Source organism: Astatotilapia calliptera, chromosome 15, assembly GCF_900246225.1.
Source record: "Astatotilapia calliptera chromosome 15, fAstCal1.2, whole genome shotgun sequence".
Taxonomy (NCBI): Eukaryota; Metazoa; Chordata; class Actinopteri; order Cichliformes; family Cichlidae; genus Astatotilapia; species Astatotilapia calliptera.
Window position 1 is genome coordinate 35,964,882 of NC_039316.1, and position 71,166 is coordinate 36,036,047.

Here is a 71,166-nt window from a genome sequence, read left to right on the forward strand (position 1 = left end):
TCAAGGTTGTGCTCTGACCTTCCTTTTGTTTGGAGAATTTGGTGCTGTTCTTTGTAATAACGTCTGTCAATCAGGAGACAAAGTAAGCAAATAAATGAAAAAAGCACTCAGCTTCATTGAATTTACATGCACATTGCATTCACCTGCATTGCAACTGGGGCTACCAACCATTTAACCACCACCAGCCATTGCAAGTTAAAGACAGAGCTTAGAGTTGAGTGTTTCCTGATATCACCAGGAACTATCTCTCATAATTAATCTGCTATTAAGTTACAAGCATCTACTAAAGCCCTTTAGCAACTCCCCCCCCCCCTTTTTTTTTTTTGAAGGCTTTAATGTAACAGACAAAATATGGAGAGGATTCCTCAATAACTCTTCATTACTAAATGGTAAATGGCCTGTATTTGTATAGCGCTTTTCTAGTCCCTAAGGACCCCAAAGCGCTTTACACAACCTGTCATCCACCCATTCACACACACATTCACACACTGGTGATGGCAAGCTACAATGTAGCCACAGCCACCCTGGGGCGCACTGACAGAGGCGAGGCTGCCGGACACTGGCGCCACCGGGCCCTCTGACCACCACCAGTAGGCAACGGGTGAAGTGTCTTGCCCAAGGACACAACGACCGAGACTGTCCAAGCCGGGGCTCGAACCAGCAACCTTCCGATTACAAGGCGAACTCCCAACTCTTGAGCCACGATCGCCCCTAAATAAATATACTTATAATATGATTTTTTTTATTTGATATAAACTGTACATCTGTGTCCCTCTGTAGTCATAAATGGATTGGTTCTTGTATAGTATTTGTCACATCATTCCCTCACACATTCATCCAAACACTTTTTCTATGTCTATGTCTTTTTTTTCCTTATCTTTCTACTGTAAGAGCTTTCTATTCTATGCAGTGTCTTACCCAAAGATAGTTTGGCATGCAGACTGGAGCAGCCATGGATGAAACCACCAACCTTCCAATTAAAATACCCACTGATTTACTTCCTGAGGCACAGCCACCGCTTTCATCTGTTCGCCTATTCATCCACCCACAAACTCCTACACAGTTGAGCTACATCTGTAAATGTACATGTGTGTCAGATCTATGTCGCAGACTGGAATCCCTTTGTAAACATTCACCTAAACCTTCTACAGAAGCTGCACCTCCTGAGATATGTAGCTACACGCCGGGTTGAATGGCCTTCCACTTGAATGGTGTGGAAGGCTGCAGTGTAAGGATGGAATGATTACTACATAAGGTAGGACGTAGATTTCCTGCAAAATTCTAAATCAAGCGTCGTGCTCCTGAAGGTTACTAAAGGTACTGTTTAACTCATACTCTAATGTCACCGTATTACCAGTGGGCTAAAATGACCCATTTTCAGCATTATTGCAATAATAAAATGATATAAAAGTATTATATTGTTTTTACTTCACAACAAAAAAAATCTAATTCATACCCAAAAAAGCTAACTAATATATCGTATTATTATTATAATTATTGAGGTCTTCACATTGGTTGACAAAACCACCTAACAATGAACTAATATCACAGTTATACAGAAGGACAGGACACAGCATGTACTCGTTTTAAAATTGTTACCTGCTGTTTTGTGTAATTATCCCTTTCATCTAGTTTTTAAGAGAAAAGCAATTTCACCTTGAATGCATAATTATAAAGCAAAATTGATTAACCATCACCTCCTGATTAAAGGCCGAGAGAGAGAGAGAGAGAGCAAAAATGCTTATTTCACTCCTTACACCAGATTATCTTTAAGATCATATGCAATGACAGCAATGTAATTATATTAACTGCATTAACTGTTCATTTATTTGTAACCACAACTGACAAAGTTTCTGTTGCATTAGTACAATTTAAGCCTAGCAGTGTCATTGTTTATTCAGAAAACACTGTATTAAAATAAAATAAATCATTAACAGAATCATAATTTTAATATATAAAACAAAAAGAGTGTGGAGGCTGTGAAACAGAGCTATGACAGTAAACAAGAACACCAAAGAAACATGCAAGCCACTTCACAACACTTCAAAGTCCCATTAAGACTCACACTAGCTGATTAATCAGAGGTTTTAGAAAGAAAGGACTCGTGTTGGAAATATATTTGCCTGTATTTATATGTACAGTACACTGTGTGTTTTTTTCTTTTGCAATCTGATAAGCTTAGTACATTTTAAGATTGACCCTGATTATCATCCTGTAGCTTAAGGTGTCAGAAAGACGGCTCTGTTGTTGGACATGAGCTTTGGTTATATTTCTGTACTTATTCTGTAATTGAGAACGAAGTAGATACAGAGCAGAAAAAAAGGTGGCTGGTCTTTGTTTTGTTTGTTTGTGTTTTTTGGTTTCAAAGCAGGTCAGGATTGTTCAAAGTCCAAACATAAAGCAACTCAAAGAAAAATCATTTTCACCAGAAACCTTGATGAGTGACTGCAGCCAATATTCTCCTACAGTAACAGCGGCGCATCGAAGCTGCTCATAAACAGCAAAGTAAATAACAGCAATAAAAACACAATTACTCTGTGGAAAGTATAAAAATCTGATACAAGCAGACAATGTGTATAACACGCTGCATCACTGAGTGAAATGTATAATCAATAAGAAGATTATAAAGTGCATGTAGGGAATGAAAAAAGCCAAGAAAAAAAAGCTGAAACCCAGAGTGTTCACAAAGTGTGCACAAAAAAAAAACACACAAACTGCCACCAATAATTATTTTCGCCTAATTATATTAACAACCAATTCTTAATAGTTGGGTGGAACTTATGGTGACCACTGCATCGACTGTGTTCATGCAAATCCTGCAATCCAGTAATTATGGCTAATTTATAAATATAGCTACTGAGAGGGAGTTTGATTATCATTGTCAGCCACAATGATAATTACAGGTTGTCAGATTAAACTATGCAGAGGATATGGCAGCGTATAAAAAGACGACACAAATCTGAGCTACATCGAACAGTATTTTAAGACTTCTTGTGGATATGTCCTCCTCCTCTTTCAAACTCCCGTTTTTGTTTTCTTCCCTCTCCCGGTTTGATTTATTGATGCACTTAAATTGATGCTATTATGTTGTTCTAAATGTAAACCTTACCAAGCACCTCCAACAATCATCATTTTTAATGAAGTATCATAGAGCCAGAAAAAAAGTTTATAAAGACATGAAAGGAAAAATGTAAACAGGATTTTAAGTCAAGATTTAATGAACATTCCCTCCAACTTCATTCAGTCCCCATTTATTGATTTATTTATTTCCACATGTTTGTCCTTACCTGATTTGAGCCAAAGTAGTTTGAAATCATTTCTGAGGGGCAGGTATTTAGGTGCATCTGCTGGCTTTAAGCCGGAAAAGCAATTAAGGCTCAAGAGAAAAGTGTTTACTCTGAAAAATCAATAGACCTGCTTAATCACTGCGTATGCTTTTGGGAATAGGCAAACTAAAAGTGAAAGGTTTAAATAACACATCCAAACATAAACTGTGAGGAACGCTGACCAGTCCATTATTTTTTTTTAAATAATAGAAAATGTGTCTGTGGTGTTTTATTCAATGACCTGGTCATTGAATCACGTCATGTGATAAATGGCAGCAGTTTTCACCAATAAAGGGCCAAGTTTTAAGCATTATTAGTATTAGTATAGTATTAATAGAAGTGCTTGCTCCAAGGGGTCATATGATTGTTGGGTTTTTCTCTGTATTTATTATTGTACGATCTACTGTGCAATATAAATCGCCTTGAGGCGACTGTTGTTGTGATTTGGCGCTATATCAATAAAATTGAATTGAATTGAATATTAATACCTGTGACAAAGACAAAGGCACAGCTGGTTCCTGTGATACAGCTTTAAAACCCACACCGTGATGTCCAGTAAGTGGTGGTTGAGACTATTTTAAACAGGACATAATAAGCAACGCTTCTTCTGGGCTGCTGTTCTCAGCAAATCCCATTCAAAGACTAAAAGAAAAACAAGTTGCTTGTTAGAGCTTCCTCACCACTTTCCAGCCTCCCCTAGTGTGGCTCTCAGCTCTAAGCCCTTCCCTCCTACTGAGAATATAAATCTTTAACAACTGTTCACAAACATAATTGAATTAAACTCAGGAAGTCGTTTTTAAGTCAAAATAAGATCACTGTTTCCTCCCAAAATCAAGTGTCTATAAAATATCAATGAAAAAAAAAAGATTCGCCAGTCTTTTAAATCCAGTATTTGATTTTTTTTATGATTATTTTAAAGAATTAAATATGTGAAGGGTTTCACCACTCGGTGAAACACTGCTTGAATAATTTAAAAAGAACCAAAATGTGAATTTTGAATTCATATGCCCATCCAAACCTCTTTTTTAATGAATTAAGGATGAAACACAGGACTAACTGGACAACATAGTAATGCAAATGATCCATGCTAAAAAAAAGAAAAAAGAATCCCTGAGTAAAGCATGTCAACCATTTACTACATTCAGGCACAACATCCTCCAGGTGTATCTAGCGTAAAACATAATTATACTGCTTCCAGAAAAGCAGCCAGTAGGGTGATGAAAGCAAATTATAATAGAGGGTATGAACAAGATGCCGCAGTCGCTGTCTCCTGAGTGACAAACACACAGCAGTTAGTATTTGCATTTACATAAAAAAAAACTAGATCTAAATCATTTCTTACATTGTAAAGTCTCGCTGTGCAGTTCTTGAAAAAACATACAACATACAACAGAAGCAATGTGAGGAGGTTTGATGTTTTAGTGCAATGTTAACAAAGCTCACTGTTTTCTGAATGAAACTAAAAAAAAAGTGCAGATTTTTCACATGATTGTGATCATTCACATCCTGTCAGCTGGACATCCGTCTGAAGTTCATCAACTTCTCAATAGCACTGTCTGTCTTAATATTGGTATTGGTGAAGAAAAAGGTGGTTGAAGTTTAATTAAAAGTAACCTGCACTTTGAAGACACTTATATCCTATTATATTAAAAATCTTCGGTTTAAATCTGATGTTTTTAAAAACTATAGAACTTAATTTTCATAATATTTTTAACAAGCTCAAAACTCTCGCCCTAAGACAGTTGGGATAGGCTTCAGCGCCCCCTGAAAAGGAGAAGCAGAAGTGAATGGATGGATGGATATTTTTAGTTTCCTTTTCCTAGCTGACAGGAGTGGCACCCGGTGTGGTCTTCTGCTGCTGTTCAAAGATGCTGTTTTGCATACCTTGGTTGTAACAAGTTGCATGTGAATTACTTTTATCCTTCCTATCAGTCACTTAAATCATCGTTCTGCCTCATTCTGATGCTCAGTTTGAACTTATTTACTTACTTATTATTTTGTTGCACTGAAAAGCTAGATTTTTTTAATCTGGCTGTGAAGCACAGCTGAACTGTAAATGAACTCAAATACATTATAAATATATATATTCAGTTTTATCAGCTGTGAGATGATTAGTGTGAATGGGATGCATTTAAAAAGCAGATGCTTTAATTAGTTAAAAAGATGCAAATATATGCTAGATTTGAGTTCTTGGATGAATAATAATTTAACTGGTTTCTGGGTTTCTCCTACTTACAAAGTTTACAGAGCATAACAGGAAAATAAAGATTAGGCCTAAAGATTAAGCTTCTAAATATTCAGACTTTTAAATTAAATAGACTGACAACCAGTCTACATGTGTTTTGTGGACTTGGAGAAGGCATTCGACCGTGTCCCTCGGGGTGTCCTGTGGGAGGTGCTACGGGAGTATGGGGTGTCTGGCCCATTGCTACGGGCCATTCGATCCCTATACAACCGTTGCAAGAGCTTGGTTCGCATTGCCGGCAATAAGTCGGGGTCATTCCCGGTGGGTGATGGGCTCCGCCAGGGCTGCCCTTTGTCACCGACTCTGTTCATAATTTTTATGGACAGGATTTCTAGGAGCAGCCAAGTGGCGGAGGGCTTTCACTTCGGTGGCCTCAGAATCTCATCTCTGCTTTTTGCTGATGATGTGGTTCTGTTGGCTTCATCGGGTGTAGGGATGGGTACCGGTATCCGGTGCCATAATGGCACAGTGATCTCATGGGATCATAGTCACCAAGAAAACAGTTGGTAACATACTACGCCGTGAAGGACTGAAATGCTTCACGGGTCTCCCTGCTCAGAAAAGGACATGCATAGGCCCGTTAGAAGTATGCCATTGAACATCTCAATGATTCAGAGGAGGACTGGGGGAAAGTTAGGTGGTCAGATGAGACCAAAATCGAGCTGTTTGGCATCAACTTAAATTTTGGAGGAGGAAGAACGCTACCAAAGACTCCAAGAACATTGTGCCCACCGTCAAACATGGAGCTGGAAACATTGTGCTTTCGGGTGTTTTTATGCAAAGAAAAAGAGGACAACTGCACCACATCACAGGGAGGGTGGATGGGGACAAAATGTAGATGAGAATCTCCTTCCCTCACCCAGGGCATTGAAAATGAATCATGTGTGGATATTCTAGCATGACAATGATCCAAAACACACAGTCAAAGCAACAAAATATTAGCTCAAGAAAAAAGCATATTAAGGTCTTGGAGTGGCCTAGTCAGTCTCCAGGCCTTAATCCCACAGAAAATCTGTGGAGGGAGCTGAAGGTTTGAGTTGCCAAACATCAGCCATGAAACATTAACGGCTTGGAGAGCATTTGCAAAACTAGTGGCCATCTACAAGACACGTCTAACCTCTGTGATTACCAAAGGTTTTACTGTACATGAGTCTCTGGGTTCATGCTGCCCAGAATACCCACTGGATAGCTCAGCTTGGCTGGGCACTTGTTAAGACAGAAACATATATGAAAGTGACCTCCAGGGTGATATAACACAACTTTTCAATTTCATCGACAAACTGAGACAGAAGAGATCTCAATTCCTTAACTGATGATCTTTGTTAAATAACTCCTAATTGTCACAACTGATAACTGCTAACTGTGGTTAAAGGGAACTTGTTGTGTCCTTGGGCAAGACACTTCACCTACCGCCTACTGGTGTTGGCCAGAGGGGCCGATGGCGCGATATGGCAGCCTCGCTTCTGTCAGTCTGCCCCAGGGCAGCTGTGGCTACAACTGTAGCTGCCTCCACCAGTGTGTGAATGTGAGAGTGAATGAATAGTGGAATTGTAAGGCGCTTTGAGGGCCCCGAAAAGCGCTATATAAATGCAATCCATTATTATTATTATTATTAAAATCCAAACTGTGTTTTAGCCCACATTTTAAAAACTGTACATCAGGAATGTAATCAAGTAAAAGTAAATACAAATGTGTCTCACTTGTTTTTGATCTAATACCTTTAGAACCACTTTTAAAAAAAAAAAACTGACTACATCAAACAGACTGAAAATGGCACATGTGACAGATAAATGGCTGGTAATCACTGGGATAAGTAAGATAAAGTATGTAATGGTGCTCACAGTGAAAGCCACAGTAGACCAAAAGATCAATAAATTCATTTTAATACTTTAATATTAGATTAAATGTATTTAAAGAAGTTTTATATACATTTACATAAGTGCCGCCTGAGTCATTTCCATCTGTGCAAGCAATGTTATATGAAATAAATTCCCTGTTCAAACTCAGTTGTTTTGTTAATTGTCTGTTTGATCTAGAGAAGTATGATTTCAGACATCATTTAATGGTGCCACTGCCACTGTGATGCCACCATCACTGCTGGATTCTAACTGATCTTCCATCAGCTCTAATTTCCATATAACTCAGTGAAACAAGGTAATCAACTCATCACACCTTTGTCTGCAATAACCTAATACATAGCTAATACAAGTCAATTCTGCCATATTTGCCAGTCATACACAGGAGTAAAATATTGTTTCACCTAGTCCACAAACAAAATAAGAATAATTCAAAGTTAGAAGAATATGAATTATGCATGTACAGTAAAGGTTTGAGCCCACGAAGTGGTCCATGAAGAAGACCAGGGGGACAGCAGTGAGCTTTCCTGCGCTATTTACTGTGCACTGCAGTAAATGGCGCTGCTGCGGTTCGAGGAAGTATATTTTTTGAACCACACAGTGATGTAGGTAGTCAAGATGCTTTCAATTCTGCCTCAGTAGAAGGAGCACAAAATCAGCACCGGGGCTCTCGCTCTCCTCAATCTGCAGAGGAAGTTTACTGTGTGTACTGTCTTTTTTGACCATAAATGCATTTTTGTTTGTCCAGGAAAGGTCATCTGTGTTATGCACATCCATAAATTTGGTGCTGCTCACCCTTTCCATAGCAGAACAATCCCTTTTGTTGTCTCCACATTTAAGAAGTCATTATTGCCACTGTACCACACGACCAGTTGGTTGGCCTCTCTGTGTTGTTTTTTTGGTGAGACCACATTACGTTTGTGCCATCCACAAAGTTAATGAAACCACATGCTTGGAGGACTGCAGTGCTCAGCGTGATGGTGGTCGATGTGTTGTTGTCGACCCAAAGTGCTTGTGGTCCCCCATTGATGAGGTCTATTATAAAGTGAGGTGTTCGGGCTCAGCGGGTCCAGTTTGCATACTAACTCCAAGGGGGATGATTGTGTTGAATGCCTAGCTAAAGTCTATGAACAGCATTCTGACATAAGTTTTATTTTTTCGTGTGTGTGTGTGTGCGCATGTGTGCCCTGGTGGGTGAGAGCTGAGTGGAGGAAAAAGGAAGCAATGTTACTGTCAAAGGTCTCTGGTGGGTGTTTGTAGTCCGTGGTGATCTAAATGCCTTTCCCCAGACTCCTAAAGCCTTTCCTATCTCTGTAGGAGTAGCGGTGTTTGGCTCTTCTGATGCGACATGTGACAGGTTGACCCTGGCTGCCCTCAGACTGTCAGCAGATCTGAAAGCAGTATCCCTGGCTTTAAGTAGTCTGTAGACTTCCTTATCAGCCATGACTTCTGAATTTCCTGTATACTGAATATCCTGGTGTGTCATACAATTATTATATTTGGTCAAAGTGTCAGTGTTGTTGGTTAAGTAACTGTCTGCTTCAACATGACCCAGCCTGTTGAGAAAAAGCAGTCCTGAGGTGCTTCAAATACCAACGCACTTAAGCTTCTTCTGCTTTGTCTCACAATGTTTGCAGTATTTCCTTTCTGAATGGAAAGAAGTTACCAAGTTTGGTGTTGTGCTGGGCTGGCAAAGTAATGCAAGGCCCTGAAGTCATTATGTTAGCGTGCAGTCTAAGTTGTTATTTGTCATTCCGTTGATGTCTGGCAGAACCCAACTACTACACAACTATTTGCATACCAACAAAGACAACTGTGACAACCTTGTGCACGTTTGACTTGGCCTTATCTGCTTCACACTTAAGATTTACAGACTGTTCACAGGATAACAAATAATTATGTTAGTGGTAAGCTGATCATAAGCCGATCATTTAACCTGTGACTTAAACAGCTTCAATCAACATCTGAGAGCAGCCCAAGAGATGACAGAATACACAGAGAGACTGGAGGAAGACAGTTGAGCAGTCTGGCTAAGGAACACAAGTAAGCCTTTGAAATAGCTTTTTAGGATTTTCTGGAAGAAGCTTCCCTCATCATAAGCACTCACCCTCCCTTTTATAGCCACAATCCAGGTCACTCAGGCCAGCCTGATCTTAATGGAACCAGGGTGATGGCTTAAAGTTACACCTCTATGTAATACCTGTGGCCACAGTTTAAAGGTCTGTCCTATAATCTCAGTAAACTATACTGCTTTGGTGAGAGACCCCTAATCTCAGAGCTCCAAAAGCAAACCCAACTGAGTTTCTGGAACAGCTTAAACATTTGAAGGTTGCTTGGCACTCCGAGTTTTGAGGACGAGAGACAGGTGGGCTGTTTAAGCAAAGAAATGTACATTTTTCAATTTTCTAGAAAAAAAAACCAAAACATATTTCATTTATCTGGTGGATATCTGTCTTCATATTGCATTCCACAATTTCTGCAGCATGCATGAGTTATATTGACTGTATGAAAAATAAGAAAGTCACTGCATGCACCATTTTCTGTGGATTGTTGCTAGGTGACCAAATAATTACCAAAAGCCATACATTTAACTAAACCTAAGGTATTTTGTATAGTGCTGTGTAATTTGTGGACTTTATGGTTTTATTATTGTTTTAAATGCCATTATGGCACTTTTATCATTGCCATCAAATTGGTATTTATTTTTTTGTTGTTGTTGTAAACTATAGTTTATTTTAAAATAACAGTAATGCAGCCACACCGGCGAGCAGAGTGTAGGGACAGTACCTTGCTCAGGGGTACCGCAGGGTAACCATTCAGTGGATTCGAATCCCCGACCTCCCGATCATGGGGCAACCACTCTACCTGCTGAGCTATCCCTGCCCCAAATATGAACTAATTAGTCAGTTTAGAATGTTTTGTATCATTTGTACCATTTTTTTTAATAACCAGTGTACCATATACCCATAACAACCATTTCTGCTAATTCCAGTTTCTCTACTGCAAAAACAAGCCTGAACTGTGTAATGCAATCATCTGGAGTTTACTAACCTTTTATTACACAACAGTCCCATATCTTGTATATGTTAGTATAAACTGATATATTATAGTCCCTAAAATGTTAAATTGCGAACAGAAAAAAGACTTAAAGGAAACATCTTAACCCTTGACCCCTGTCCTGAGTGCTTCTTGAGACTTTGTTGTGCTGTGGTGGATATTGTGACGGGTTGACTTTTTCTTTCCTTAGATATAAGTGTCACTGCAAATCAATAAAACCTTTATCTGTAATCCAATGTATTCAGTTACTGAACAGGTTTATCCTGATGTGAGAATTCGCTTCCAAACTGACAATGCCTCCATCCAAAGGGCAGATGAAACCACATCTCAGTCCAATTAAACACCTATGGATTTTGTTGAACGAAGATCTTACATGTTTTTCACACAGACAGAAACACCTGCAATTCACTTTATTTACAATAAGAAGCCAGGGGGCTATGAGTGTAGACAGGGTGTCAGTACTGCTTCTGGCCACAGTCCAGGGAGACTTCTGGGCACAAGTATGGAAGATGCCTACATGTCATCAAGATGGAAAAAAAAAACTTTAGACATGACACTATGCCATATTTTTAAAACTAAATGCTAAAGAGTTTAATTTAGTATTAATGACCCAGTAACTAACAATTAGCTAAAGTGTCATTTAAAATTCAAGCTACAAAGTGATGGAACCAGCCTGATGATGATGAACGTAATGACATGGTCACAAAGTACAGGGAAGCTTTTCAGGCACGGTTTGATTATAGTGCTGTTCTATCCACACACAGTATTACTTCTGCAGCTTTATACAGTCCATTTGTCTTTGACATAAAAGGATGAAAAGACAGTCGAGCATGCAAGGCTATGATCACTTCACTTCTGAAAGTGCTGTTAAATAATCACAATAATGAAAAACCACAGAAATAATGTTCGCAATAAGCCAACAAACTCACGATGGCTGAATCTGTGATGCACTAGATCGCAGTCAGACTGACTTTGATTCAGGAACCAAAGGAACACTGAACAACCAGACAGAAAAATGTGTTGACGTCAATGAATTTTAAATTGAATTATTCATTCAGAATCCAAGAACATTCAATGCTTAACACGAGATATAACATAAAATGGTTCATAAATTTGCTACGGGCCATTCGATCCCTATACAACCGTTGCAAGAGCTTGGTTCGCATTGCCGGCAATAAGTCGGACTCGTTCCCGGTGGGTGATGGGCTCCGCCAGGGCTGCCCTTTGTCTCCGGTTCTGTTCATAATTTTTATGGACAGGATTTCTAGGCGCAGCCAAGTGGCGGAGGGCTTTCGCTTTGGTGGCCTCAGAATCTCATCTCTGATTTTTGCAGATGATGTGGTTCTGTTGGCTTCATCGGGTGAGGGCCTCCAGCTCGCACTGGAGCGGTTCGCAGCCGAGTGTGAAGCAGCGGGAATGAGGATCAGCACCTCCAAATCTGAGGCCATGGTTCTCAGCCGGAAAAGGGTGGAGTGCCCACTCCGGGTCGGGGATGAGTTCCTGCCCCAAGTGGAGGAGTTCAAGTATCTCGGGGTCTTGTTCGCGAGTGATGGGAGAAGGGAGCCGGAGATCGACAGACGGATTGGGGCTGCAGCTGCAGTAATGCGGACGCTGCACCGGTCCGTCGTGGTGAAGAGGGAGCTGAGTGTAAAAGCGAAGCTCTCAATTTACCGGTCGATCTACGTCCCTACCCTCACCTATGGCCACGAGCTGTGGGTAGCGACCGAAAGAACGAGATCGCGGATACAAGCGGCAGAAATGAGCTTCCTCCGGAGGGTGGCTGGCCTCTCCCTTAGAGATAGGGTGAGAAGTTCGGCCATCCGGGAGGGGCTCAGAGTAGAGCAGCTGCTGCTCCACATCGAAAGGAGCCAGCTGAGGTGGTTCGGGCATCTGACAAGGATGCCCCCTGGGCGCCTCCTGGGTGAGGTGTTCCAGGCATGTCCCACCGGGAGGAGGCCCCGGGGCAGACCCAGGACACGCTGGAGAGATTATATCTCTCGGCTGGCCTGGGAACGCCTTGGTATTCCCCCGGATAAGCTGGAGGAGGTGGCTGGGGAGAGGGAGGTCTGGGCCTCTTTGCTTAGGCTGCTGCCCCCGCGACCCGGCCCCGGACAAAGCGGATGAAAATGGATGGATGGATGGATGGTTCATAAATTTCCTGCATCAGTAAATAAAACTAAGCATTTAAAGATACAACTTATAAACATACAAATGAAATCTTTTCTTTTCCTGCTCTTTTATGACCTGTTTGTCAGCGGAGCCTTGTGTAATTAGCTCTCAGCTTGATGCCATCACTGTTCAAAACGGCATCACTTAATGAATATATGTTAATATATAGTAAAGAATAATTTGTTAATATTTTGTATATTTACAGAAGGTGGGTTTCCTAGGCAATTCATGATTTCTTTTACTTCATCTTGGAAATACTTAGACAGTCTCTGAGCTCTTATTTTGAAAGCTGCTGACCAGTTATCACATGGATAGACATTCATACCGAGGTTTCCTAAACTAACTCCATCATCTTAGACTGCAACTGCTGGTGAAATTCTACCATGAAGTTTTTTTTATAGCTAAATCCAACCAGGACCTAAAACTGTTTCCGAGTTGTTTTGTGCTCTGTGCAGAAACAGGGACCAGGAGTCCCGCCGTAAACTGCTGAACAATTTGTTTTTCCTTTGACGAAGTCGGGACTCGTGGCGGTTCCGACCCGAACACACATAACTTTAATTTAAAAAAATAAAATAAAAATCCGTGCATCTGGATTTTGGCGATTACAGGCAGATACTGACCTCTGCTGGACCAGTTCTGCTCAGTCAACTGCTCGAAATAATACAATCTTTTGTTTTTTCACAATAACATTTTCCTGTACCAACAATAGCCTTTTGTATGTCTTTGATTCACTTTTTGTTGTGATAGTTGAATTTCAACAGTGTGGGATAAATAAAGTTATATTAACAGGTGTAGAGGTGAAAAATTAAAATGTCACCAAATATATTAAATCTGACCTTTATTCATTTGTTAGGTTTACTGCATAAAACAAACTAAAGACTCTTGTGAAACTGTATGAAGATAATGACACTTTAAAGGCTTTTGGCTTGGAATAAACCTGCCTGGCCTTTCTCTGTGCATAGAGCAGATGACCATGTTATTACCTGTATTAAAAAATGCTGGAAACTGCACATTGAAAGCAGTCAGCTTTCAGAGAACTCACAGAGCTCAGATGTTATTCTCATAAACAGTAACTTGGGCATATAATAGACCCAAGTGAACATAAAGTATTGTAACCTTGTATACAGTAACAATATATGTATCATTTTAAACAATTACAATGTTTTGAGGTAAAAAAAAAAAAAAAAAAAAAAAAAAAGCCATAACAAGTCTTTGTCCTTAATAAGTCACAAAATCTCAATGAGGTTTTTCATTTTTAAGACCAGATGTGCGTCGCTTCTTTAGTTGAGGCCAGCTCATTTTCATGTAAAAGTCTTTTTTTTCCTGTGGTCCATCCTCTCTTCCTCAGTAGTAATAGCTTCCAAAAACTGCTACCACACAGAACAAGCTGTCCTGTGGAAGGACAATCAGAGTGCTTTTTAGAAAGCGGACTCGAGTGATGAAATTGTGACTGAGCAGAGCACTTACATTCATGAAAACATCCTCTGCATAGCTGTCTGTGTCAGCATCCCAAAAACACCTGGAAGACATCCTGGGGAGAAAAAAACACACAAACAGAGACCAAGCAAAGAAAATCTTAAAGTTTGAACTACTTAAAAAAAAAAAAACTACGTTGAAAAAATGTAAAATAATGGTTGTGTCTTCTTGAGACGGTCCTACCGTTTGCTTTTACTGATACTTCAAATTTTTAGTAACTTTGAATCACTACAGTTTTACCTTAATCAGGTGTTTGCTGATACTGATGATGTAAATATGAAGAGCAGATCTTTGATAACAACCTAAATGATCCGGTCTCCGTTCTCTGGTACAACATATGACATGTCTAAAAAATACACTGAGCCCTGAGCCCTAACCGTAATCCCTGTGTCAAAGTCAGTTTCTGAAAGTCAAGAGCAAGACTAATGTTTCCAGTACCAAATGAAGACTTACTTGACTCCCTGCCCTCGTTGTTCTCCAATGACCACCTGCACAACAAGCTTATATTTGTCAAATCCTGAATCTGTTCACAAAGAGAATAGGATAGTATTTTATATGTACATCCAAAAGAAAAAAAATACTGTGTAATATGAATATTAGTCAATATTTTTTACTAATCAAATTTGTTTTAAATGGGAAATAATTCATTAACATTGTGGGGCCAGGAATTTATGGTGTTATACATTTATTGCTCCAACAGGCTGTTGTGAAGATCCACAATCCTTTTAGTCTTGTCACTGCTGCATTTCCACTGCTGAAACTTTCAGAAATGTTTGCATTCAAACCATTGTGGTACTGGAGCCCTGAATAAGTCAACACGCATCAAAAAGCTAACACCGATAGAAAAAGATAGATCCCCAACACCACTGGCTAACAATACAGCCCCCAACCATGACAGAGCCTCCACCGTGTCTTATAGATGTGTACACACTCACTGTTGTGTCTCTGTTCTGACTGTCCTCTGTCTATACATACTGATGGCTTGAACCAAAAATTTCAAATTTGGATTCATTACTCATTAAGACATGTTGATTTTCAGTCCAGATCTTGTGTCTTGTGTAATTTGGCGTAATTTCAGCCTTTTCTCTCTTTTTCCTTTCTTAAAGAATGGCTTCCTGACAATCACCATTCAGTGAGACCATTTCTGATGAACCTTCAGTGAAGAGCAGATGGATCAGCAGAAGGGGCAGTTCCATCTCTCAGGTCCTGTGTCAGGTCTCTGCAGGATTTTTTTTCCAACTTCTTAAGGAAAAAACCTTATTTACCTAAGGATGTCTTAATGACTTTCAGATACAGTTCATCTGCTGTACATAGTTTTTTAAGCCTGGCACGTCTTCTTTTATCTTCCACTTTGTCAGTTTCCCCAATATAATGCTAGCACACTGGACACTATCCTAAGATATTCTTGATTTTGACAAAATAACTTGTTGGGAATCACCATGTTGGCTCAAAAAATATTTTATGACTGTCAAATTATATGTTCATTTTTCTTATATTCAACTAAAGTAATGGGAACAATCATGTGTTTTTGTGACAGGCTGCTTGTAACAAAGTGCCTAAAGACACAATTTAAAACGAGTTCTTTGGCAAGTTTTCTGTTATAAGTAGACACAAACACTGGTTCATCCCCTGAATGGTTTATAGATCAGTGCTAAGTAGTTAACTAGTAGTTAAGTTAAAAATTACGAAAATGATGCAAATGGTCAGGTAAAAAGGACTGGACTGAAAATGAGAGAATAAGTTGGCCATGGCATTCAGAAAGCCTGGAGAACTATTGCTCAGGACCAGTTTTTAAAAATGTAAAAAAGTTTGGCGCCTAAGAAGAAAAATATGAAGAAATGCGGGATGACTCAAGATTTCTGCACAGTACTGAACCTGGAAATCATGACACATATTGGCCTGAGATGTAGTGGTAGCTGCATGAAAAAAGTTACATGCAGCAGATTAAAATGCCTCATCTTTATAGGTCTGAGTACCACAGTGGAAATGCAGAAAACAGCCGTTTGAAGGAACCTTTCAGTTACTTGGAAAAAAGTGCCTATGACACCTGGGTACCTCTACGTGAAACACAAGTTTACTGTTATTTAAACAGATACACAGATGGTTGCCACATCCTATAATTAAAGTGGTCATTATAAGCTGCGGCTAAAATTTTTAGAAATAATTGAATGTTCTGTCCTTTTGACAGCACATGAGAGCGACAATGCTTCACTCACTCTTTACTTTGTCCTTCACAGAGTCTGCCAGTGAACGGGTCAGCTCTGGGACTTCCTCTGGATTGTACTGCACCCCAGACAGTCGCTCCCTCACAATTTCACGAATACACTCCTTCACAACAGCTGGCCTGAACCTGCAAGATTTACAGGAAAACAACAAGACAGCAAATGAACCTTCCAACGAGCACAATGAGCCTCTGATACACAAATATCTTAATAATGGCAACATGCATGCTAATAAACGTCATGTGAACAATACATTCTATATTCAATAGGCTATAAGTTTTTTTTCATTTGCATTTTAAACTTATTTACCTATGGCACTGTATATTGTAACTACATGCCTAAAGTAATCACATTTGAATGCCCTGGTACATCTGCATTGTACAGGAAAAATAGGTAAAGTTCCTGCAGATAAATCTGCATGAACGCTGTAACAGACTAAACTTCGGTTAAAAATTCAAGTTTGCACACGTAACCACATTATTTTGATTGACGATTGGTAGTATTTATACTACTAAATTAAGTTTGACGGTAGATGTCATTTATTCAAGGCTGGAACAACTGCGCAGCTAAAAGTAGACCGCGAATCAGCTAGCTAAAATGCTAAATTCTAGTTTTCTTTACTTGTGTGGGAAAAAAGCCGTTTAACCACATGAATCAACTCACTTCTGCTGATGGTTGGGTCGTATGTGGTAAGTATCGGACTCCCCCATGGTATATGAGTACTCAAACTACAGTATCGAGCAAATAAATGTGAAGAGCGTCTTTAAGAAGCTAGCCAAATGCTACCCGTAACCATGGCGACGTTTTCCCTTGTTTCCTGTTTCAAAATAAGAGTACCGCTTAGCTAACCGGTTCGTTTTTCTTCCGTGTGTACATTAAAGTTGATCAAAAAAGCACGAAAATCACAGATAATGGCGCTACTGGACACTCTTCACAGTTTTTAACACTCGATTGCAGTTTCGATTTAACTCCGCTCTTCTCGGTGACTAGCTGAAAGATCAACAGCAGTAGAAGCTGTAGTAGGCCTCAAACCGGTTGTCAGTGACACTGCCCCCTGGTGATCGTAAACAGCTACAACATGTGGACAGCTGTCTGCAAGCCTTCCTTCATCATCTTGTAAACCTAAACACATAAACCTTCTACTACTTATGAAATCGTTTCTGTTTCCACCTAATGCATTTATACTCTGTCCCCATTAGTGATGTTTTACTGCCTTTACTCATACATGATTCACACTGTCTTAAAATGATGTTTTTTAATATATGTAATAATTTCAACTGCTGGGCTACTCATGGTATCTGCGTGACTTCTGAATGCAGCTGGTTCTAAGGCCTTTTAGCTGCAGCCTGATCAAATCATGCTTCCCATTGCTCAAAGCCCCTGAAGAAACAGACCCAAAACTGATAAGATGTGAGTAAATTTGTCTTTAAAGAACAACTTCCAGCTCTGGCAATATACAGATGCAGACACATTTTCAACAGCGATTTCAAAAGTTTTAATTCATTTTTAATTTATGCTTGCTAAATAGTGTCATTATATGTGCAAAATCTGCATCTTTTTGCAATTTTTATTCTTACTTTAAACCACAGAGGTTGTTAGCAAAGAGGCACAAAGATGCACTTGTTTCATTTCAGTTGCTCGTTATATAGAACACTTCAGACCAACAGGGGACAAAGAAAAATATAAATCTTAATAATAATAATAATATACAGTTGTATATGATCTTTCATGTCATTTAGCTTACTTCATTAAACAGAAGACAAATAAATAAATAAACTGCTATCCACCTCAACAACAATGCATTCAACAGAAGAAACAATATCATAAATTCCCAAATTCTTATTGCAACATCACCACTATGTTTTTTTTTATTTTATTTACAAATCATTTTGACATAGTGACATTATGCTACATTTACTGATAGTAGACAATTTTGACTTATGTGCATTTTGTTTGTAAACAGTAAGTTTTCACATGTCTAATCACAAATGGACTTCATGTTTTGCTTGTGCAGAATTTGTGAATTGTATACCCTTCAGCTTTGAAGTAATGACTGAGCACTAACATTACCATTATTTGAGGCAAACAGCATAATTAAAGCCCCCGAATCAGATATTGATAATATAAGTAAATAGATTTAAAACTACAGATTGTTTGTACACACTCCTTTTATGCACCCCTCACAGTGTTCAGGCTCATGGGGACTTTTGACTTCATAGAGTCTGAAAGGTCGGTAGCTTTCCTCAAGGTTTTCATGGTAGCACTTTTGTTTTATTTTCTCCACCAGTTTTTCCATGAGGGTGTTTATGTTCTCAGATTCCACGCTGGGATTCTCCATTGGAGCATTTGGGCACTTCTTGCAGTTCTGACGTAAGGGCCTCACTTTGACAGTGCCCTGCCCATTTCTCAGGCACATGTGGAAGAGCACTTTCACCTTGTTGGAAGGCCACTTTCTTCGACACATGGAACATTTGAAACTTGAAATTAAAAAAGAGAAAGAGAATGTCTGTTTCAGTAGAAGTCAAAATTACTTTTAAAAAATTCAGAATTTTTCATTTAACCACACAAACTTGCACTAAACTCATGATTTGTGTAAAAGCTGATAGCTGCCCTATGTGTTGCACTCAGAATCACATCTGTAAGTAGTAGAGATGTTGGGTGGAACCAAATGCATTTACAAGGGCAGTGGGAGGAGATATAACTGAGCTTCTCATGCTTAACTGTGTCCCTTCTGATGGATGAATGTGTGATTCATATGATGTTTATGTTTAAATTTGTTTTAAAAAATTACTATCGAGTTATGAAAGTTGAATATATTTCAAAGGGAAGAAGCTTGTGCTTTTTATGTTTACTCAGCTTTTTTGTTTTATTTAGAGAATACTCAGTGGAAACTTGTGGATGGATAGGTGAATATGACCATAGTATATTCATTACAGTGTTACAGTGATGTGCCACCACAGTAATACAATACATGTCATAAAAGAAAGAGGAAAATCTAATAAATATATCTTTAGATGTAACTGAGCAGACCAAATTATTAGCTTTTTGGCTAATTAATAGTGTAATAATGACATTTGAAAAGTGAAGAACAAGAACATAAAAGGAAAACAAACCATCCGATGTTACTTATTCCAGTTTACACAATACCAGACAGAGCTAGAATCGCTAGAATAGCTCTTAAAGGCAAGTATTGGTAGACTAAAATCTGTATTTTTAGGTAAAGTTGTATTTATACCACTTCCAATTATTTTCCATCATTCAAACTCTGGAATTGTACCAAACAAGGAATGAACAAATATTCCTTAATAACTAAAATGTATTGATGTTGTACTTTTATCACGCACATTGCGTAATGTAAGGCATATTAATGTAACACAAATATACAATAGTGTAAATATTAACACTCATGCAAAACTCAATGCAAACCTGCTGCAGTAATTAACAGTTGTTCAGCATACTGACCTTGCACTTGTGTTCCTGATGTACTCCTTCCAGTCCAAGTTTGGCTTATTAGGCTCAATATTTTCATCATATTGTAATTCCCAGGAGTCTCCTTGCTTAAGATCTTCTGCTTTAATCTGAAAGATTTGTGTCCATTCTGGTGACATCTTTTCAATTAAATCGGCTGAAGAAGAAAGAAACCCCTAACAGCTGATCTGTACTGTAAACAAGGAACTCCTGAGAATGACTCCTCAAGCTGCGAACTTTAAATAAGGCTGTACCAGCTGAGAGGAAACCGAAAGCTACCAGTGCAAAGCAGGCTTCCTTAAGTTTCAGTTATGGTTTATACAATGAACATCAGAATATTAGATGGCGAATCATTAGATTGTAAGTGAAATGAAACTGAAATGTTTTGTAGCAACACTGGAACCTGCTGGTTTATGCTGGTTTATGGTTTAGCCTTTGTGCACACATTTGTTGTCAGTCACTACTTTGAGTGAAATATTCTCACTCTGGCAAAAATAAATAAATAAATAAAGTGGTGAACATGTAAAATTAACATCTTTTTTGCTCTTATGTTACCAGAAAAAGCAAATAAATAAATGAATGTTATATATTCTTATTCTACATTATTATAATTAATGACTCCATATTGTAGAGTTTCACACATTTGCTTAACAAGCAAAAGATTACCTGCTTGAACATGCGCACAGACATATGCAGAGCTACCTGCTACCAGGGAGAAGCTACAAAAAGAAAAACAAAATCAGTAGAGTGCAGGTATAGTGCTGAGTTGAGTTATAAGCACGATGATAAGAATCACGTGTTCACTAATGTTTTTTATCAGCTCTTTTTCCCACTAATGTTCACTAATGTCTTTTTTTTATACACAGTGAAAACATTTTGCACATTTTCGTCACACCGACTAAGTGCAAAAAGTATAGCAATACAGAAAAGCCTTCTGAGTCTACCTGGGCAAAGAGGAGCATGGAGAGCAACCAGAAGGTGTCAGTGTTGCTTAACAAGAAACGCTTTCAGTATCGATTGTACAAAACTGTAACTGAAACTTAAGATAGCGTGTTTTACAGTTGTAAGTTTTGTCTTCCCCACAAACTCTTCTGGCAGAGCCACAGTCAAAGTTCGCAGCTTGAGGAGGATGACTCATTCTCACCAGCTGTTTGTTTACTGCACACATCAGCTGTTAGAGTTATCCTTCTTCTTCAGCTACCAGCGACCACTTTAATAACCTAAAAGATGCTGCCACCTGAATGGATACGTATCTTTCGTATTAAAGCACAGAGTCTTAAACGAGGAGACTCTTGGTATTTAGAGTATGATGAAAACATTGAGCCTGACAACCTAGACATGGGCTGGAAGCAGTACATCAGGAACACAGGTGCAAGGTCAGTGTGGTTTGTATATTCAGTATGGTATATTTCATAGGTTAATATATAAAAAATATAGTTGCATTATGCCAATTACTGTGCATGAAGATTGCAACATTAAAGATGAGGGAATAAATGTAGTTGCTAAGGAGGCTTAGTTCATTAAAAGTAAAAAGAATATTCCAGAGTTTCAATGATGGGAGCATATTTTTTAGACTAGCAACACTAGAACTGAAGATGTAAGATGGAGCTGACATCATTTGTTTCCTTTCACTTCCTTGCGTGGGTGCCATCTCGTTAAAAAACAATTCGATGCAAGTTTAAACTCGTATTAAAAATAATCATATAATCACTCTAGACTCTTCTAGTAAAGTAACACATGCTCTTTTTCATTTCCAAGGTTTAAATGTTCCATGTGCAGAAGAGAATGGCCTTCCAACAAGGTGAAGGTGCTCTTCCACATGCGCCTGAAAAACGGGCAGGGCACTGTCAAGGTGAGGCCCTTACGCCAGAACTGCAAGATGTGCTCGGAAGCTCCAATGGAGAATCCCAGCGTGGAATCTGACAATGTGCACATCCTCATGGAGAATCTGGTGGAGAAAATAAAACAAAAGTGCTACCATAAAAACCCTGGTGGACGGAAGCGGTATTTCAGAAGCTTTGACGTTGACAGCCCGCATGAGCCCACACATTGTGAGGGGTGCATCAAAGGCGTGTGCACAAAATGAGCTGCTTTTAAAGTCAGCCTGTTTCTGTTCGATCATAACTTTGCCTTCTTTCATTCTGTTTTATTGTATTTCTTCTTTCTGTAATAAGCAGATGCACATTGTTGTATTTATCCTTTATTTGTGCTTGGTAGCAGACAGCTTTAGCTAATATATTGCTTTCTTTGTTAAAAACGTTAATTAGCACAAAAGCTCTCATACATTTACTGTTACAAATGAATTAAATAAGTCAAGATTTAAATATGACATGAAGGTCTACAGGAGTCACTTTTCACATTTAAATTCGTATTTTCTGATTTTGTAAATAAATAATACATATTTTTGAAAAAAAAACTAGGCATGACGTTATTGTTCAAGAGAGGTGGGCAACATCTTCTTTTTTAATTTGATTTAGAGCCACACACACAGCTTACACATGAAGCATGGTACATACCATGAATTTTGGTAAATATAATACATTGTTTTACAATGAGCCTGGGTAATTTTTTCAAAGAGAAAAAAACACCATTCTTCAAGAAAAAATATGCAAAGATATTATTGGATTGGTATTTTAAGAACAAACATGTGCATGTTCATAAATATTAATAAGTACACTTTCTCTTATGTTACTTTTTTAATTGTAAAAAAAAAAAGGAAGGGGGTGAACACGTGCTGTTGTCTCGATATTGTTTTCTTACAAAAATTTAAAAAAATGAAAATCTTCTGGAAATGTATTTTATTTCTCCATTTTTTTCAAACTCGTCAGTGCAAGAGGAGACTTTAGTGCGTCATGTTTACTGATCCTGCAACTGTAGTTAAACTGCCTTTATGAAGTGTTTGTAGTGCAGACAAAGATAATACAAAGAATAAATAAAAATCTGCCTTTAAATTATAACTTACTGTTTTTCATGATTTAGAAAAAGATATTCAAACATCAGTGCAAGCCCCCTAAATCTTATAACTGGTTATGTCATCCTTTGGCAGCATGAACTGCAATCAAGCATCTGTGGTAACTGCAGATGCGTTTTTAACGTCACTGTGGAGGAATTCTGGCCCACTGTTCTTTGCACAATTGTTGAAAAAAGGAAAAAGTTATCTGATAGGAGGTTTTGCATGAAAGCAAAGTCAACCTGTTTGTCACACAGCAACACCTCTTCATTTGCCTGTGATCAGCAGGTGTGGCACTGACATTGCTGTGGTCAGTCCTCAACATTTTTCGAGTCACACACTGAGGTACAGTACATTAACTGTGGTTTATCTGCATGTTGTCTGAAAACACCTACAGGCAAAGCACTTGCCCTGCCTTTAGTTTTGCCTGCTCCACAACTTTTCCATGGGTTTGTCCACATCACGTTTTGTTTAGTGACATTATGTATATCTTGGCCATGAAGGCTGACTTAGACTTGCGAGAGTTAGTTTCCCAGATAAGTAGAGACACACTTTAGGACTGTAGGCGCTGACTAATAGGGCTGACAGCAAATGAATGTGTCCATTTTTGAGAAGATTATTATTCACTAGTATATCAAAGAACAGTTTCCAAAGCAGCTGGAATACAACAATTTCACTTTCAAAATGGTAAGGTATACCTGCATTGTGTTTATGTTATGTTATTCCTTAGGATCAATAAAGCACCACCAATTCAATACATCCTCTGTTACTTTATTTAAACATTTCATCATTTAACCATCAGACCTTTTGATTGTACTTGCTTTTATTCAAGGGTCTCCTGTCATCAATCAAGTCTACCCTGATTATTTCCCTCAGTATCTTCATGCCAGGTAAGAATTTTCTGAACCATACTATGAGTATTTGAGTTTCATTTTCAACAACAAGTCAGCATCAGTTTCAAAAAGAAAAAGTCTAGAAGAAAGTTTTTGGTGTCTACTGAACAATGTTTGTGTAACATAGTAAAAGAACTTCAGGATTAGTGAAATTATCTTGTACTGAGTTATAAATTGGAAATTCAAATCAATATAGAATTCATTAAATTCCAAATGATTTCTACAAAGTACAAAATAAACACAGATTTTTTTTTCTTGTTAAAATCTCATTGCAAGCCAAACATTGCAACATAATTACACTCAATATTATTTCATTGTCTCATCAGCTTTTTGCAGTAATTACACCATTAGCTGCTCTCAGCCAACCCAACCTGCCCTGCTGGAGGCTCTGTCTCCGGTCTTTGACTTGAATGACATACGGCCTGTGAGGAACATGTCAACATGCACCAATGTCACTATTTTCTTCACTCTGTATGGGATTCTAGGGGTGGTATGTTCACCGATCAGAACATCACATCACATAAAATGTAACAAGTGTGTATACAGACTGCACTCTAAAACTCTTTAAGTAAAGGCAAAATACTTAGAGAAATGGATAAACCATATCCACATTGCTCAAATGATTCTCTTTCCATAGCAACACCAATGTTTTTTAATCCCTTGGCATATACTGGGTTGTCTTTCAGGATGAAAAGGCACAACTCTTGACCGCTTACATTTGGCTACAGTGTGTGAGTACTGCAATGATCCGGCTACGTTTGTTCTTCTGTGATACAGGAATAATCATATTTTTTAAAACATCATGATTACGTGTAGCATGCGTGATCTATCCATTGTCATGAGTTTTGTTCTTTTAGTTGTGGATAAATGAATTTGTCAGCTGGGACCCAGTTCAGTGTGGTACAGACATGATGGCTCTTCCATCAAGCCAATTTTGGATTCCCGATATTGTAATCAATGAATTGTAAGTGATATATTACCAAGCCTGTGCCTCTCAAAGCATACACATATTATAATCTATGGAACCAAAACAAGTCTTTTCCTTATATTTTCCTAATAATAAATACATTTTGTATTTGTCTTTGTTAATGTTTGGCCATCTTACAGCAATATTTATTACATGTAACTGTGCAGTTGCCATGTTTTTTATAGGTCCATAATTGTCTAACTACTAGACACTGTAATTCTTACCAAATGTTCAAATAGGTGCCATGTTTGTTATTCACGCCATCATTTTTCTAATTGTTCTTACAGTATGGAGGAAAACAAGGCACCGCCTGTTCCCTATCTGTACCTGTACAGTAATGGTCAAGTGAATCTCGCTATACCTGTCAGAGTTGTTAGTTCCTGTAACCTCAATATCTACACCTTCCCCTTCGACATACAAAACTGCATTTATACCTTCAACTCCTACTTGCACTATGGTCAGAAAATATTTTATACATATACATTACATGTGGACAATTAGTGAGCTCACCTTTAGCTCAGTATTTTCCTCTTTGCTTTTCCACAGCATCGGATATAAAGATTTATCTTGGAAGATCTGCAGAACTAATAACACAGATCTCCCAGAGTGTGATGGCCACCATGGGTGAATGGGAGCTGCTGGAAATCACCGCCAATAAAGTCAATCATGATGGAGAGAATCAGAATCTTTATTATGATGAGCTTGAATTTCAAGTAGGTGGATTGCAGTGCCAATAAACTGCTGTAATTAGGCAGAAAGGAGCACATACTTGGGCTTGTTCACATACCTCATATTAATGTGTCCATAATGCCTGTTTTGTAAATCCAACACAGCTAAAATCACGATTTGCTTACATACACGATACACTTGGTCACGATAAGAAGATTTCACAGCACAAACATACCTGACCAAGTTTTCCCTTATTGTACAGATCAGATTGAAGCGCCGGGCCACTATGTATGTGGTCAACCTCCTCCTCCCCAGCTGCTTTCTCATCACAGTCGACCTCTTCAGCTTCCTGCTGCCACCACAGAGTGTGGACAGGTCCGCCTTCAAGATGACCCTCATCCTCGGCTACACTGTCTTCCTGCTCATCATGAATGACCTGCTGCCGGTCACCGGAAACACCATACCCCTCATAAGTTAGTGACACTCAACAAAATGTCTACGGTGATTTCTTGAAACTGTTTGTAGTTATGTTTTTTAATTATTAACTTATCCTATACTAAAAAAAATATATATATATATAATATGAAAGGTACTGGTTAAAGAAAGTTAAGGGAACCCTTACATCCCATATCAGACCTCGATCTTATAGAGTCAAGTTGAAAATCTGTACTCACATACATACTGTAATGCAGTATTAGCATTGTATACTTATATACTTGTTATAGATACACATACATAACATGTGTGAAATAGTCAAATCAATATTATTATGTCCAAATTTGTAAATAATGTTCACTTTTTTTTAAACTATATTTACATGTGCATTTAAAGAACAGCTTTTAAGATAAAAATATATAGATTAGTGACTTAGACTGTGACATTGTAAACTTGTATTGTTTCTGGGTTCCTTTGTCTCTCTGTAGACGTGTTCTTTTCTCTCTGCCTGGCTCTGATGGTGGCCAGTCTGCTGGAAACAATCCTCATCACCAACCTGCTGTGTGGGTCTGCTGACTTCTCTCCTGTCCCTCACTGGATGCGAGTCCTTGTTCTGCAATTTCTGGGTGTTATTGTTTGTATGCCACGAATGAATAAGAAGCCAAGAGTTTCAGGTATGTCAAACATAAGTAGCGAGTTTAGAAATCTAAGGTTACAAGATTAGGTGACTATGAATATTTCTTCTTGACTTTGCTTAGAAATAGACCTTAAGACCAGGACTGCTGTGGCAGCAATTGAAACTTATGTGGGGCTTCAAGAGCCAAAGGGGCAATCAGCGGAGGACCTGGCTGTGTATGAACTCAAGAAACTGGGCAAGGACCTCCAGGCCATTCGCCTGAAGGTTGATCAGGAGCTAAAGGACAGCCAAAGCTCAGAGGAGTGGATGCAGGTGGGTTTCATCATAGACCGCCTGCTGTTTGGCCTCTACATTCTCTTCATCTCGGTCAGCTTTATCACCATCATCATTATCTGGGTGAACTCGTACAATAAGTAGACAACTGCCATGTGTTTTAAAGCTCTCCATTTGTGCTAGTGGGTTGAATGTTAGTGCATTTTGACCAAAATTTTGTCATTTTTGTAGATGGTGTGAAAAACTACCTTCTTAGAGCACATTTATGCAGTATGTATAGTATAGTTATACTGTATTTTGCATTATTGTTTCATACTGGACTTTAAATTAGCTCTGCTGCATTTATAATCATTCATCTTTACCCTTCTGTGTTGTACTGTACAATTTTTAAATGGAGGAAACCACTGTATACAAAATAAAACGTCTGTAAAATTTAATTCAATTTGTGAGTGACATTCATTTCGAAACGCACAATCATATCCCTGTGTAGATTATATAAATGGTATCATATAGTATAATGGTTTCCTTCTAAGTACTTCAGACTACAAGCTGCACTTGAATCATACATTTAACCCTCTTTAGACTGTGGGAGGAAGCCAGAGCACCAAACCTATCGAGTCACACAACATAAAAACTTCCCACAGACAGGTCCCAAAGCAATCACGTTCAAACAGGGAATTTAGCTTTGAGACGTTATGCCAATCATGGCATCATCTTCTGCTTTCCATTTGATATTTAAAACTTCCAGTTTCAGCACTGTAGTTTTTGTTTAACACAAAGGTAGGCTATATGGGATATTCTTTATTATTATTATTATTTATGTTTTATTGCTTTTCTTATTTATACAGCATGTACAACAATACAACTTAATTACAGTGGGGGGGGGGGGGGGGGGGGGGGACAAAATAAAACAAAAAAACAAACAGACCAGAAAATACAATGAGATTATACAAAATCGGGCCTCCCATTTTGTACATATTTCAACCATTTCAACCAGTAATCCTCAAATGAGTCCACCTGCAACTTTAGCCTAAAAGTTATTCTTTCCATTAAAAAAATAGTCTACAGGGTGGGCCATTTATATGGATACACCGTAATAACATGGGAATGGTTGGTGATATTAAAGTCCTGTTTGTGGCACATTAGTATATGTGAGGGGGCAAACTCCTCAAGATGGGTGGTGACCATGGTGGCCATTTAGAAGTCGGCCATCTTGGATACAACTTTTGTTTTTCAATAGAAAGAGGGCCATGTGACACATCAAACTTATTGGTAATGTCACAAGAAAAACAATGGTGTGCTTGGTTTCAACGTAACTTTATTCTTTCATGAGTTATTTACAAGTTTCTCTTTGTTCACAGCCATTGACATGTCAAAGAGGTTAACACGTGAGGAGCGGATCGAAATTGTGTTGATATCTGGTGAACGCAGTTTTTCTTGTGACATTACCAATACGTTTGATGTGTCACATGGCCCTCTTCCTATTGAAAAAACAAAAGTTGTATCCAAGATGGCCGACTTCTAAATGGCCACCATGGTCACCACCCATCTTGAGGAGTTTGCCCCCTCACATATACTAATGTGCCACAAACAGGACTTTAATATCACCAACCATTCCCATTTTATTACGGTGTATCCATATAAATGGCCCACCCTGTATATCACATCAATCCACTCATTTATAGTAGGAGTGTCCTCTTTAAGCCAACGGCGGGTTATGGCCTTTTTGGAAGCTACCAACAGCACATTGAACAAATATTTAACCGGTTTGCATAGATTAAGACTCTCTAAGTTTCCTAGGTACAATACTGCAAAATGAAATTGTATTTTCTTTTGGAAGATTGTTTCCAGGACATTATGTATTTCCTTCAAAAATGGAGCCACACGAGGACATTCCCTAAAAATGTGGAAATGATTTGCTGCTGCATGTCCACACTGCCTCCAGCATGTTGTGTTATGAGAATAATTGGATTTTTGAGCCGGGGTATTAAAATAACGAATTCCATTCTTCCAACTGAATTCCCTCCACGAGGGGGAGATTGTTACCGACCACTGCTGCCAACAGATCCCATCCCATTCCTCTCCTGTTAGGGATATATTACCCTCTGTTTCCCATCTTGCTTTAACATATCTTGTATCATGACCCCTTAGATTGGTCAGTGAACAATATAATTTGGAAATAATTTTTTGATAGGGTGCATTTCTATATGCATTCTTGAATATATAAATAATTTCTTCATTCCCAGTCGATAACTGGGGATGTTTTAGCTTTTTATTCAGGAAGTCCCTCAGTTGCAAATATCTAAAAAAAATCTTGATTTTGCAACCTAAACTTATTCTTAAGATCCTGGAAACTCATCACTTTTCCATCTTTCTACAAGGTAATGTATGTGATGAGACCTTTATTAGCCCATGTTTTAAATGTCAAGTCGGTCTCTGGGTCATATGTAAACCAACTAAGGAATCCGGCCCTCTGGTTTAATTTATACTTTTTAAGTACTCTTTTCCATGTCTTTATTGAGCTTACTATCCAAGGGTTGCCCGGGAATCATAACTCTGAGGGATCTCCTATCAGTGCCCCGACAGGGAAGTTACCTCCCAAGGAAAGTTCCACTTCCTTCCATCTTGAACAGTATCCAGGTTTACACCAGCCCACCAGATTTCTTATTTGTGTTGCCCTATGATAGTCATATAGGCAAGGTGTCAAAGGTTCTCCTTAATTTCTTGTACCACTCCGCAGTAAAACCATCTGTACCCGGAGATTTGTTTGCCTTGAGTTTACCAATTGCCAAGTGAAGTTCTTCCCTTGTAATTTGCTTCACTAACGATTTTTCTTCTATTGTAAGTTTAGGGAGGTGTAGCATGTCAAGCAAACTCTCCATTTGATCGTCATCGTTTGTGGGTGGTTATAAATATAATTTTTCATAGTATCTCTTAAAGCAATCCTTAATTTCCTCTATACCCTGCATTTCCATTTTGTTTGTTTTTTTCTTTCAAATCAAATCACTTTTATTGTCACATCACATGTGCAGGTACATTGGTACAGCACATGTGAGTGAAATTCTTGTGTGCGAGCTTCACAAGCAACAGAGTTGTGCAAAATACAATAATGTAAACAAGCAAAATACAAGAATGGCTACATCTGAAACTAATAAATATATGTACAATATATAATAGTGTATGCATTTCTGGATGTGTATACTAAATATTTTCCTACGTGTGTGTGTGTGTGTGTGTGTGTGTGTGTGTGTGTGTGTGTGTGTGTGTGTGTATACACATTTTTACAAATTCAATAGTAAAAAAATAAAATAATAATAATAATAATAATAATAAAATATATAAAATATACAGAGTTGAATATGTGCAAAACAAGTGGCATTTATATACAATGTGGAGTGCATAATGTTGAAGTTCCAGTAGTGAAGCTGAGGTGTCTATGACGTGTTCAGCAGTCTGATGGCCTGATGGAAAAAGATGTCTCTCAGTCTGCTGGTACGGGACCGGATGCTGCAGAACCTCCTTCCTGATGGAAGTAGTCTGAACAGTTTATGGCTGGGGTGACTGGAGTCCTTGATGATCCTCCCCGCTTTCCTCAGGCAGCGCTTCCTGTAGATGTCTTGGAGGGAGGGAAGCTCACCTCCAATTATCCGTTCAGAGCACCGCACTACTCGCTGGAGAGCTTTGCAGTTGTAGGCGGTGCTGTTGCCATACCAGGTGGTGATGCATCCAGTGAGGATGCTCTCAATGGCACAGCGATAGAAGGTCCTGAGGATGCGGGGGCTCATGCCGAATCTTTTCAGTCTCCTGAGAAAGAAGAGGCGCTGCTGCGCCTTCTTCACTGTTTTGTTTGTGTGTACTGACCACGTAAGATCCTCAGCCAGGTGTACGCCAAGGAACCGGAAGCTGCTCACTCTCTCCACAGCAGCGCCGCTGATGGTGATGGGGGTGTGTACTTCTCTGCACCTCCGGAAGTCCACTATCAACTCCTTTGTCTTTGCGACGTTGAGGGTGAGATGGTTGTCTTGACACCAGTGGGTCAGGGCGCTGACCTCCTCCCTGTAAGCTGTCTCATCACCGTTGGTGATAAGACCCACCACTGTAGTGTCGTCCGCAAACTTCACAATGATGTTGGAGTTGTTAGTGGCTGTGCAGTCGTAGGTGTAGAGTGAGTACAGGTTTCCAGATCCCTTATCGTGTATATTGTTCTGTCTGCTTGTTGTTTCCTTAATCTATATGCCAATTGTTTCATATATTTAGCTCCCCCCTCATAATATCTTTGTTTCGTTTGGACGTCTTGGGTGTATATCTCATCAATTAGATTTCTCTTCTTTGCCATTTCTAATTTTGTCTTAGTATCAATAGTATTTTTGTGTGTGGCCTCTAATTGTAATAGTTCCGACTGCAGCTTCTGGAATCTTGCAACTTTGGATTTTTTAATATTAGAGGTTATAGTAATAACTTTTCCTCTCATCACTGCTTTGCACGCATCCCACAAAACTCATCTTTATCATTGAATTCCAGGTATTCAGCAATGTCTTCTGTCAAATGTTCACATGTCCGTTCATTCAGTATGCTAGAATTTAATTTCCAGTTGGTTATTTTTCTCCTTTGAGTAGGGTTTAAAGATAAATATAGAGGGCAGTGGTCGGAAACGTCCATTGACCTGATATGGCACTCATGTATTCTGTTCATGTCAGTACCAAAAGTGAGGAAGTAGCCAATTCTCGAATAGGTTGCATGTGGATGTGAATAGTAAGTATAGTTCCTTGCTGTTGAGTTAAGGTTCCTCCAAGTATCCACCAATCCCATCTCCTCTATCAGAAGGTTTAGTTTTCTAGTTAGTTTTTGTGATAGAGATATTCTCATCCCCGCTGCGTCCAGATGTGGTTTTAATGTAATATTAAGGTCTCCTCCACAGACAAGTAGTCCCTGTGCCTCTGTCACTACTTTCTCGAATACTTGCCTATAGAAATCAAATGTGGAACCTGGAGGAATATAAACATTATAGAACATGATCAATTCCCCATCCAATTTGCCCTGTACCAGGATAAATCTGCCTTCTCTATCCCTAATTGTAGCAAAAAGTTCATAAATAACCCTACCTGATATTAAAATAACCACCCCTCTTGTATGTCTTAAACCATTTGAAGAGTAATAAGCATGCTTGAAACCTTGTCTCTTAAGTTTCTCGTGCTCAAGGCCCACCAAATGAGTCTCTTGTAGAAATGCCACATCAATGTCCTCTCTTTTCAGTTTACTAAGAATTTTTCCCTGCTTTGCCGGGCTTTGGAGCCCATTTACAGTAAGTGAGAGTACCTTTAACGTTGGACTTTATTATAACCAGATAGAGCCATGAATGTGCATTCCAAATGTCACTGAGGTAAAACGTTGCGCCCCCACTGTTAACACAAAACTAAGATAGGTACAAAAAAACAATAGAGCCCATATGGAGTCCTCCAATTACTCAGGATCGTTCAACCCCTTTAGGTCCCTGTTGGGGAGAGGAGAGTAAGGACCCACCATACGGTGGGAGCTCTCCCTAGTGTTGTGGCGACTGTCCAGCAGGTACATCCCACTTACACTAGATGAATCCAACATATATGGCAACTTATAAATCTGATCAACTGAACTATCAACGCACCAACTTGAACAGCAATGAAACCAAATGGTGCATATTCCCTTCTTATATAGTCTGTTTGCTTGTGAGTTTAGCTCTTATCCTCCTTGTCATTCATATTTAATAGTCTCTTCTATATTCCCGCAGTTTGCATCGGACTTGAGTTTCCATTCATGGCCCTCTGTCCCTCTCCGTATCCACTCCATGCCATGAAAATGCGTTACGTACTCTCTCTTCAGTGCTGGGTCCCGGGTTCCAACTCAATGCCCCGTGCTCTCAGCTCCTTCACTGTGTCCTCGTAAGTCCGTGGGTCGGTGCTCCAGTGGATGCAAATCCGCTTGAAGGGCGTTTGGAACCGAATGTTCCTCTCTTTTAGTGCCTTTTTTATTCCCGTGTAGGATTTGCGTTTCTCCATGACTTCAAAGGCATAGTCGTGGTCAAAAAGAAATCTGCTTGTTTCCCAGAAACACTTTTTTCTTCCAGGCAAGCCTAAGTCCCTCTGCCCTAAGTCCTTCTATGTCCCTTTGCCTCCGCAATGGCCTTACCCTGTGACTGCTGTGTAGCCACACATTCGAGAAGCTTTTGGTTTAGTTCCTGTTTAAACGCTGCCAACTCATCGGCCAGCTTATTGCCAGTGTCCTCCGTGAGTCCCAGCAATGATTCTTGGACTTTATCTTTAAAGCTGCCAAGCTCCTTGGACACTTTTGCGATCTCCCGGAGGATGATGCTATCTCCTCCTAACTCAGGCAACGCTGACTCGTGGCTAGGTAGCAAGCAGCCGCCCTCTTCCTTGTCGTGTGGTTCCATTCTTTTTTGGATCTTTGCCTCCTCAGTCTTTGATTGGTTAGTGTTTTTCTGTCCTCTTTTAGATTTTCCCTTTTTCATCCCTTTTTGAAAGGGCTGACGTTATTACTTTCAAGTCTGGAGGCCGCAATTTAGTTCAGTTGGAACAGAGCTCAGTGACTATGCATCCATTGTGCTGCCACGCATCACCCGGAAGTCCCAGCCTCCGGCTATATAGGATATTCACTCCAAGTATGGTGAACTGTGAGTATAGTCTTAAGACATTCAAGCACACTCTAAACACTTTCCCCCAGTATTTTTTAAAAAAATATTTTTACAAATATTAGGAGTTTCAGTGTTTAGTAAATTAAATGACAAAGGCGATATTGATATGATGCTTCAGGACAGGTCACTTTTTTTTTTAACATGTACTGATGTAGCATTTATAGATCATGTAGTTCATGCCGATATTTATCATGAGGTTTGATTATGAATAAATACTTATCTTGCTAGACAACATCTGTAAATCTGACTGAGTGTAAAAGTTGTTGAAAATTTCATTGAAATACTGGATGTCTATGAGGTATCATATCATCCAAGCAGAGAACTGTGTGAAATTTTACACATCTGTCCACTCAGTAGCTCTGAAGCTAAACTAAAAACTAAATAATCAGGAGCACAATGAATTCTTGGTGGCTTTTACTTTGTGGAGTAAGAAATCAAACTATCATCAATCAAAAAAACAAAACAGATATTGCAACAAATATAAGAATCTGATATGTTGATATGATCCCAATTTGTATTTTATAATGTTGCAAGTTCTCCATCACAGTTAGGAAGACAGTCATTAAATGTATATGGAAAAGTAATAGGCTTAATATTATGTTTTATAGCTTGTAGCCATGCTACTGCAGTATAGGTATAATAGTGTTATAGTTAAATTAATTACTAGAATATAATTTAGTCTGTTAACACTTTTCTGCTCACTGATAAACAAACAAAGTAACGCTTAGGCTGGGAATCTTGTTGTGGTGCATTATGATCACATATCGAAAATTTCCACAGTTGGACTAAAAATCCGACCTGATACAAAGTATCTTGATACATAACTCATAAAGGAGAAAAGAAAATTACATTTTAAATTCAACAGAGAATTTGACATAGTAGTGACGCAGAAACACAGAAAGTGATTATAATCAAAGCAAGTATAGCCAAGATGACATGAGGAATTTTGTTTTATTAGTAGTAGTAGTAGTAGTATCATCTCAGGTTATTTCTTTGTTCTCATCGAATGGGTGAATTTTAATTTATTTAAAAAAAAAAAAACATGTTACATAAAATAATAAAAGCTTGTTTGGCAGACTAACACCTGCTTGTCACAGGTTTCTCTGATTTGCCTGTGATGGGCATGTGTGACACTGATGCTACTGTGGTCAGTCCTCAGCATTTTCAAGTCACACACTGAGGTACCTTACATTACCTGTGGTTTATCTGTGCTTTGTATGAAAACACCTACAAGCAAAGCAGCTGTCCTGCCTTCTGCTCCGCATCATTTGCCCAATGTTTGTCCACATCACGCTTTGTTTAGTGACAGTATGTATATCTTCGCAGTTTAGTCTTGCAAGAGTAAGTTTCCCAGATAACCAGCAGACACACCTTTGCTCTGCTGCTGCTGACTAATACAGCTGTCAACAATTTTTTTTTTTTAAATGTGGCAATTATTTAAGGTGATGATTATTCTGTAGTATACCAAATAAAACAGTTTCCATTCAAAAAACAGCTGGAATACAACACTTTCACTCGCAACATTATGGTAAGGAATTTTTTCTCGTTACATTGTCACAAGTGTTACTGCTGAAGTTAAATACTAATAATAGTGCATATCTGTTACTTGAATCCAAAATGTTATTACCATTTTTTATCCATAAATCCTCCTGATTGCGATTACAGGAGCTTCTTCCGTCACTCAGGCCAACCATGATTTTGATCTTCAAGACAGGTATGTGTTTTGTTAAGCACAATGAAAGTGTTTGAGTTTCAGTTTTAACAACAGTGTGTTCAGTAGTTAATCAATGACGTTAAATATAGTAAAAGTATGAGCATTAAATCTGGAGAGAGACAATTGAATTGACAACTACTGAATTCACTTCAGCCAAATCCCATTGCAAGCCAAACACTACAACGTAATTACACTCAGATTCATGATTTTGTTGCCTCATCAGCTCTTTGCAGTGCTTACATGGTGAACTGCTCTGCACCAGACAAACCTGCCCTGCTGGAGTGTCTGTCTCCAGTCTTTGAAGTAAGTGACATATGGTCTGTGGAGAAAATGACAAATTCCACCGATGTCAGCACTTTCTTCGCTCTGTGTGAGATACTAGGAGCGGTATGTCACCTGTCACATGAGCTTATTTACAATGTCATTAGTGCTTCCCAACAGTGTGTATGCATATTTTATATTTTGGTATCTATTGTATCTGAAACTCTTGAGTTGAAGGACTGTCACAAACTAGTTCAAACTTCTTCAAAGAGAGGCTTTCTGTGTTTTCTGTGGTAGAGACTTTTTGTTCTGGTCTTCCAGGATGAAAAGGCTGAACTTCTCCTCACTTATTATTGCACTATGTACTGCAATAATTTTAGTAGCCATGCAGGGGTTTGCTTACTATTTGTGCTGATACCAATTTTGTTGTTTTAGTCTTGGATCAATGAGTTTGTCAGTTGGGACCCATTTCAGTGGCGTACTGAGCTACTACATCTCCCCGGAACCAAATTGTGTGTTCCAGAGCCTGTAATCAACGAGCTGTAAGTACAAAATCATTTACTCTTTATCTCAAACTCCGCACAAGTATTTCCAAAAGAGCAGACATCTAGAAACTAAAATGAATGTTTCAGCATTATGTGGGATACTCTGTTGTTGTAAATGCCACAAATCCTCTGTGCCTTTGTCTTGAAATTACAAATCTAACTTATATGCAAACAAGAGAATATGATTACACTTAATTAAAAACCCTAAATCTAATCCCGGGATTTGAGAATGTTGAATTTTTGGATTTTGAAAATTGTTCTCCTGAATATTGTGCAAAAAGACACATCAAGAAGTATTTTTACAAAATAATTTAGTTTTAGTTTTTCGCTGTGACATAATGGGGTTATTGTTGGGGTTGTTTGTCAACATCAACGGTGCTTTTAATTTATGCCATGTCCTCATTTCACACATCTATTCACAAAAAAACACCCTGTTCCCTGTGTAGTAATAGTACGGTGGATGGCGGTCTACCTGTCAAGCCTGTCAGCTCTTGTAACCTTGATATCTGCACCGTCTCCTTTAACATACAAAACTGCAACCCCTTCAACCCCTACTTGCACTTTGGTAAGAACATTTAACACTTATGCATATCAGTTTCACCCTTTTAAAATTATATCTAAATTGAATGTGGGTTTTAAGTGAGCTCTGACTAAAGTCAGCATTTTTCTCTTCACTTTTCTTCCCCGCATAGCGAGGGACATAAAGATTTTTCTTGGAAGACCTGCAGAAATAAAGGCAATAGTCTCCAAGAGTTTGATGGCCACCATGTGTGAATGGGAGCTACTGGATATCACCTCAGATAAAGCAACAGAGAATGATATTAACAGTGATGGTTTATGTGCTGATGAGTTTAAATTTCATGTAAGTTGATTCTAATGAGAAGCTACAATAAATAGTAAGATAAAATCAAAGCTATGTTGTAATTTTTTCCCTATATTTTTTAAATCTTTAACATTATTGCAAAATTAAAACACACCTAAAAATATAAATTCAGTCTAAATCCTGAATTATACAGTTATATAGCAAACATTCATGTACCAGGTAATGACAAGCATGGTTCACAGCTTAAGAGTACCTCAGTTATCTCTTCTTTTCTTTCCACAGATCAGATTGAGGTGCCGGGCCACTAAGTATATGGTAAACGTCCTGTTCCTCAGCTGCTTTCCACATAGTGTGGACAGGTCCGCTTTCAAGATGACCCTCATCCTCAGCTATACCGTCTTCCCGCTGATCATGAATGACCTGCTGCCGGGCACTGGAAACACCATACCCCTCATATGTGAGTAACACTCAACAAAAAGTCTACACTGATTTCTTGAAACTGGCTACAGTTGTGTTTGAATAGAAACTGGACTGGGAACATTCTTCTAGAGTGTGTAAAAAATTACAGTATAGAGAAAAATATGTAATCTTACATGGAACAGGTTTCCATGCCAACAGTATTTAATGCTTATGCCCAGGCACACGCACAAATTCAGTCAATTAGGCTGCGACATTGTAAATCTGTATTGTTTCTGGGCCTCAGCACACACCGTTGTCTCTCTGTAGGTGTTTTTTTTTCCATCTGCCTGCCTCTGATGGTGGCCAGTTTGCGACAAATAAACCCCATCACCAACCTGCTGTGTGGGTCTGCTGACTTCTCTCCCGTCCTTCACTGGATCCGAGTCCTCACACAATTTCTGGGATTTCTTGTTTCCATGGCACCAATGAATAAGAAATCAAGAGCTTCGGGTATGTAGTTTTTAAGTCGCTTTGAAGTGGTTAACAATCAGTAGCATGAGGAAATTCAGGATAAAAGAAATAATTGATTTTACAGAGTTCAAAATAATTTATTTTGCAAAGTTGTAAAAAAAAAAAAAAGACCTAAATCAAACAATCCTCGGCACATGAACTACTCCACAGGAAGGCAGCACAGGACAATAAAAACCAAAATAAACGGCACATATTGAGGGGATGTTGTGATTGTAAATAATAAACAATAACTGAACATTGATATGTTCTCTTCACAACCTGTGCAATCAATAATGACTCAATTAACCACACATGTACCTATCTATTTGTTTATATTTCTATACTGTTTATACAATATTTATTTTCAGAACATATTTTTTATTTATGTATTTTTTCAATAGTTAAACTGATTGTTTGCTTCCCTTGCTTTGCACTGAATGGAGTAGCACATAATTTTGTTGTGCTATTAGCATTATGGCACTAAAGATTCTGATTCTGATACTTTTTCTCTCATTGATTTAGAAATAGACCTTAAGACCACGACTGCTGTGGAAAATATTGAAGATTACGAAGGGCCTCAAGAGAAAAATGGGCCAGCAGTGGAGGACGGGGCTGTGCAGGAGCTAAAGAAAGGGGGCAAGGACCTCCAAGACATCCACCGGCAAGTCAACCAAGGCTCAGAGGACTGGATGCAGGTATTCAAATATTTATCTATTTTGAGTGTACAAAAAATACATTGTAAATATGTTTGCCAACCTTTATGGTCTTTTAGGATGAAGCCTTGGATATTTAATCTGTTTTTAAGACTGGAAAAACATGAAAAAATAATGTTGTGATATCATGAAAACAGAGGCTCTCCCTCTTATTGAAAACTCCAACAGATATTTCTGTATTTCCTGAGATTATATCAATAATATGTTTACACAGTGTTACCAGTTACAAAATCTAATTTTATCTGCAACTTAAGAATACAATGATGATTAAACCATATTGCAGTGTGGTACTTAACCCAAGTAATCTAAAACATCAGTTTCAAGACCAAGATACACCTCATTCATTATTCACACTTGTAACTACTGTTGATTGTGTATATCTAACAGATAAAAGATATAAACCTGCTTTTACATTGTGGGCATACAAGGAAGGTTTGCATAAATTTCATACCAGATGTTTAACAGATCTAAGATGAAGAAATATTTAACAACGTCAAGGTTTAACAGTTAGGTTTTTTTAATGACCTGTAATGACTGTCTTTAAAAAGATTCCCACGCCACTATCACACCACTCAAACTGACAACCACAGTTTTAATGTTTTCAGTGCTGCTCGCTGAAAGTCAGGCCTTCAAAGCTTCTATTAATCTTCATCTCTCTGCTCATGCATGGTAAGTTCCTATAATGTACAAATACACATTTATTTATATTATTAAAAAATAACTAATTCTTATATTACTGATTATTTGAATCTCCTGTGTAATTAATTGTTGATGTGTTGATTTTCTCACAGTCACTATCCAAAATACTAAATAGTATTTAAACATATAAATGACGCATTGTAATGGTTCATCAAACTGTGTTATTATTTGCACTATACCGCCAATTTTATGTGCATAATCTACAGTGTCAGACATCTTATTAAAAAATAATCTTATTACAAAATGATGTTATACCTGTTGAAATTCCGAACTGCAAATGTGATTTCCTATAGTCCGATTATAACACCTATTAAAGGATAAAGTGTACATGTTTTGTATTGGAGGATTTTTTTTTAATTTAAGGTTGTTGTACTTGACTTGTTCACTTTGTCAGCGCCACTCACACTGACAGTTAGCTAGTCTTATAAATATTTAAGGAAGAGGAAACATGAGGTCCTAGCAGCCAAAAATTGTCTAAAATACACATTTAGCCAGAAATGTTATGGACCATGTTGTCCAATTCATTCCTGTCTAGATTTTAAAGATTTTACTTTTAGATTAAAAACTGAAATTCAAATTTGAAACTTTATAAAGTCAAGTTTAGATTTAGATAAATGTAGATATACATGATGCCTCACTCGTATTTGGGTCGCGTTTGCCAGAGTTGTAATTGTGGGCGTTCAGACAAAGGTATTTGCTGCGACATCATAAGGGCACATTTCTTCTTTCCCTCGTAGCTCAGTACAGCTCCACCATACTGAACTGCTCCAACCCTGATACACCGTCAGTGCTGGAGGCTCTTTCGCCAGTCTTCAACCTGAACGCCATTCGGCCTGTGGTGAACATAACAACAGTCACTAACGTTGGCCTTTTCTTAACTGTGTTTGGCATTTTGGGAGTGGTAAATGACACCTTTGTTACCATGAAACCATTTCATTATTAGATCATGTGCATGCGCTTTTCTGCATACTGTACAACATTAAGAGCATAAAATGGTCAAAAGCAATTTTCCATGAGGGCAATTTTCTATTTTTTTGAGAATAAATAAATTAAAATCTTCTTTTTCAGGATGAGAAAGCCCAGCTCCTCACAACATTTCTATGGCCAGATATTGTAAGCAGTTTTTTCATAGTACATTTTCAAGCAATAATGAAACAGCTGATTTCTACCCATATCTATGCATAAAAAAATGTTTTTATAGATGAAAGTTTAAGTTTTGCCCTTGAAATCTTTTTGGGCAGCAAATAGGCAAACCCATTAGTGACATAAAAGTGTTAAGATAAAAGAAAAGTTTTTGGGGTTCCCTTTTAAATTTAATTATCTCGAGTTTTTAAATGGTAGCCAGCAGGTTTTATATTGTGTTTATGTTTACATCTGCATGGTTTGTGTTGCAGCAATGGGAAAATGAATTCACCAAGTGGGACCCAGAAAACTGTGGAACTACTCGGATTTCAATTCCAAGAACAAATCTCTGGGTACCAGATATTGTAATCAATGAAATGTAAGTGCCATCTTCAATAATTCGCAGATTAAGATCATTTCTTTTTTATGTATATGTGTGATCTTGAGACCTAGCCTGACACATCATTAGCCAATAAAGCGCTAACTTTACTAAGCAGCAAAAACAAAAATGGAGAAGGTGCATACAGGTGAAAGTAGAAAGGCATGGTCTCTGTGCATACTATTGTCAGGAAATATTTGAGTTGTGACTCCAACTAAATGGTAAATGGCCTGTATTTGTATAGCGCTTTTCTAGTCCCTAAGGACCCCAAAGCGCTTCACACTACATTCACACATTCACACACTGGCGATGGCAAGCTACATTGTAGCCACAGCTGCCCTGGGGCGCACTGACAGAGGCGAGGCTGCCGGACACTGGCGCCACCGGTCCCTCTGACCACCACCAGTAGGCAAACACGGGGTTAGTATCTTGCCCAAGGATATTTGGCATGCAGCCAGGAGGCAGCCTGGGATCGAACTACCGACCTTCTGATTAGTGGCTGACCTGCTCTGCCACCTGAGCTACAGCCACCCCTAACTAATTTCCATCTATCCATTTTCTTGCTCTTATCTGGTCGCGGGGTCAGCAGCATCAGCAGAGAAGCTCAGATTTCTCTCCCAAGCCACCTCCTCCAGATTAGTTAGGGGAACAACGAGGCATTCCCAGGCCAGTCAAGAAAAATAATCTTTCCAGCTTGTCCTGGGTCTTCCCCGGGACCTCCTCCCGTTGAGATGTGTCAAGCACACCTCACCAGGACGCATCCTTATCAAATGCCTGACCATCATAACTGGCTCCTTTCAACTGTCGTAGTTTGCTGTGTGACAGACCCAAATGCAGGACTTATACACGGGGGAGTAAACCCAAAACAGCATCTTTATTGCTGGAAAAACTCCAACACTGATACAAAAAACAAAACCAAAAACAAGAAACTAGAATCATGAAACTCAAACTAAAAAGCTAAGAAACTAGGAAACTTAACGTGGGAGTACAGAAGAAACACACGCAGCACAGAGGTACATCATGGTTAACAACATGAGGAAAACACAGGGCTTAAATACACCAGGGAGTAAAGAGGGAATGGAAAACAGGAGCGAAACAGCTGGGACTAATCTGACATAACGAGACGAAGGGGAAGCAAAACTCAAAACAGTGAATGCAGGACACAAGACTATCAAAGTAAAACAGGAAACAAAAGACAGGTGCAGAGACGCAGACTTGACAAGGAGGCAAGGCTGACAGAGAAAACAGAGTGAACGTGAAGCACAGAGGCAAGAGTACAAACTGCGACATGGAGACACGGCTGACTGGGGAGACACAGGGAACACAGAGACAGGGGAGAGTAGACATGAAACGTGGGACACGGGAACAGAAACTAAACACAGGCTAAGATGAACACTGAGGGAGGGAGCACTAAGATTCCTGAGAGCTTAAGAAATTAAGATAACCAAAACCAAGAACAACAATAAACAAAGAATATTTAACAAAAACACAAACACTGGGTCACCAGACCCAGCACCTTGACATCAACATGGAGAAGTAGCGGCTCTAGTCCGAGCAAAGTGGTCCTGAGCTAGGATAGTAACTCCATCCCAAGCAGGGTGAATGGTTCCTTTGGTCATGTACACATAAGGGTCTTCTGAAGGCTCTTCTCTTTGTGTGATCCCTCACCCAGGACCAATTTGCCATGCGAGGGGACAAAGCTCCCTGACAGCATAACCCCTGGGATCAGTAGGACACACAAACCCCTCCACTACTATAAGGTAGCGATTCACATAGGTGTCCAACTGATGTCAGTGGAATAACATAACAATAGTGTGGATAGGATAATAGAGCGGCTTGGTAAGACTGCTATCCACTATATGAAGGTATGATCTTTTTGATCTGCCTCCTACAATATTTAGCAGACAGAATGAAGCAGACAAGTTAACACTTAGCAGTCATACTTAATATTAGGCGGCACTCTACATATCAACTGTAAGCCCTTTCTTCATACATTTTCTATTTCTGCCATGTAGCTATCTGAGTAAACTTAATTTTAATAATGAGGGCTCTATCAGCATACAGGTGCTTGTGTTTCTAAATGTTATGTCTTTCATCTTCCTGCAGCATGGATGAAAACACTGCTCCAAACGTCCCATATACCTACGTGCTTTCTAATGGCATTGTGAGTGATTCACAGCCTGTCAAAGCTGTCACCTCCTGCAGGCTTGACATCTACTTGTTTCCATTTGACATTCAGAACTGCACTTTAACCTTCAACTCATTCACACTCAAGAGTAAGTTCATGAGGATCTTTCACAGTCTGTCCTATGAAATGAATGGTTTAGTTTATAATACAGTAAAATTATTTCACTGACATTAATATGAATAGTCTTGTCTGACAAATTGACTATTTTCCATGCAGGTAATGCTCTGCAGCTTTATCTGACAGAGACTCCAGAGAGGATGTTTGAATACTCTAAATCAAGGATGGAAACGATGGGTGAATGGGAATTAATTGGAATTACAGCAAAGAAATACACACTACCATCTACAGCATCGGGCTTTTATGATGAAATTCGCTTCCATGTAAGACACTCTTACACTGTAAAACTATAATGTTATTGTATGATTTAATTATTCATACTATAAGAAAACGGAGGACACAAAGGCAAAGGCTTTTAGAAAGTAATCCGAAACAAGAGTTTTCTCTTCATTATCAGATATTTAACTGTTCAGTTAGTATATCAGAGGAACTTAGGATCTATAGAACATTTAAATCAAATACATCTAAAAGTTCTAAAAACATCAAAAACACCCAGGAACATCAGCACCGTCCTTAGTGTTAAGTTCTCACTTTGCTGCAGATCTCATTGCGGCGCCAGGCCATGCTGTACGTAGTGAACCTCCTGCTCCCCAGCTGCTTCCTCATCACTGTGGACCTCTTCAGCTTCATCTTGCCTCCCAATGAAGTCGACCGGTCTTTGTTCAAGATGACACTAATCCTGGGCTACACCGTCTTCCTGCTCATAATGAATGACCTGCTGCCTGTTACTGGAAATGCCATACCTCTCATAAGTGTGTTTACATTGTCTGGTTTGGTATACATTTCGTCCCAATGTGACTTTTTGGCCCAAATACAAAAGGGTTGCTTGTTCTGACCTACCTAGAGATTTAACAGTATAACTACCATAATGTAATGATGAAGCTACATGTGAGAAAGAAAACTAATCAGAAGGTCGGTGGTTCGATCCCAGGCTGCATGCAAAATATCATTGGGCAAGATACTAACCCCGTGTTTGCCTACTGGTGGTGGTCAGAGGGTCCGGTGGCGCCTGTGTCCGGCAGCCTCGCCTCTGTCAGTGCGCCCCAGGGCAGCTGTGGCTACAATGTAGCTTGCTATCGCCAGTGTGTGAATGTGTGTGTGAATGGGTGAATGACTGAATGTAGTGTGAAGCGCTTTGGGGTCCTATGGACTAGAAAAGCGCTATACAAATGCAGGCCATTTACCATTTACAGTTGTAGCCACAGCTGCCCTGGGGCAGACTGACAGAAGCGAGGCTGCCATATCGCACCATCAGCCCCTCTGGCCAATACCAGCCAAAGTTTACCTTTAAAAAGTACAATTCATCATATCTAATCATTAACAAAGTGCCAGGTTTATGGTTATACTGCACAGTTATTTTTGGCTATTTTGTTTCAGCTTTGTGTTTCTAGGTCTGCACATTTCAGTTTAGTTCTTATTATATGAAAATGTTTAGTTTTAATTTAATTGTTATTAAATTAAATTAGTTTCAGTGTTAGTTTGGGTCTTTTTAATTATTCTTATTATTAATAATGAATAACAAATATGTCAGACTCGAGATTTAGGAAAATCAATATATGCATTACAACACACAAAATTTTTGAGAGCAGTTGAGTCACAGTCTCATAGATCAGAATCAGAATCAGAATCAGAATCGTGTTTATTGGCCAAGTATATGTGCAGACACATACAGGGAATTTGGTTCCGGTAGATGGTGGCTCTCAAGCACAGCAATGTAAATCACACACACACACACACACACACACACACACACACACACACACACACACACACACACACACACACACACATCTATATATACACATACATACACAAAGCTGTGTAAACCAACTATAAATAACGAGTCTAAACTTATATACATAAAATACAGAAATGAATGAGGTGGAATGAATACTACAAAATGTACATAAGGTGCAGCTGCAGTCTGGCAGATTAAAGCGTCAACTGTGACAATTTTTGTCACTGAGCTGACAGGGGCTGAGGATATTTCTTAAATAGTTTACGGCTTGTCTCCATTCCTCTGAATAGACCAAAAATATTCATGATTTTAATTTTTAAATATTTTGTCTGGATTTAACTTGTATTTGTCTGTAAAATGTAAACATTAATTATTATTCCACTATCATTTTTATAGATGTTTTCCTGTCTATGTGCCTGACTATGATGGTGGGCAGTCTACTGGAAACTATTGTCGTTACAAGCTTCCTGCACGGTTCCTCTAACTATTCTCGAGCTCCTCGCTGGATCAGAGTGCTTTTTCTTAAAATCCTGGGTCGACTAGTATGCCTTCCTCCAAAGCCCAGAGATCGGAACGACACAGTGATCCAAAATCCAGTCACACAGGGTAGGAAACAAGATCAGGATATGCAAATTCTTAAAAAAATGTCAAAGCTGACATAATCTTCTGACTTGTCTCCGCTCAATAGAAATGCCAATCTACTCTCCAGTGACAGAGGAATCCAAGACTCTGGAGCAGAAGGGGCCACTGGGTGAGGACAAAACCCTGCAAGAGCTGAGGAGCCTGGGCAGAGGCCTCCAGGCTATCCACCTTCAGTTGGAGAAGCATCTGAGCAAAAGCCTGAGCACAGAGGAATGGATCCAGATAGGTTTAATCATAGACCGCCTGCTGTTCATCCTTTACATCATCTTCATAACAGTCAGCTTCATTACCATCATCATTATCTGGGTGGTTTCATACAATGCGGCCTAATTTAACTTTTTAGCTTGTCTGTTCTTTAAACTCTTTGTATTGTATGTTTTGTCTTTTTAGTATGCCAGTTATGCAAATAAATATATAGCAGAGCCCTGTTTTCCAACAAAGCCCTTCATCTGTCTTAAATTTCAATGACTTTGTGAACCAATAAGACAATTAAATCAAGATATTTTAAAGTCCAGATAATAAATCTTACAAATATTCTAAGCTGTGTAAAAGCATCTTAACTGATGATCGTTTTATATTGAGTTCTTGTGAACCCTATACATACATCTTCTATAGCAGCAGTTTTCTGTATTTGATGTTTGGTGCTAAATTACTCAAAAGGATTTAAAATTAAAATAAAATTAAATAATAAAACAAAAGCACTCATAGTGTGCAACCCCCACACTATGGTGTATTTTATTATCTTCACCCACTGCTATCTTTTATGGCGTGGTCTGCTGGGGCGGCAGCATCTCTGCTGGGGACAGGAAGAGACTGAACAGGGTGATCCGAAGGGCCAGCTCTGTTCTAGGATGCCCTCTGGACCCAGTGGAGGTGGTGAGTGACAGGAGAACGGCGGCTAAGCTGTCATCCCTGATGGACAACATCTCCCACCCCATGCAGCAGACTGTGACAGCACTGAGCAGCTCCTTCAGTGGGAGACTGCGGCACCCACGGTGTGGGACGGAGAGATTTCGCAGGTCTTTCCTCCCCACTGCTGTCAGACTCCATAATAAAGACTTTAACTGATCAAGCACACACATCCACACATATGCAATAATACTAAGTGCAATAATCCTTTCTGTCATCGTTGTATTTTTACTCAGTTGTATATAGTATTTGTATTTGTATTCTATTTTTATCTTATTGTATATTTATTTTATTTTATTCTACTGTATATAGTATTTTATTTTATTCTATTCTGTACAGTTGTGTACTGTATTTATTCTTATTGTATTCTAATTTTTGCCTCATAACTTTTGCACTGTCCACTTCCTGCTGTGACAAAACAAATTTCCCACGTGTGGGACTAATAAAGGTTATCTTATCTTATCTTATCTTATTTTGGCTGAAATTGTTTGCTTCTATAAGCTGTAAAATTCCTTTAGAGCCTGAACCACACTAGAGGATCCTTTTTTTGTTTTTGAAAATGGACTGTTTATTGACTCTATTGATGACATTTTTAAAAAATATTAAATATTAAATTCAGTATAATTTTCATTTGTGTCATATTTGCTACATCCTGCATTTGTTTGTTATTTTAATGCTTAGAAGAAAAAAAATTCCAATTTATTTCACGCTGACGATGCAGAAGTTTCAAAACCCCCCAAACTCATGTAGGAAATATGACACGGATGGTTTTAAAGGGTTAAGATGTTTTCATGTACTGTGTGATTTTGCTACATTTATTGCGTCATTGTGATTGGGAAAAACTATGTTTTGCACAGTTCTCTACAGGCATTTTCATATGATATATTACTCAGTGTGCTTTGGGGGGGGGGGGGGGGGGGGGTTGTGGTCAACTTTGATCTTGGGATATAACAATGCTCTGATTTATTCCATTCGAATTCTCACCACCATGGTCATCACACTGAAAATCTTAGGATCTACATGATTGGTCTTGTTACCATGCCTTTGCCAAACTTTATGGTATGCTGAAGAGGTAATTCAACCATTTGATTCAGCTGTGTTGGAGTAGGGATGGATCCAAAGCTGCAGAACAGTAGCTCTGGACTAATTGGAGTTGGAAACACCTGGTTTGAAGCATATTGCACACCATTCTATACTGCCCCCCTGTGGTCATCTTACACACAATGTAGCATGCCGAAGTTGCATGTCACATACAATGATGCAATGAGAATCCTTTTTAAAATAGCCAGAGGGGGTTGTAAGACGTTTTTTCAGATGTTTGGAACTGCAGGTGTTTGCACTTTTAAAGCACTTTTACGAAAGTTAATATTTGGTTGGTTTTATATATTGTGCTTTTTTTTCTTTTGTATAATCATGAACTTAAGTCTGTTAATAAAGCTTGATTAATGAATTATATAATCACATGGAGCACAAGCATACTTCCAGCCTATTGTAAGATTGTGTTGTATAGATTACATTCAAATTGTTTTTTGGATTTTTATTAAGAAAAAAAACATCAAGAAGACACAAGCAAAAGGAGAACACACAATTGTATTCATCAAAATGATTTATTAATCAAATTGACATAGCATAATTTTTTCACCAAAAAATATATGTTCAAAGCACCAGAACGGTAGCCCAATATCCCACAGAACCGTCACATGATCTTAAACAGAAGCTGTCAAATCAGCTCTGCAGATGGGGCAATCATAATTAGGGATGGGTATCGTTTAGGTTTTATCCGATACCGGTGCTTAAATGGTGCTCGAACCGGTGTTTTAAGAATGGAGAACACAAACTTCGTCCAAAAACCTCTCACGTTTAGCTGTTTTTCTTTGTAAAAAGATAACAATGTTAGCCTTTTTTGTAGCTATAGGGCATATATGGTATCACTCTATCAAACAAGAAGACAGCCGCATGTACTAGGGCTGGGTATCATCACTGATATCTAGAATCGATTAGATTCCAATTCACAAGGTCCTGAATCGATACGATTCGATTCAATTCGATTTGAATCGGGGAAATTTTGCCTCAGACAGTCAGAAATATTATATTTCAGATCATGCGTCAGTACATTTCCATATTTTTATATCTATAAAAAGAAAGCTGACACTTGCAAGACTTCATCAGAGGTATAAGCATCACAGCAGATGCCTTTGTGTCAAAGTAGATGAGGATGAAACACAGAAAAACATGAAGGCAATTTTCCTGGCCTGGGATTTTATAAAAATATTCTGCAGTAGATGTTTATGTGAAGCCTACACTGTAAAAAATGTTTGTGAAATTAACAGTAAAATTGTGTAAAATCTTGACATCAAAAATGTTTAAATAGAAAAACAAGAAAGCAATGTTTAATTTACATCAACATTTTGTAAATAATACATATATACCTGTAAAGTCCTGAACCAAATAAAAGTGTTAATTTTACAGTAGGAATATGTTTTAAATATCAAATGTCCTTGTTGAATTTACAGTTTACTGTTTTATAAACACTGAAAAATTGTAATTTAAAAGTCAACACATACAACTGAAACTGTACCAAAATAATGTTAAAATTACATATTTTGTTAGTTTTTTTTTAAATTCATTTAAAAAAATATTACATTTCACAAATTCATTCAAACTCATTTACAATGTTGGTCACATGCAGACCACTTTTTAAGTGGGACAGACCAGTACAATTTCTGTCAGTGTAAGGAAGTTATCAGAGATATCTTTATATGACAGTACAATTTCAACAGTACTTGTCAGTTTTTCTACATTTTAAAGACAAACTGTTGTAGTACATAAATGAAATCATTCAGCATAAGTCTTTAGTCTTAAACTGTAATAAATAAATGTTAAAAATGACCTAAAAGTTATGGCGGCCCACTGGCCAGATTGTCATGTAATTATAAAATAGAAAGGTTTTTGTTGTTTCATAGAAAATGTCCTGTTTTTTTATAGACAGTGAAAAGACAGGAATGTTTCTTTCATTTAGTTGTTATTATTTTGGTGTAGTAGGAATGGCTTTGGGGGAGGTCTTTTTCAGTGGAAGAAAAATCCAAAACTTGTTAAAATTAAAATTTCCAAAGCTGGCCAGTGGGCCAGACTAGAGTCTGTGCTGATTATCTTTCAAATAGACAGCTGGTCATCTCCTCCATGTTAGTCATTTCTTTAATTTTGCACCACGTTCAATCAATTTTAGCCAGATTTAGTAAAAGTTAAATTAATCATTTGCTCAAATAATTATTTTTTTAATGCCCAAAGTGTGTTAGTATTTAAAACTACACAAGCTCTACCTTGGCAAATCACTGAGAGTTTGTTTCTGTTCTTTGATTGGACTACTTAAAATTATTGCGGGAGTAGCAAGCTTGGCGGCTCGTGCCATTACGCGCTCAGTCTGCAAGCAGAGTGGTGGAGATGTGTATACGTTGAGATATTCAGCTATTTTAGCATGAGCAAAAGTTTTGGTAAGCTAACATTGCATTTTCTGTTATCTTAAAATACATGAGAGTATGTTTTCCAGTAATAGTATTAATGGCGTCTGACCGAGCAATAGGCTACTCCTATTTTTTCCATGCTGTTTTCAAGCAGTGGTTATTATAAGGTCATAGGAGGTTAGTAACCTAAAACAAATGTGCTGTTGACAGCTACAATGATTTCGTGCTCTTTTTGCAACAAAACGCTGAAGACGTTGAGGGGTTATGTGCTGCATTGTCGCGTTCACAGGAACAAACCCCATCATTTTTTCAAATGCATCGGTAGTGAATGCAGGCATACATTTTAAAGCCCATTTCTATCGGGTTCACAATGCACCTGCACGCCCTATTGCTGGTAGCGCCATTTTTACAGACTTAAAATGTGCCACAACACTATGTGAGCGCCAATGTCACACAGTGAAAGAACTTATATCTCACTTAAAACAGCATAGAGTGGAGGGGTGACCTGTGGCATGTCCAGTAACTGGTTGTAAAAGTATGTTCTCTGTGAAATCGTCATTTACTGCTCATATGTCCAGAAAATATAGAGAATGCTCTGTTGAAAGCATAAACGACATGTATAGGGGGACACTTCCTCAGTCTTCTACTGTATTTGAAAAAAATAATAAAATAAAAATAATATGTACATTTGATGACAATATGTACTTCTCTCGGCACACAGACTCATTGAGGTGTGTAAGGTCGACACATATGCGTACATCTTCTGTCTTCTTCAGTACCACCACCACCAGAAATCAGTGTCAATTAAGCCCGAAGCTCCTCGGAAGGTGCGGATGCCGCTGGGTCCATGTTTGGTCGGCTCGTACTATCACGGCAGCCGAGGCAAGCCGCGTGGTGTTGGAGGAAAAGGACCCAAAATGCAGGCAGTTGACTGATAATGCAAGTGATGTTTATTTACAAGTAATGGGGTGACGGAACTGGCAGTGACAAAGACAAATGACTAAAGAAACCTAAACTGGGAAAACCAAATAACAAACCTGAGAACATAAGAAATGGGGTGCGGGGCAGAGAGAGGAACGAAACACCATGGAACACAGACAAGCCGACAATGAGCACAGGCCAACACCCACTATATATACACACAAACAAGGAGACCAGGAAATGACATACAGGTGGGAGCACAGACGACCTGAGGATACAAGCTGAACACAGTGACAACAAACACAGACCTTCAAAATAAAACAGGAAATCCACAACACGAACAGGGCACAAGGGGAGGACACAGAATACCAACATCAGAATAAACTAGAACAGAAGACAATAATAATATGAAACACAAAACGCTGGGTCAACGACCCAGCACCATGACACACCTTAAGGGGTAGGACTGTCACATCAGCGCCCGTATCAATTTTGATTGACACGTTCTTGTTGTTTATGCTTAAGCCGACAGTCCACGGCTCACCCTCACACTTAACAAATGCCTAGGAACAAACCACGTTCATCCTCTTCAACCTCATGCACGGTTTTGGGTGCCCTGCATATGCTCCTGTAATGTCCTTTTTCCCCACATGCATGGCATTTCCCTTCATTCGCTGGACAATCCTGCTTTGAATGGGATGGAGCGCCACCACATTTCTGACAGGTTGGCCCTTTTTTGCCGTCTTCTCGGAATCCACGTGTTTTAGCTTGACGACTATCAGCCTGGAGAGGTTCGGTTCTAACAGGCTTACGACTGATTTTGTGCACTCTATCTACAGACTTAGCATCGCTAGCCACAGCTCTAGAGTCAGCTCGTAAGGAGGATTGTTGTCGCTTTACCTCTTCACTTTGCCTCGCCATGTTGATAGCCTTCTGCAAAGTCAAATCTGGGTCAAGCTGCATGCATTCTGACAGCCGTTTGTCCGTGAGACCAAAATGAGCCTGTCACGTATCAGCTCATCATGTAGCACTCCATAGTTGCAATGTTCTGCTAGCACATACAGTGCAGTCACAAAAGCATCCACTGTCTCATTTACGCTCGTAGATCACATTCTTCTTCACAATGAAAAAAGCCTGGAAACCATCATGTACCCCCTCATATGTTGTCCTTTGCTCAGCTGTTAAACTCAGACCGCAAAGCACATCGTCCTCCTCGTCTCCCATGCAGTAAATCAACGTGTTGACTTGGTTCTCCTCCGAACTGACGTTCAAATTACTGGTGAGATGGAATCTCTCGAACCTCCGTATCCATTTGGACTCTTGCGGTTTTGAAAAGTCGAAGGACTCCGGTGGCTGGATGCTGAATGTCGCACTCGGCCCCGCCGGTGCTCTCTGTGCAGTCTCATCCGCCACATTCTCCTCCTCATTTTTACGCAAGCTCCACCAGACACAGGTTCGTTCAGTCGAGGTTATATGGATCAGTACAGGACTTCTGTCGTGTTATTCAATTGTACGCGGGTCCACTGTACAATTCTTCTCCCCACATAACATAACATTCTATTCAAAACATACCGGTCTCGCCCTCTAGCTGCCGTCAGCCTAACTACACTTACCGGCTGCATTAACATCTACTGTACAATGCAATTACACCACAATAACAGGCACCACACCCGCAGTAGATGTGCTCGGTGTGAGGTCTTTCAGCAAGCTATCAAACATGGTGCAAAGGGGCGATCGTGGCTCAAGAGTTGGGAGTTCGCCTTGTAATCGGAAGGTTGCCGGTTCGAGCCCCGGCTTGGACAGTCTTGGTCGTTGTGTCCTTGGGCAAGACACTTCACCCGTTGCCTACTGGTGGTGGTCAGAGGGCCCGGTGGCGCCAGTGTCCGGCAGCCTCCCCTCTGTCAGTGTGCCCCTGGGTGGCTGTGGCTACAATGTAGCTTGCCTTCACCAGTGTGTGAATGGGTGGATGGCTGGTTGTTTAAAGTGCTTTGGGGTCCTTAGGGACTAGTAAAGCGCTATACAAATACAGGCCATTTACCATTTCTTGGCTTTTAAAAAAACACACCAGGTGTTTCATCAGATTCGAGGTGTTACATCCTTTGCACAGTATCACCTTAAAGCACTTCTTGCAGGCTGCTGAGTTTGCATCTTTTGTTGTGAAGTACAGCCACACTTTTGACCGCTTGGCCTTGGGCGTTTTTAATCTGTAGCTCTGCTCTAAAAGAACGTACGTACCTGGGCCCGCCTACTATCCTTGGAAAGGTAAAATGATTGGCTAGAATCCAAAGTGTATGACATCTCAAGAAAAAAATGCACAGAAATAAAGCACCGAAATGTGCGCTGCTTTTCAGTCTGGTTACTACCGTTTAGAACCGGTGCCACACCGGTATCCATCACTAATCATAATGAAGCAGTTTATTTCAAGTTGTAGATTCAAGCTGTTATTTATATTTTTGGCCACCAGATGTCAGCCAAGAGGACTGTGTTGAAAAATTTTGCATAATGAACCCTTTGTCAACATAAACTTCAGTAAAAGTATTGGCCACAAACAAGAATATCAAGAACAGGTGTGTGATTACACCAGGTGGGTGGAAACAGAAGACAGGAACCAGAGGAAGGCCCCACTTTTGCACCAAAACCAATTCATGGTTTAAAACTTTAAAAACAATTATGATGAGTAAACATTTATGGTATCTAGCAATGAGTTTTTCACATCACTGCAGAAGAATTGTGGGAGGTTTTGCCTGGAATATTTCATTTTTTCTGGACTGAGCTGTAATTGGAAATAAAAATTCATTAAATTCCAAATTATTTCTAAGAAGTACGAGATTGTTGAAATTGTTTTATTGTGAAACTCATATTGCAAACCAAATGCTGCAACATAGTTTGACTCAATATTATTGTACTGTCTCATCAGCACTTTGCATTGCTTGCAAGGCGAACTGCTGTAAGCCAAACGAGCCCACCCTGGTTGGTTTGGCCACAAGTGCCAAAATGAATTCAATAAATACATCATTAGACCATTAATTACATTTGTGATTAATAAATTAAAATAGACAAAAATAAATATATAAATAGTTAACTAAAAATCAGGCAATTTCATTTAAAACATTTATGAAATGATTCATTTATTTCCCAATTTAATTAATTCATTAATGACACATTTAATTAGTTATTCAGTTATTTATTTAATTATTTATTTTCAGCTTACATAAACACTGACTGCCACCAGACACAATTCACTTATATCTGTTGGGTTAAGTTTATTTCGCTGTTTTATTTGTTCCTGAGCAAATTAATATTAAGAAGTATGCATGCATTGTTATTGTATATAACTTAAACCAAGTCTGAAAAAATAGTAGACAAAAAAACTTTTTCAATAAACATGTTATATAAAATGATAAATAGCTTGGCTAGTAGGAGGTTTTGAAACCAAACACCACCTGTTTCTCACAGGTTACTCTTATTTGCTTGTGATCAGCCGGTGTGATACTGACGTTGCTGTGGTCAGTCTTCACCATTTTTTGAGTCACACACTGAGGTACATTACATTACCTGTGGTTTATCTGCACTTTGTTTCAAAACACATACAGCCAAAGCAGTCGCTCTGCCTTTAGTTTACCCTGCTCCACATCATTTGCCCGTGGTTTGTCCTCATCGCGCTTTGTTTAATGAGAATATGTATATCTTGGCCATGAAGGCTGGAAATTTGGAGCTGGTTTCCCAGAAAAGCTGCAGACTCTGAAGTCATGAAAAGGAATCTTCTGGTCTTTATGTTATGAAGTGTAACTAATAGGTAATGTACATAATAACTAATAGCAATAGTGCATCTGTTACTTTAATGCAATGTTTTACTGCTAGCTATTATTAATAAAACATCTTGATTATACTTCCTTTTAATTATACGGGGTCCTTCCATCATCAAGCCAACCATGATCGTTATATATATATATAAATTTCTGTTTAACCAGTTGGTGAAAATTCAATTCAATACTTTATTTTCTCACAAGGAGAAATTAGTTTAGCAGCATGGACAAAAAAAGACAACATGCATGGGAACATAATTAGACTCAATATTATTGTTCAACTGTTTCATCAGTTCTGTGCAGTGCTTACATGGTGAACTGTTCTGTGCCAAACCAACCTGCACTGCTGGACTGTCTGTCTCCAGTCTTTGAAGTAAGTGACATATGCCCCATGTCGGCCCTTTCCTCATGCTGTGTGGGATTCTAGGAGTGGTATGTTCACCTCTTTGAAGATGAGCTTGATATATAATTTAATGAGAGTATATACAGGCCGCAACATTTTCCAGAACTGCTTTCTAAAACTCTTCAAGTGTAGACAAATTACTGAGAGAAAAGCTTCATGATTTTATAAATAAATATTACATATGTTCGCAAACATGGCCAAAGCCTTGAATGTGAGTGTGAATGGTTTTCTGTCTTTATGTGTGAAATGTGTGTTCTTTGAATTTGAATGTTATGTTCTAAATAGACTTTAAAACACACATTGTTATTGTTTTCCTGGAGTTGATCTCAGGTGTGGTGCTTGCATTTCCATGGTCAAGAGAAACCCCTCCACAATAGCCAACTGTGCGATATCCAAGTCTACCTTAAGACTGCATGAAAGTACTGGAAGTATTGGACTTTGAACATTTTTTGAACATCTAAAAAAGGCCAGCAAGCTTCTGGGATAAAAATCTTTGGACAGATGAAACCAAGATCAACCTCTACCAGAATTATGGCAAGAAAAAAGTACGGAGAAGCCGTGGAACAGCTCATGATGCAAAGCACATCATCACCACATCATCTGTAAAATACAGCGGAGGCAGTGTGATGGCACTAGCGTGCATGGCTGCCAGTGGCGCTGGGACACTAATGTTTACTGATGATGTGACACAGGACAGAAACTGCCAAATGAATTATGAGGTGTTCAGAGACATAATGTCTGCTCGATTTTGGCTTAATGCATTCAAACCGATTGGGCGGTGTTTCATAGTACAGATGGACAATGACCCAAAACATGCAGCCTAAGAAACCCAGAAGTTTATTAAAGCAAAGAAGTGGAATATTTTTGAATGTCCAAGTCAGTCACCTGATCTTAACCCAAGTGAGCATTTCACCTGTTAAAGACAGGCCCACAAAAAAAAACCAGTAACTGAAAGCCTAATGGCCTGACAGAGCATTAAAAAGGAGGAAACCCTGGTGATATTCATGAGTTCAACACTTCAGACCGTCATTGCCAGCAACGGGTTTTCAACCAAGTATTGGAAATGAATGTTTTATGTTCAGTTATTTAATTTGTCCAATGACTTTTGAGGCCCTGAAATGAAGAGATTATGTTTAAAAATTCTTAGTTCAGTTCCACTGAATTAAAGCTGAAAAACTGCACTTCACATGCATCTGAGTTGTTTCATTTTAAATTCATTGTGGTAATGTCCAGAACCAAAATCTATCCAAATACTTATTTAGCTACGATATGTAAAGTAGTATGATAGTCCTATAAGTCCCATAAAGTGATTTAAGGGTTTAGATTTATATTTTGTAAATGTGATGACTACTCAGACCTGCTCTTTGTGCTGACACCAATTTTATTATTTTAGTCCTGGATGAAAGAGTTCATCAGTTGGGACAAAGTTCAGTTTGGTACTGACCTCCTGCATCTCCCCAGAACCAAATTCTGGCTTCCAGATATTGTAATCACTGAGTTGTAAGTATCATCATACAAAAGCTCATCAAACTGCACAAGTATTTTCCAAAGAACAGGAGAAATGTTGAGATAACCTCTAAATAAATAAATAGTTTGTTTAATTGTTTATTAATTCTTTGAATAGGGATATAATTTATTAAAACTACTGTACACTAGGTTTTGGTAAACAATTGTGCATAATTCTGCACGAGTATTTTGAGTCTTCAGAAAACTTTTCTTTAAAAGGAGAGATGTGGAGATAACCTGTGTTTTCCTTACTGTCAACTATTATCATAAAAATCTTTCCAGTATTTAGACCTGTTAAGCTTAGGTTAATAGGTAAATGAATAAATATAATTGTATACTTTAAATCTTTGGGTGCCATTCTCTCACTTCACACATTTGATCTGGTCTCGCAGTATGGAGGAAAACAAAACACCACCTACTCCCTACCTGCATAGCAACAGTAAAGTGGATGATGCTCAGCCTGTCGAAGTTGTCGGTTCCTGTAACCTTGATATCTACACCTTCCCCTGTGACATACAGACTCTACCATCGGTGAATGGGAGCTACTGGATATCACCTTGGATAAAAAAACAGAGAATGATACTGGCAGTGATGGTTTATGTGTTAATGAGCTTGAATTTTATGTAAGTTGATTGTAACTATAAACTACTATAAATAGTCAGAGTCAAAAGTAAGCAAATTTATATTGGAAATTTATTTTCATTTTTAAAAAGTTTTTCTTGTATAAGTCAAACACACCTAAAAATATGAATTCAATTAAAACCAGAATTATACAGTTATATAGTGAAGATACATGTACAGGTAATGACAAGACAGCTTAAGGACGCCTCTCATCTCTTCTTTTCATTCCTTCCACAGCTCAGATTGAAGCGCCGGGCCATTATGTATATGGTAAACCTCTTGCACCCAAGTTTTCTCATCGCAGTTGACCTCTTTAGCTTCCTGCTGCCTCCACAGACCGTGAACAGGTATGCTTTCAAGATGACCCTCAGCCTCGGCTACACTGTCTTCCCGCTCATCATGAATGACCTGCTGCCAGTCACTGGAAACACCACACCCCTCATAAGTCAGTGACACTCAACAAAAAGTCTACAGTGATTTCTTAAAATTACATTCTTACAAGAGTGTCTAAAAAAATTGAGTGTAGATAAAAAATAGAAACCTTGCTTGTAACGTCTACACTTAATGCCTACAGCATGTATTGCTCTTCCTTCATGAGCATGTAGGACAATTAATGTGGCTCAAGGGCAAAATTACTAAAAGTGTTTATTGTAGTTTACATATATTTAGTCGATTAGACTGTGAAATTGTAAACCTTTGTTTCTGGGTCTCAACACAGACCGTTGTCTCTCTGTAGCCGTGTTCTTCTCTATCTGCCTGGCTCTGATGGTGGCCAGTCTGCTGGAAATAAACTTCATCGCCAACCTGCTGTGTGGGTCTGCTGACTTCTCTCTTGTCCCTCGCTGGAGCTGAGTCCTCGTTCTGCAGTTTCTGGGTTTTCTTGTCTGTACAGCTCGATTGAATAAGAGATCAGGAGCTTCAGGTATGTAGTTTATATTTTAACAAAAACAACTGAATTCACGGAGTAGTTGAAACTCATTTATTTTGTCATGAAAAGTTGTAAAAGAAGAGAATCACACTGAAAAACTAAAGCTAAAAAATATTTTTCCTGAATTAACTTAGAAGTAGACCTTAAGACCACAACTGCCATCTGAATAATGAAGCCTCAAGAAACAATGGGGCCAGCAGTGAAGGACAGGGCTGTGCGGGAACTAAAGAAAGTGGGCAAGGACCTCCAGGACATCCACCTGCAGGTCAAGCAGCAGCAGAAAGAGAACCAAGGCTCGGAGGAGTGGATCCAGCTGAATCCCGCAGAAAGTCAAGCCTTCGAAGCTTCTATTCATCTTCATCTCGCTGCTCATGCATGGTAACTAAAGTTCGTATAACATGCTAATACACATTTATTTATGTTTCTTATATTATTAATTCAAAATTGCAAAATCGATGTCAAAGAGCCAGATTATAACACCTATCAAAGGATAGTGTGACATTTTTGGATTTTGACAGTTAACTGGACTTAAGATAAGATAAAATACCTTTATTAGTCCCACAAGGGGAAATTTCATGTTAAGGCTGCCAACCTATTGCACGCAATGGCGGCGCCATCTTACCTTTCCTTTGCAGCTCAGTACAGCTCAACTACATCTTCAATGCTAGAGACACTTAAGCCATACTTTTACATACTGTACAAGATAAAGAGCATAAAATTAATCTTTTCTTTCAGGATAAGAAAGCCCAACTTCTAAAAACATTTCTCTAGCAAGATATTTTTAAGTACCTCATAGTAAATTCTGAATCAATAATGTTGATTTCTATCCATGCTATCCATAAAAATGTTTTTATAGATCAGAGTGTAAGTTTTGTCATTAAAAGAAATTCTGTACAGCAGAAGGTCAAACCCATTAGTTACTTTCAGTTAAATTCAATTCAATTCAGTTTTATATATATAGCCCCAAATCACAACAATTGTTGCCTCAAGTTGTAAGGTAAAGACCGTACAATAACACATTAAAATGATGAAAGACGGTGCCAGGCTCTTTAGTCTCTGGAGTTTCTTTTCATATGAAAACATCTGAGGTTTGAAATGGTAACTGTCTGGTTCATTTTATGAGACAGAAGACAAATATGCTCAAAGTATATTTTGTTAAATTTATTAAGGGTTAAAGGTTTAAGTTAAAAACAGTGCTATGTCTCTTACAGGAGACTGAAATGAACAAAGAGCACCACACCCAGGTTGCATACGCTTTTACTGTGTGTCATAAAAACACAATGTTAATGTGATTGGTTGAAACAGTTGAGGGTGTACCACGGTTTTAGACTTGGTCCTCCCTTTGGCTTGGGTCCATCCCTCAGGTCATCTTCCACCCTGTATGGAGCAAACATCTCTTGTCCTCTGGCTAGGCTAGCAGAGGTAGATTTAGACCATGATTTATACAGTTGTTTTCTTTTAGGTTTCACAACCCACACCCAAATCCTCAAGACGGGTCTTCTGTCTTGTGTCTGTTAGCATCACAGTCCAACAGTCTAAATCCAAATCAGATTTGAATGTGTGATGTCAGATAAAGCATAAATGTGTGATCGAAATTATGAGCTAATTGTGAAATATAAAATAATGGGGTTAATAATGATTAAAGATAAAAAAATAAATAAATTCTAACATAACCAACAGGTTTCATGTTTTCTGCATAATTTCTGTTGTAGGAATGGGGAAACGAATTTACCAAGTGGGACCCAGAACAGTGCGGCTGTAGTCGGATTTAAGTTCCACGAACAAATCTCTGGGTACCAGACATTGTAATCAATGAATTGTAAGTCCCATCAGCAACTATTCAAAGATTACAATCCGTGTATATTTTATGTTTTTGTAAGATCTTGAGAACTAGAACTGAAGCATTATTAGCTCATAAAGACCTAAGTAGCAAAAAAAATTAAAAAATGTAAAAAATGCAAGTGAGAGTTTTTTCATGAGAGAAGACAAATATGCTCAGATTATACGTTTTCACAATTTATTATCAAACGGTTAGAATTTCAGATTAGTTTTACATGGTGCGATGGACCTCTGTCTCTCTGTCTCAGAGACAACCAGCCACACACAGGCAGCAAACACTTCTATTGGTGGGCTCACAGAAACACAACGTGAACATGATTAGTAGAATCAGTTGAGGGTGGTCTGATATCGGCTCATGTTTCTTCTTCTGCACCTCTCTGGACATTTCCTTACATGGAGATGACCCTATTCCAGGCATCACTACCATTACCATGGCAACCCCTTCTTGTCCTCTGGTCAGGCATGTACAGTTAGAGAAGAGGAGAGAGTCAATTCCATTTCCTAACACCAGATATTACAGCCCTGTTTTGGTGTAGGAGAGTCAGCCAGTTTTGTACCTTCTGGTGCCATCAAGAGTCCAGGCAGACCATCCCCCACAAATTCCTCAGAGAAGAAGTCCTCTCTCTGTTTATATCTGTTATTAGTGTAACAATCTAAATCTCAAATATTCTACAATACATATCTGTGTGTAGTAAATGATAAAACAAATGTGTAATGCTAATTATGAGGTAATTGTGTAAGATACAGTAATGGGGGGACATAAGCCTTAAAAATAAAAAATAAATAAATTCCAACAGTACCTGAATGCTGTTGTCAGAAAATATTTGGGATGGGACTACAGCTACTTGCACTGAAAATAAAACAACGATAAAAGGGTGGATGGGATAATTTAGTGGCTTGTTGTTAATACTCCTATTAATATTTGAATGTTTTTGTCATCCAAAATGTATTTAGTCATGAAAATAAATTGAAAATAATTTGTGAATATTTTAGATACATCGAATAGGCAAATATTCCGCAAATAATTTGGAGTGAATCTCCATGAATCTGCGAATGCTGCACTGCAAATAGGCAGGGGTCGACTGTAGACGTAATTTTAATGATGTAGATTGGTTTTATTTAAAATCCATACTGCAATAAGGTCAAAACTGTGAAGCACTTCAGAATGTGTTTTAAAAGCAGCTGTACAAATAAAGTTATTATTACTATTAACAGGAAAACAATGTAAACTATCACACAGAGGATTTTATGTTCTCACAAAACTGGTGAATTTTAATTACCGTGTTATAAAAAATGACAACGCTTCACTGGTAGGAGGTTTTGAAACCACCACCTTTCTCAACGGTTACTCTCATTTGCTTGTGAGCAAAGCAGGTGTGGCACTGACGTCACACACTGACTTGAAAACCACATTAACCGTGGTTTATCGACACTTTGTCTCAAAACACATACAGCCAAAGCAGCTGCCCTGCCATGCCTAGTTTTTCCTGCTCCACATCATTTGCCCGTGGTTTCTCCAAATCCGCCAAATCAATCTTTGTTTAGTGACAATATGTATATCTTGGCCATGAAGGCTGACTTTGAGAGGGGCAAGAGTTAGTTTCCCAGGCAAGCTACAGACATACTTTTGCACTGTAGCTGCTCACTAATGCATCTGACAGCAAAATGTTTTGAATGTGACAATTCTTTAAAGAAGATAAATATTCTGTAGTAGTTTGAAGACAAACTTCTCAGAACGGAAAGAATACAATTTCACTTGGAACATCATGGTAAGAAATATTCTTGTCTTTATGTTACTAATAAGTAAAAACTGCCTTTTGTTTGGCCTCTGCGTTCTGTTTGTCTCAATCAGCTTCTTTGCTCGGTTACATACTGTTAGTAGCCGGCTGCTATGTTTTAGAGGTCCCAATTTATGCTAGTGACATGAATGTTTACTTAATTTTGAGTAATATCCTTAGAGCGTTTGAAAATGGGTACATAGATAAGAATTGATATTCAAATATTTTTAGCATTTTTGGGTGCATATACAATCATAAAGCATGCTCATCACTCAAAAATAGGAAAAGAAAAGGCTTTAGCAGAAGAGTGTTAACAAGTGTAAAATGACTTTTATGCAGTAAACGCTTGTTTGATGAATGCGGAAAAAAACAACATGAAGTATGGTTGCTGAATCTTATGGTAGTTCAAATTTCTTGAATAGTCAAGTTTTTTATGAGACTGAAAACATTTATAATGTTGTGATATCCTGAAAACCCCTAAGCATATTTCTGTATTTTCCTGATACTATCAGTAATATGTTTACAAAATGTTACCAGTTAACGAAGGTAATTTTGCAGTTTTCCTGCAACTTAAGAATATCATTGATATAATGTCATGTTACAGTGCAGCACTTAACCCAAGTAATCTAAAACATGAATATATAGTTGTAACAGCTCTTATACATATAAAAAACACTGAGTCAATGACCCAGGTACCCTAACATGAGTCAGCAAAGTAAAAGTAATCTCTGTGTCCCTTGAGCTCTCGCACTCTCTCCTGCCTCTGTTGCCTGGGTTTCATCTATATCTGTCTCTGTGTGTTTCCCATACTTCCTGTTTTACTAAGTTAGTCTCCTGTCCTGTGTGCATCATGTTCAGATTTGCTTCTCCCTGTCTTGTTATTTGGATCACACTCAGCTGTGTTCCCTCCTGTGGTGTGTTCCCTCGTTTGCCCATGCCCTGGTTCAGTTTGAATGGTTTTTGAATTAATTGTGATGATTTTCTTAAAACAATAAAGGCAGTGTTACATTAAAAGTGAAAAACATTATTTTCTGTTTTGTCTTAAATAAAAATATTTATTTCATATCTTGAAATATCTGATTCTACTGTTGGGGATAAGTATCAGATTTTTGAAACAGACGAAGAAAAAGAAGAGATGTAATCATTAAAAAACACTTAAAATGCCACTAAGAATCTTTACAGGCATTCCTCACCACTTGCACACCACTGAAACTGACAACCTGTTTTGATGTAATTTTAATGTTTTTAGTGCTGCCTGCTGAAAGTAAGACCTTCTAAGCTTCTATTCATCTTCATATCTCTGCTTGTGAATGGTAAGTACAGCTGCTAAAATGTATAAAATGAATCAACTTGATTTGTCTTAAAAATGTATACACATCTTTTATGTGATTCCTTGATTTACATTTTTAATCAATTTTTGAGTGTTGATTTTCTTACAGTTTTCATTCAAGTCAGTTATCCAAAATACTAAAAAATATGCAAATGATTGTATGCATGGTAATGGTTCAGCATTAGAACTTTTTATTTTGTCTGTTAATCCAGGGTCATGACTTGTTTATTTTGTTAGCATAACTCACAATGACAGTTTAGCCAAAACATGTCCAAATCACACATTTAGTCAGAATGTGTGTTCGTGTCCACATTTTAAAGATTTTCTATGGCTGGATTAAAAACAAAATATTCAAAATCTTCGGAAATCTGACCACTGAATAAAATCACGTTTAGATTTAGACACATTTAGACTGATCATGCCTCGTTTGTGTTTTTAAAAATGAGGCATGATATTTAGATATTAAGAAAACTTGCAATAAATTGAGTGGGACTTTTACTGTAATGTTAATCAATGTTTACTCTGTACTCTGTTTTCACCTAAATGTAGGGTTGAAAAACATTTTGATGAAAAAATTCAAAATTGCACAAAACATTACCAGTCGTAATTGTTCATCCAAACCGAACCACTGTATACATTGAGATTCAGGGTTATGGTTCTTCATTTCACACAAATGTTTATGTGGGTTTCTGATGCTTTGCTAGGGCCATTTATTCATTTGGGGCAAAAAAACATATCTGCTCCTAGATAGTGAAGCAAATGTCAATGTATATAAATCATAAGGGCACATTTCTTCTATCCTTTGTAGCTCAGTACAGCTCCACCTTGCTGAACTGCTCTAACCCTGATTCACCTTCAATGCTGGAGGCCCTTAAGCCAGTCTTCAACCTGAACGCCATTCGACCTGTGGTGAACATAACAACCGTCACTAACATTGGCATTTCTATAACTGTGTTTGGCATTTTGGGAGTGGTAAATAACACCTTTATTAACTTAAAATCAATTCAGTAATGGTCGCATGTGCTTTTCTGCATACTGTACAAGATAAAGAGCATAAAATGGTCAAAAGAAACTTCTCATGAGAGGCTTTTTTAAAAATGTTGTCTCCCTCTCATTCCACATATTTTTAATTTGAGTTTTAAATCAAAATGAATAAGTATAATACATCTGAACATCAATAATTAAGACAAATGAATGATTCAGTTCAGTATGTGCTCTACAGACATTAAGGTTCAGTAAAACTATCCAGTTATGGATAAAAATCTTCTTTTTCAGAATGAGAAAGCTCAACTCCTCAAAACATTTCTCTGGCAAGATTTTGTAAGTAGTTTCTTCATAGTAAGTTTTCAAGCAATAATGCTGATTTCTATCCATGAAAACGTTTTTAGGGATCACAGTGTAAGTTTTGTCCCAAAATAGCAGTAGAAGGTCAAATCCACTAGTGACTTTCAGTTTAGTACAGTTTTATTTATATAGCCCCAAATCACAACAATAGTTGCCTCATGTTTCTTTACATTGTAAGGTAAAGACCGTAAAATAATACAGAGAGAAAGTTAAAAAGAAGAAGGACGGTGTCAGACTCTTGGGTTTCTTTGTTGCAGAAATGGCAAAATGAATTTACCAAATGGGACCCAGAAGAGTGCGGAACTAGTCAGATGTCTGTTCCAAGAACAAATCTCTGGCTACCAGATATAATAATCAATGAATTGTAAGTCCTATCTTCAACAATTCACAGATTACAATCAGTTTCTTTTTTATGTATTTTTATGATCTTGAGAACTAGCCCTGAAGCATCATTAGCCAATAAAGAGCTAACTCTGCTAAGTAGGAAAGAAAAAATGGAGAAAGTGCATACAAGTGAAACTACAAAGGTACAGTTTATGTGTAGAATTTTGTCAGAAAACATGGGGCTTGTGACTCCAGTTGGTTTCATTGTACAAAAAAAAAAATCATAATGGCATGCACAGGACAATAGAGCAGCTTGGTAATCAGAATCAGAATCAGAATCAGAATCAGAATACTTTATTGATCCCTGGGGGAAATTATTTTTTGTTACAGTAACACTGCTATCCGCTATATAAAGGTATAATCCTTATCATCTGCCTCCTATAATATTTAGCAGACAGAAAGAAGCAGATAATTTAACAATAATAAGTCACTTATTATTAGGCTGCACGTTTCTCAAGTCTTTGATCTATTATCATACCTGGTTATCACTTCTGGTGAAAATCAATATAGGCTACAGTCCAGTTTAAGCTATTTCTCCATACATTTTCCATTTCTTCCATGTAGATATCTGACTTCAATTAATGTCTTTTATCTTCCTGCAGCATGGATGAAAACACAGCTCCAAAGGTGCCATATGCCTACCTGCTTTCTGATGGTACTGTAAGTGATTCACAGCCTATCAAAGCCATCACCTCCTGCAAGCTTGACATCTACTTGTTTCCATTTGACATTCAGAACTGCACTTTATCATTCAACTCATACACACTCAAGAGTAAGTATAACCACGAGGATGTATCACAAGCAATCCTGGTGAATTGAGTGGATTAGTCTTTAAAGCTGTTTTTTTATTTATATGTATATGGTTTTATCTGACTTTGACTGTTTTCCATGCAGGTAATGCTTTGCAGCTTTACCTGAAAGAGACTCCAGAGAGGATGACTGAATACTCTAAATCTAGGATGGCAACTATGGGTGAATGGGAATTAATTGGAATTGCAGCAAAGAAATACACACTACCATCTACAGCATCGGGCTCTTACGATGAAATTCGCTTCTATGTAAGAAACTGCATTGCACTGTAAAAATGTAATGTTATTGTATGATTTACTTATTCATACTATAAGAAAACAGAAGACAAGTTCTTTCAGGAAGTAGAAGAGTTTTCTCTTCATTACCATTTGACTCTATTGTTTGTATATTTGATAGGAACCTAGGATATATTGCTTCATGTATATAAAGAATTTGGGTGTATAGTTGCAGTTTCCCATATGGAAAAGATATATATAAATCTTATAAAGTTTGTATCTGTTTTGTGTGAAACTTGTATGAAAAGCATACAAGAGTGAAAACAGATATAAGGTCCCTTGAAAAATTATATAATGAAACTTGTATGTTTTGGATACTTACTAAAACAATATATGAAAGTAATGAGAAAGTGGCCACTTTCATGAGTAAATCATATAAGCCTTACATGATTCACTATATGAAGCAAGCCAAATCTGATGCATGTCTTTTATAAGTTTTTTCTATTTATTTTCCATATGGATTAATTGCAGTTCAATTGTTTAGTTACTAATGAAAAGAAACTTCATTACCTGCTGCCACAAGTATTCTGATCATAACTAGTTCTCTACCACAGTAAACAGATTGAAAGGCTTTGTTTTACACACTTAAGATGGGGAAACCATTTCACAATTAAGTTATATCTGCAAATTTATGGGCCTTGTCATTTAACTATTGTATATGTATGAGGTACTGTATAATCAAAGCACAAAGAGCTATGTGAGATTAGTTAAGTTCTCACTTTGCTGCAGATCTCATTGCGGCGCCAGGCCATGCTGTATGTAGCGAACCTCCTGCTCCCCAGCTGCTTCCTCATCACTGTGGACCTCTTCAGCTTCATCTTACCTCCCAATGATGCTGACCGGTCTTCATTCAAGATGACACTGATCCTAGGCTACACCGTCTTCCTGCTCATGATGAATGACCTGCTGCCTGCCACTGGAAATGCCATACCTCTCATAAGTAAGTTTAAATTGTCTTGATTGGTATACACTTATTCCCAATGTGACTCTTTGGCCCAAATACAAAAGGGTATACAAATACAAAGTGGATGGATGACTTGTTTGGAACGTTTGTGAGGATAAAGAGGATAAAGTTCTCTCCAAACAATAAATCATCCAGCCATTTTCTTTAACTTATCTAAAGTCAGGTCAAATGGACAGCAGCCTAACCAAGGAAACCCCGAACTCCCTCTCACCAGCTGCCTTCTGCTTATTAGTGATGTGTGGATCGATCCTGAAATATCGATTCCTCCAATACCAATCATGTATGTTCTAGAATCGATTCTCACATTAAAATATCGATATTTTAGTAATTTAGGGTAAATATGTAGTTTATCATTAACAGGAACACAGTGGAAAGAAACTATATCATTCAGATCGTTTACATTCAAAGGAACTACTTCCTCTTCCGCCTTTCATAGTCATGTGCGAAATACGGCTGTATAAATGTCTCGCAGTCCCTTGGCGGGCGCACTCACAGCAATGGCTGAGCGTAATTGTGCGGACGTATTTTACCTCCACAAACAGCTGAGACGTGGTTTGCGATACATGTGGCAAAAAAGTGAGGTGTTGTGGCCATACTTGCCAACCTTGAGACCTCAGAATTAGGGAGACGTTCAAAAGGGCTGTTTTGGGGTGATAAATACATTTTACAGTGTTTATTTATCGGATAAAATACGTTAAATGTCACCGTTATTATTGGCTGGCCTGGAAACAGCGGGGGTGTCCAAATTCAGAGGCTGCTTCCACCTGAGGACCCGGCCTTCGTGGTCTAAAGAAAGCCAGGTAGTACATCACGAGTTCCCTTGGTGGAGTGAAACTCTGCCGTCTGCTCCTTGCTATCTAAAATATAACAGGGCGCTGACGTAAACTCTCGACCGTCTCACACTTTGTTTAATTAGTTTTCTGTTTAACGTTTATTCAGCTGTGTGAAAACCCCGGAGGAACCCTCCCGAGGGATTAATAAAGTTAAATTTAATTGAATCTAATCTAATAACTTTAATCTCAGCCAAACCGATTTACTCACGAACAAATAAAACACTGAAAAAGCCTAACAATAACATTTTTAAGTTAGCAAAGTGACTTATATATCATGTTTAACCCGAGTAGTGAAAGACCGCGGGGGTTTGAAAACGATGTGTCGATCGGCTCAGATATTTGAAGTTTACACAGCTTCTCACCTGAAAATATGTTTAAAAAAAATTTGCGACCCAGAAAGGGAAATAAGAGTAATATTAAACAGAGGTGTGGACTCGAGTCACATGACTTGGACTCGAGTCAGACTCGAGTCATTAATTTTATGACTTTAGACTTGACTTGAAAAAATGTTCTAAGACTTGTGACTTGACTTGGACTTTTACACCAATGACTTGGGACTTGAATTGGACTTGAACCGGTTTACTTGAAAAGACTTGATATTTTACCCCAAATATAAAATTTAACATGCATATTATATAGAGATTGAAAATGTGACGTCATTCACGGGTAGAACCGCAAAGGATTCTGGGAACTCGTGGCAATCGGTACTAGCGCACGCAGGCTTTCAATTGAAATCAGTCACACAGCGATAAAAAGAAACACAAAAATGTCAAGAAGCTGTTGTATTATTAACTGCAATAGCCGGTCGCATGACAGCCACGAGAAGCTGACGGGTAAAGAGATCGGTTGTTATCGGATTACGTCGTTGAAGAGAAATTGTTCGAGCCATGTTTCCGAAGTAACAAAGACGCGACGGGTGGCCTGGATCGCAGCCATTCAAAGACCAAATATAACGTCCCAGAACACTCCAGCTCACAGGTTAGTCTGCTCCAAGCATTTACACGAAGGTCAGTCTGCTGTTGTAGTTATTACGTATTTTATCATAACATAATTGTTGATGTAGGTTACAAGCAAGTCTGGCGCTGAACAGAAATTGTCGCGCTATGCTCCTTTATTTATTGTGCATAAATAGTGAATTGTCCTGACACAATATTGCGTTTCGCTTCTGTTATTATGGTACATTGACAAAAACATATACTTTTATTCACAGGATAAAACAGGTTTTTTGTATCACTAATTGCCCAGTACGATTACAGCATACAATATTATTGTCACTGCTACATTTCTGTGATGCTACCAGAAATTATTTCCACTGCTAATTAATTACCGTTGAGCTCAAAGGTCCTATTAATAAACGGTTAATGAATGTGTATTTATGACGACAATTTGTGAGACTGGTAAACTTATGATACGTACGATGGTCTTTCGTTCTACACGGTGCATTTCAAGGTCCTGCACCCATCCGTCGGTAAACTGTACCTGGGCTTGTTGCAGTGACCTGAAGTTACTAAACTTCATGAGTGTATGCACTCACTCCAAGAACCGTATAATTATAAATATGCATATAAATATGCTAAGATGAGATAGCTGACTTCATCTAACTAGCAAATGTTGTCCAGGCTACGTTGGTGATACAGTTTTTTTTAATGTGTATGATATTTTTGTCATGCGATTTTAAAGCCGGTCCTACAACCGCATCCAAGAATAACATGCAGCTTATCTCAGAACTGTCGGTGAAAACTATTCTTGGAGCTAGGTTTAATTGAGCTGCATTTTAAAGAGGTGCAATTTCACAATTTGTGTATATTTTCTAAGTTCACTATTTTGTCATGTGTTGAGAAAAACACAGATTTTAAAATTACATGGTCTAATATTTACATTTAGCATATAACTGCAACATTATTTTTTCATTTTGTTTTTTTTAAAGACTCGAAAGGACTTGAAATTCAAAGTTTCAGACTTGTGACTTGACTCGGACTTTTACACCAGTGACTTGAGACTCGACTCTGACTTGCCTGACATTACTTGAGACTTGACTTGAGACTTGAGGATAAAGACTTGAGACTTACTTGAGACTTGCAAAACAATGACTTGGTCCCACCTCTGATATTAAAACTAAGTAGCTGCCATCATTGTTGGAAACTGGAATTGGCTATGGATTCTGCAATATGGTTTTCACTTTTGTTGCCTGGGTGGAAAATCGGGAGAAATTCGGGAGAATGGTGGCTCCGGGAGATTTTCGGGAGGGGCACTGAAATTCAGGAGGGTTGGCATGTATGGTTGTGGCAACATCACTAACCGTGTCAAACACCTCAGAGTAAATCATATCACAGAATATGACGAGCGTATGTTGAGACGAACTGAAGAGGAGGACAGGGACAGGTGCTGCTAGGGCAAGACAGACGTCTCTCATGGAGTCCTTTAGTGCTGCAGGCAGGCAAGGTGTTCAAATAGCGCACAACTTCAGTTTTTTATTTCTATATGATGAACCCTGCATTATTAAGTGATAAGAACAAGTAATCTGATGTCCTGTAATCATTATGACGCTATAATTTGAGATACAATAAATAAAACAAGCTTTTGTACAAAGTATCGGATCAGTATCATCGATACCACCCTGAATATTACTTGGTATCAGATCGGAAAGGAAATCAATGGTATCGCACATCACTACTGCTTATCCATGGAAAGATTGAGGTATTCCCAGGCCAGTCACGAGATTAAATCGCTCCAGTGTGTCCTGGGTATTCCGGGGGCTTTCTCCTGGTAGGAGATGCCCAGCTGGAACAGTTTACCCAGGAGGCAACTGCCTCAACTAGCAACCTTTCAATATAGAGGAGTAGCGGCTCTATTTTGAGCCCCTACCAATTGACTGAGTGAGAGGCCATCAACCCACTGAGAGCTAATTTCTGCCATTTGTATTCACAATCATTTGCTTTTAAAATATTTCACAATAATAGTGGTAACAAGATCAGGCCTAGATTAAAAACCTTGTTGACGTTTCTCAACAACAACATAACATTTTGGACACAACAATTTACCGACATTAGGCATCAATTAAAATGTTAATAATGAGATTAAACAACAAGTATGTCTGGTATCAATTAGTGATAATACTGAAAATGAATTGTCTAATCAAATAGTTGCACACATCCCTACAGTTAAACATTATTAGTTATGCAACACTCTTTACAGTGAGCTGAAGGAATGTATCTCTCTCTGTCTTCCTCCATCTCCATGTCCTTTTTTTAGTTTTAAATGTTTTTGTCTGGATTTAACTTGTATTTGTCTGTAAAATATTGGCATTAATTATTTCTCTACTATTATTATTATTGTTATTAGATGTTTTCCTTTCTATGTGCCTGGCTATGATGGTGGGCAGTCTACTGGAAACTATCGTCATTACAAACTTCCTCTGCGGTTCCTCTAACTATTCTCGAGCTCCTCGCTGGATCAGAGTGCTTTTTCTTAAAATCCTGGGTCGACTAGTATGCCTTCCTCCAAAGCCCAGAGATCGGAACGACACAGTGATCCAAAATCCAGTCACACAGGGTAGGAAACAAGATCAGGATATGCAAATAATTAACAAATGTTAAAGCTGACATAATCTTCTGACTTGTCTCCGCTCAATAGAAATGCCAATCTATTAGATAGAATGTCGGGATGAGCAAGTTCTTAAAAAATGACAAAGCTGACATAATTTTCCCTGTTGTTTTCTCTGCAATACAAAATGCCAGTCTCCTCTCCAGTGACAGAGGAATCCAAGACTCTGGAGCAGAAGGGGCCACTGGGTGAGGACAAAACCCTGCAAGAGCTGAGGAGCCTGGGCAGAGTCCTCCAGGCCGTCCGCCTTCAGGTGGAGCAGCATCTGAGCAA

At 38.4% G+C, this 71,166-nt stretch overlaps 6 protein-coding genes across 6 annotated transcripts in view; 4 read left to right on the forward strand and 2 right to left on the reverse strand.

Annotated features, from left to right (window-relative positions):
* Positions 1-13,474: 13,474 nt before the first annotated feature.
* dynlt2b (dynein light chain Tctex-type 2B) lies at positions 13,475-17,389 on the reverse strand. The gene is made up of 5 exons (XM_026142293.1): positions 17,015-17,389; positions 16,346-16,479; positions 14,583-14,652; positions 14,121-14,184; positions 13,475-14,045 (listed from the first exon to the last, which is right to left on the reverse strand). The coding sequence occupies exons 1-5, from the start codon at positions 17,059-17,061 to the stop codon at positions 13,998-14,000; spliced, it is 363 nt and encodes a 120-aa protein (XP_025998078.1). The 5' UTR covers positions 17,062-17,389; the 3' UTR covers positions 13,475-13,997.
* Positions 17,390-17,836: 447 nt separating this feature from the next.
* Positions 17,837-20,017, reverse strand: LOC113006789 (receptor-transporting protein 3-like). The gene is made up of 2 exons (XM_026142967.1): positions 19,814-20,017; positions 17,837-18,828 (listed from the first exon to the last, which is right to left on the reverse strand). Exons 1-2 carry the CDS (start codon positions 19,957-19,959, stop codon positions 18,495-18,497), a joined length of 480 nt encoding a protein of 159 aa, XP_025998752.1. The 5' UTR covers positions 19,960-20,017; the 3' UTR covers positions 17,837-18,494.
* An 899-nt stretch (positions 20,018-20,916) lies between these two features.
* On the forward strand, positions 20,917-22,537 carry LOC113006878 (receptor-transporting protein 2-like). Its single transcript, XM_026143107.1, has 2 exons — positions 20,917-21,195; positions 21,578-22,537. Exons 1-2 carry the CDS (start codon positions 21,047-21,049, stop codon positions 21,903-21,905), a joined length of 477 nt encoding a protein of 158 aa, XP_025998892.1. The 5' UTR covers positions 20,917-21,046; the 3' UTR covers positions 21,906-22,537.
* Positions 22,538-23,602: 1,065 nt separating this feature from the next.
* On the forward strand, positions 23,603-26,787 carry LOC113006969 (5-hydroxytryptamine receptor 3A-like). Its single transcript, XM_026143247.1, has 9 exons — positions 23,603-23,659; positions 23,989-24,152; positions 24,349-24,393; positions 24,520-24,626; positions 24,917-25,086; positions 25,176-25,342; positions 25,561-25,771; positions 26,222-26,407; positions 26,498-26,787. Exons 1-9 carry the CDS (start codon positions 23,653-23,655, stop codon positions 26,785-26,787), a joined length of 1,347 nt encoding a protein of 448 aa, XP_025999032.1. The 5' UTR covers positions 23,603-23,652.
* Positions 26,788-35,020: 8,233 nt separating this feature from the next.
* LOC113006970 (5-hydroxytryptamine receptor 3C-like) lies at positions 35,021-45,517 on the forward strand. The gene is made up of 16 exons (XM_026143248.1): positions 35,021-35,042; positions 35,266-35,359; positions 36,295-36,413; positions 36,541-36,710; positions 36,954-37,128; positions 37,398-37,580; positions 38,103-38,275; positions 38,899-38,962; positions 39,730-39,893; positions 40,061-40,105; positions 40,387-40,493; positions 42,600-42,769; positions 42,898-43,061; positions 43,340-43,550; positions 44,933-45,142; positions 45,225-45,517. Exons 1-16 carry the CDS (start codon positions 35,021-35,023, stop codon positions 45,506-45,508), a joined length of 2,355 nt encoding a protein of 784 aa, XP_025999033.1. The 3' UTR covers positions 45,509-45,517.
* Positions 45,518-56,077: 10,560 nt separating this feature from the next.
* LOC113006894 (5-hydroxytryptamine receptor 3C-like) overlaps positions 56,078-71,166 on the forward strand; it is a 15,795-nt gene continuing 706 nt past the window's right edge. The window contains 15 exon segments of the mRNA XM_026143135.1: positions 56,078-56,178; positions 56,577-56,701; positions 56,704-56,807; positions 57,043-57,250; positions 57,542-57,727; positions 57,868-58,055; positions 62,600-62,663; positions 63,489-63,652; positions 63,956-64,000; positions 64,282-64,388; positions 65,011-65,180; positions 65,303-65,466; positions 66,223-66,433; positions 70,633-70,842; positions 71,019-71,166. The exon segment at positions 71,019-71,166 is cut by the window's right edge and continues 706 nt beyond it. Of these exon segments, the coding sequence (XP_025998920.1) occupies positions 56,078-56,178; positions 56,577-56,701; positions 56,704-56,807; positions 57,043-57,250; positions 57,542-57,727; positions 57,868-58,055; positions 62,600-62,663; positions 63,489-63,652; positions 63,956-64,000; positions 64,282-64,388; positions 65,011-65,180; positions 65,303-65,466; positions 66,223-66,433; positions 70,633-70,842; positions 71,019-71,166 (2,195 nt within the window).

Coding starts and splice junctions, on each gene's coding strand:
- dynlt2b (XM_026142293.1), bottom strand. CDS start 17,061: ATGGGGGAGTCCGATACTTACCACATACGACCCAACCATCAGCAGAA. Junction 14,653..16,345: donor TGTGAAGGACAAAGTAAAGA/GTGAGTGAAGCA, acceptor CTTTGTGAACAG/ATTCAGGATTTGACAAATAT. Junction 14,185..14,582: donor CAACGAGGGCAGGGAGTCAA/GTAAGTCTTCAT, acceptor TTTTCTCCCCAG/GATGTCTTCCAGGTGTTTTT.
- LOC113006789 (XM_026142967.1), bottom strand. CDS start 19,959: ATGTCACCAGAATGGACACAAATCTTTCAGATTAAAGCAGAAGATCTT. Junction 18,829..19,813: donor ATCAGGAACACAAGTGCAAG/GTCAGTATGCTG, acceptor TTTAATTTCAAG/TTTCAAATGTTCCATGTGTC.
- LOC113006878 (XM_026143107.1), top strand. CDS start 21,047: ATGCTGCCACCTGAATGGATACGTATCTTTCGTATTAAAGCACAGAGT. Junction 21,196..21,577: donor ATCAGGAACACAGGTGCAAG/GTCAGTGTGGTT, acceptor TTCATTTCCAAG/GTTTAAATGTTCCATGTGCA.
- LOC113006969 (XM_026143247.1), top strand. Junction 24,627..24,916: donor GATATTGTAATCAATGAATT/GTAAGTGATATA, acceptor TTGTTCTTACAG/TATGGAGGAAAACAAGGCAC. Junction 26,408..26,497: donor TAAGAAGCCAAGAGTTTCAG/GTATGTCAAACA, acceptor GCTTAGAAATAG/ACCTTAAGACCAGGACTGCT.
- LOC113006970 (XM_026143248.1), top strand. CDS start 35,021: ATGATTTTGATCTTCAAGACAG. Junction 38,276..38,898: donor GCTCAGAGGACTGGATGCAG/GTATTCAAATAT, acceptor TAATGTTTTCAG/TGCTGCTCGCTGAAAGTCAG. Junction 42,770..42,897: donor CAACTCATTCACACTCAAGA/GTAAGTTCATGA, acceptor TTTTCCATGCAG/GTAATGCTCTGCAGCTTTAT.